Here is a 72,089-nt window from a genome sequence, read left to right as displayed (position 1 = left end):
CTCCCTGCTCGCTGCACAGTTTTTTTGGCAGTTGGATGGAGCAACTGCTGAGCAATTTACTAAGTGCTTTTAAAAAAAATGGAAATTTTGAGAACCACCCATGAGGAGATAAGCTGGTTTAAAACCTGTTGGTTCTGTTAGATTTTGACTACCTACTGTAAGTGACAGCAACATAGAAGAAAAGTAATTTATGGCTCATTTTATTCTGGGAAAAATGTATTTCTTATTTGTATATATTTGCCATAGTGCCCCTTTAATCGCTGTCTTCATAATTCTGTCTAATAAACCTCTGTACATTACTTTTCTGACAAAAAGCACAGCACTGTTGTTTTCTGAAAAAACGTTGTTACTTTGATATGTTTACTCGTAAAGAGAAACTCCGACCAAGAATTGAACTTTATCCCAATCTGTAGCTGATATCCCCTTTTACATGAGAATTATATTCCTTTTCACAAACAGACCATCAGGGGGCGCTGTATGGCTGATATTGTGAGGAAACACCTCCCACAAAGAAATTCTGAGTACTTACTCTTGGCAGTTTCCTGTCTGTGAACCTTGCTGCATTGTGGGAAATAGCTGTTTACAGCTGTTTCCAACTGCCAAAAAAACATGCAGCAGCTACATCACCTGCCAACCAGGGCTGCTCATCCGGATTACGGATATCCTGGTAACCTGGATATCTGAACTTTTTTCTGCTATCCGATTCGGATTCCGGATTTTTAAAAAAATCTGGCTAGCTATCTGCGGATATTTGGGCGCATAACGCGGATATCCGCGGATATTGCGGATATCCAATTCCAAAATACTGTAACAAAGGAGATAACATCCTGGAGCCAATCAGAGGGCTCCCAGCAGAAGCCCTAGCAACCAATCACAGAGGGGAACCCTGGCCAGCCCAACCTGACCTCATTAAGCCAATCAGAGAGCTGCCAGCTTAAACCCTGGCACCCAATCACAGAAAGGAACACTGGCCAGCCCCCCTGTATAATAAGGAGGGCTGCCAAGATGAGACATATCGTCTTAGCTTGCTCAATACTCACTGAGAGACATGCTCCAGTGCTGGTGGCCTAGCAAGGGCTGTGCACAGTTATAAACCTAAAGCTGTTTAGTGATTAACCCCTTCACTACTATCACTACACTATTGTTAAATTGTTAATGAGCTTGATTGATGTCATAGCGTGACAGTCAGAGTGTGTGCTCCAGTGATGCTGGCCTAGCAGTAATAAACCGAAAGCTGTTCGGTAATTAACCCCTTCACTATCACTACACTATTGTGAAATCATTAATTAGATTGATGTCATGTGTGTGACAGTCACAGTGTGTGCTGCAAGCAGCTGCTATGTGTCTGTGTGTGTGCTGTGCACAGACCAGGCCAGCTGCTATCTGCTGGCCAGCTATTAGCCTTAGGTATAGGTTAGGTTAGGGATTAGGGGATAGGATTACTGTGTTATTGTGTAGTTATTTCTGTAGTACTGCAGTCATTGCTAGTAGTTGTTAGAGTAGTAGTACTACTGTGTTAGCTTTCTACAGAACTGCTGTGCTGTGAGCAGTGACAGTGTGACAGTTAGTGTGCACTAGTGTCTTCTCCTTTTCTGTCTGCCAAGTGTCATGTGGCACTTGGCACGTGTCACGTGGCACTTGCCATGTGTCTCATGGCAAGTACCACGTGACACGTAGCTGAGAGACAGTTGAGACCATTGTTCGCTCCACTTACCATACCACAGCGTGAGTCACTCTGGCACCACTCTGCCCCTCGTCCCGCATAGGAACAGAACACATCACTAGTTACTTCTATTGGCCTTAGTCAATGTCGCCCGAGGGACTAGGTGCCAGTCCTTGATGGGCAACATGTAGCTAGCTAGCATGTGTACGGGCTTTCATATACATTGTAAAACCTTATCTACAACATTTGCACCATTCAGCAATGTGATTTCCCGCTCCCGTGCAACAAAATATTGTATTTTCACCTGACTCAAAATGTTTTTAAAAATAGAATGGGATTTCTGCAAGATGTACATTTTCACAAAATAAGAGCTTCCTTTAAAGAGAAACCGTAACCAAGAATTGAACTTCATCCCAATCAGTAGCTGATACCCCTTTCCCATGAGAAATCTTTTCCTTTTCACAAATGGATCATCAGGGGGATCAATATGGCCGATATTGCGGGGAAACCCCTCCCACAGTGTGATGTCAGGACCATGGTTCTGACATCACACTGTGGGAGCCTTTTTGCATTGTGGGAAACAGCAGCTGTTTACAGCTTTTTCCAACTGCCAAAAAAGCGAGCAGCATCTTCTTTCACTGATATCACCTTCCAGCAGTAAAAATGTCACCATGTGATAAATGTCAGAATGTAAATCAGGAAGAGGAAATATTTTACAATGACTAAATCATTTATACATAATTACTGTAAAAATGAAGCACTTTTTTTTATTATATTATTTTCACTGTAGTTGCTCTTTGAAATGTGTATTCTCTTGCCCATTGACTTAAATGCATTTGGAAAAATAATATGTTTTTGCATGCTTGCCCATAAACTTCCATGCGAAAATGTGTTTTCTAATGCTCATCGACCTTACAGTAATACAGGGGTGTAAAAATACAGTTGAAGTCACTGGCCAAATTATTTATTAAGTTTGAACATTTATTAACCCTCCTGGCGGTATAAAAAATTCCGCCAGGAGGCAGCGCGGCAGTTTTTTTTTTTTTTTTGTTAAATCAGCTCGCTACATGATAGCCGCTGCTCAGCGGCATCCCCCCACCCGCTTCGATCGCCTTCGGCGATCTCCGATCAGGAAGGGCTTCCCCCGTCGCCATGGCGACGGGGCGGGACGACGTCACCGACGTCAGCGGCGTCGTGACGTCATTGGGAGTCCCGATCCACCCCTCTGTGCTCAGGGTCTGGGGGGGGCGCGCGCCGCAACGGATAGCGGCGATCGGGCACGTGGCGGCGGCGATCGGTGTGCTGGCGCAGCTAGCAAAGTGCTAGCTGCGTCCAGCAAAAAAAAAAATTAAGAAGATCCGCCGAGCAGGGTCGGAGAAAACCTCCTGCGTGGCTTACCCCGAGCTACGTTCGGGGTTATCGCCAGGAAGGTTAAACTGTTTCATACCAGTGGTGTAGCTATAGCGACCATGGGAGGAAGGGAACTACAAAGAGTGGAGCACTAATAACTATAACTTACAGTTTGCAGTGTGAGTCGAAAGTCTGACAGCAGTCCGGCTACAGAGAAACCCTGATTTATAGCCCTGGATTCTTTTAAATTAAGAAAGAATAAAGCAAGAACATAGACTAGTTCTACCTCTAAGGATTGAAACTGTGCATGTTACATGTCACTTAGCTACCCTATAGGACTAGGTCAGAGGTTCCCAACCTGTGTGCCGCGACACATATATGTGTCGCGGCATCCCCGGCTATGTGTCGCCGCTCTCTCCTCCCCTGCTTGTCTCCCCGGCAGATCGCTTCCTTCCTATTCGGCAAATACTGCAGGGCTACAAGAAAATGGCCGCCGCCATCCGCATTTGCAGACATCGGCGGCCATTTTGTTGTAGTCTTACAGTACTAATAGCAGAGGGCGGAGGCAGCATCAGACGGAGCCACAGAGGGGAACATTCAGGAGGAGGAGGAAGAGGAGGATAAAGGTCGGAGAGGAGGGGAGAGGGGGCTGTACGGGGGGCGGGAGTGATAAGGAAGTTCACACATAAGGGTGTGACTTCTTCCTGTGGCCGGCATTTTGTTTGTGAATGAGACAGTGGCAGCAGCATATTTGGACCTGTGTTGCACCAGCATACTGTCCCTCGTAGCTCATTGTGCCAGCAGCAGCAGTGTACATTGTAGCAGCACCAGCACAGCATATTAGTGCAAGGCCTTCCTTCACACATTGCAACAGCATATTAGTGCTGCCCTTCACACATTGCAGCTGCAGGATTTTGTACCTCTAACACCCTCTCCCTTCATTGTGTTAGCTACAGAAGTATATCGTTTCTGAGGCTCTCCACTGTTTATTCATTGTGCGTTCAGCATTATATTGTTCCAGCAGCATAACAAGTTTGTCGCTGCAGCCGCCATTGTGCGTTCAGCATTATATTGCTTCTGAGCCCCTCTATTGTTCCAGCAGCATAAGAAGTTTGTCGCTGCAGCCGCCATTGTGCGTTCAGCATTATATTGCTTCTGAGCCCCTCTATTGTTCCAGCAGCATAAGAAGTTTGTTGCTGCAGCCGCCATTGTGCGTTCAGCATTATATTGTTCCAGCAGCATAAGAAGTTTGTCGCTGCAGCCGCCATTGTACGTTCAGCATTATATTGCTTCTGAGCCCCTCTATTGTTCCAGCAGCATACGAAGTTTGTCGCTGCAGCCGCCATTGTGCGTTCAGCATTATATTGTTTCTGAGCCCCTCTATTGTTCCAGCAGCATAAGAAGTTTGTCGCTGCAGCCGCCATTGTGCGTTCAGCATTATATTGTTTCTGAGCCCCCCCATTGTTCCAGCAGCATAAGAAGTTTGTCGCTGCAGCCGCCATTGTGCGTTCAGCATTATATTGCTTCTGAGCCCCTCTATTGTTCCAGCAGCATAAGAAGTTTGTCGCTGCAGCCGCCATTGTGCGTTCAGCATTATATTGTTTCTGAGCCCCTCTATTGTTCCAGCAGCATAAGAAGTTTGTCGCTGCAGCCGCCATTGTGCGTTCAGCATTATATTGCTTCTGAGCCCCTCTATTGTTCCAGCAGCATAAGAAGTTTGTCGCTGCAGCCGCCATTGTACGTTCAGCATTATATTGTTTCTGAGCCCCTCTATTGTTCCAGCAGCATAAGAAGTTTGTCGCTGCAGCCGCCATTGTGCGTTCAGCATTATATTGCTTCTGAGCCCCTCTATTGTTCCAGCAGCATAAGAAGTTTGTCGCTGCAGCCGCCATTGTGCGTTCAGCATTATATTGTTCCAGCAGCATAAGAAGTTTGTCGCTGCAGCCGCCATTGTACGTTCAGCATTATATTGTTTCTAAGCCCCTCTATTGTTCCAGCAGCATAAGAAGCTTGTCGCTGCAGCCGCCATTGTGCGTTCAGCATTATATTGCTTCTGAGCCCCTCTATTGTTCCAGCAGCATAACAAGTTTGTCGCTGCAGCCGCCATTGTACGTTCAGCATTATATTGTTTCTGAGCCCCTCTATTGTTCCAGCAGCATAAGAAGTTTGTCGCTGCAGCCGCCATTGTGCGTTCAGCATTATATTGCTTCTGAGCCCCTCTATTGTTCCAGCAGCATAACAAGTTTGTCGCTGCAGCCGCCATTGTACGTTCAGCATTATATTGTTTCTGAGCCCCTCTATTGTTCCAGCAGCATAAGAAGTTTGTCGCTGCAGCCGCCATTGTGCGTTCAGCATTATATTGTTTCTGAGCCCCCCCATTGTTCCAGCAGCATAAGAAGTTTGTCGCTGCAGCCGCCATTGTGTGTTCAGCATTATATTGCTTCTGAGCCCCTCTATTGTTCCAGCAGCATAAGAAGTTTGTCACTGCAGTCCTCTCTATTGTGCCAATAGCAGGCGTTTTGTTTTATTTGTTTTCACCCTTGTCGCACACACACAGGGTCTGTTCACATTTTAGGGGGGAAAAGTGGTGTTCTCTTTAATCCAGGCCCACAGCATTGTAAGATTTATCTTTTCCTGATCAGTTTGTAGTTTGGCCTGCTTGGATTGTTATACCCCTGCCTGCACGTACACAGGGTCTGTCCACAATAAAAAAAAAAAGTGTTTGTTTGAATAATTGCAGTGTTTTTACTGAATTTTAGGCCAACATCTTTGTCAGATTTTTTTTCTGCAATACTGCAATACAATACAATTTATTTTATTGCATGTCATATCACTAATTTGGGATTTATTACTGCCTGAATTGTAGCGATCCAGTTGGCTTTAGTGACTGTGTGTAGTTTGTGTTCAGAACTGTGAAGGAGCGCATACACCTCTTTTTCATATTAGATTTTTTTTTTCTGGCCAAATTTACTAACATTCTATTTCAAATGGATACATTTTTAATTCAGAAACGAAAGCGGTCTGAGGATGAGCCCAGTACAAGCTCAAATACCAGTGCTGGTGTCACCAGAAAATACAAAGACAGATTTTTAGCATTTGGATTTACTTAGACAGGAGATGAAAGTCTACAGATTCCAATCTGCCTTGTTTGTGGTGAAAAATTAAGTAACGAATCACTTGTACCAAACAAGCTAAAAAGGCACTTAAAGACAAAACATGCTTATGCATATGAAAAACCACTACAATATTTTCAGCGTCTTCTTGCACAACAAAATAAATCTGCACAGAAAATGGTGAACCAAATGACCGTATCTGACAGAGCACTGGAAGCATCATACTTAGTTGCTGAGCTTGTTGCAAAAAAAATGAAACCGCATACAATTGCTGAAGAATTAATTTTACCAGCTTGTGAAACCATTGTAGAGACCATGTTGGGCAAAGATACAGCTGCTGAAATTCGCAAGGTGCCATTATCAAACAATACTATTCAAGGCGAATTGGTGACATGTCTGGAGATATTGAAGATAATGTGAAAAATAAATTGCTGGTTGCTAAGAAATTTGCTCTTCAGATTGACGAAAGCACTGATGTGACATCCAATGCCAATTTACTTGGCTTTGGCAGATTTGTGGACGGTACAGAGATCATTGAGCAGTTCTTATTTTGTAGGAAGCTGGCTGAAAAAAACACTGGAAATGATATTTTTACATCCGTAAATTCCTTTTTAGAGGAAACCGGTCTAAAGTGGACTAACTGTTGTGCGGTCTGCACTGACGGAGCTCCGGCAATGACTGGGCGCTTTAAAGGTTTTGTGGCCCTTGTAAAGAGGGAAAACCCAAATGTTATTACTACTCATTGCTTTCTGCACCGTGAGGCTCTTGTGTCCAAAACTGTTGGCCCAGAGTTAAAAACTGTTCTTGATGAAGTCATTAAAATGGTCAACTATATTAAAGCTAACCCATTAAAAACTAGGATTTTTGAAAGGCTCTGTGAAGCAAAAGACTCTCCCCATAGGACTGTTTTATTGCACAATGATGTAAGATGGCTTTCACGTGGACGAATTTTAAATCGTTTTTTGGAACTCAAGCATGAACTGCTGGAGTTCTTTTCTACTGAGAAACCGGCCTTTCAGGAAAAGATCAATGACAAGACCTGGTGCTTGAAATTAGCATACCTGTCTGATATATTTTTAAAATTCAACAATTTAAACACTAGCATGCAAGGTCCAAAAGAAAATTTAATAACATCTGCAGATAAGATTAAAGGTTTCTCTCGGAAACTACAGTCCTGGAAACAATCAGTGGCAAAGGGGGATCTCTGCAATTTTCCTTCAGTTGTTCAAATGGCTGCAGACACTTCTGACCACTCAGTTTTGGTTGACATTATTATGAACCATTTGTCATCTTTGGAAGCAGCAGTTCAGCATTATTTTCCTTCTTTATCCACTGAAGGTATTGAGTGGGTGATTGCTCCTTTTTCCAGCAGTTCTGTTGATAATGCACAAGAACTTACTCCTCAACAAAAGGATGAGCTTCTGGACTTGTCTTCAGACACCACTCTAAAGAAAAAGATAAAAGAATGCACCCTAACTCAATTCTGGCTTACTGTTCAAGATGAGTATCCCTCAATTTCTGACAAAGCCATTGATTTATTATTGCCATTTTCCACTTCATATTTGTGTGAGCAGGCATTTTCAGCTCTGAACACCATCAAGTCCAAAACTAGATCACGGCTCATTGATGTAGAAATGGAGTTACGGGTGTGTCTGTCAAAAATTAGGCCACGGTTACAAAAATTGTGTTCTTCCCATCAGGCCCAGCTTTCCCACTGATTCTTTAATCATATTTATGAAAAGCTCTAGCCCTCATTTTAAAGTGTATTCTAAAAGATGCACTCTATTGATTTTCTGTTTATTGACCTTATTTTTCTATCAATATGTAACGTGTCACATATATCTGAATATTTGGCGTGATGTGACGTGTCACGGAAATCTGAATGTTTGCCAAGATGTGTCACGACCTGGAAAAGGTTGGGAACCACTGGACTAGGTAATCAAATCTTTGCTTAGCTTAGTGACCTTGGGGCATGTTTACTAAATAGCGGGCAGAGGCAGCACACAGCAACTTTTCCTTTACTTAAAGCTTGCTGCAACCCGCATTGCATTGGTAATTAGGGATGCTCATTAGGATTCCGTGGAAATGCAATTTCCAAAATTCCGATCGGAAATTGCATTTCCGCATCGGAATGCGGAAATCGGTAATATAGGTGCGGTAGGCAGATTTCCGCCGGAAATTGCGGAAATTTTCACCGTCTTTAACATCGATTTTCTCAAAAACTATAAGGTCTTTTTAAAAACTTTTTTTCCATCTTGTTCACAAGATTCAGTTTAATAAACCCTTAATAATGTTAAATGCAGAAAATCTGCATTATCCGATATGCAGTAATTTCAAGCCAATCAGAAGACTCAGAATGAATAAACCAATCACAAAATGGGGATTTAGGCAGAAATTTCCGCATTCTCTGATTGGCTTATTCATTCTGCGTCTTCTGATTGGCTTAAAATTACCGCATATCGGATAATGCGGATTTTCTGCATTTTACATTACAGTAATAATCCGCCGACTTTAGCGGTTAATCGCAAAGCCCCTATAAGTCCTAGAAACACCAAATTTTCAGGGTTTGTTAAACCAAAAAAAAGTTTTTAAAAAGACCTTATAGTTTTTGAGAAAATCGATGTGAAAGTCAGCAAAAATTTCCACGATTCCCAGCAGAAATCCGCATAGGAATGCAGAAATTGGTATCGGAAAGCGGAATCGGTAGCAGTAGCAGTAATTCGCAATGGCAGAATGCGGATTTTCCGCGGAATCGGAAATTGGCATTTCCGACCATTCCTATCTGTAATGCCACTTTATTACTAAAGTACTCGTGTAGGACGCATTACCTGAGCTATGCACCGAGGTAACATGGGCCCATATGCAATTAACTTATTCTCCTGAGTTTTCTCTTAGGTAAACTATGGGTCAGTATATTGAATTTGTTTGTTGCATCTATTTGCATTAAAGCTCTTGTGTGTCATCCCGGGGTCATGCAACCTGCTGGGGCTTATTATCTATAAATGTTATTTTGGCCAACCAGCATTACATATATTCACTATTTGAATCCACTCCTACACCAGGACGCATGGCCTTGGTGTGATGATACAAAGTTCAATTTATGTTCCATTATCACATTAGGAAGATTTTAAGTGAGTTGAATTTTAATAGTATTGTATTGGTTCAGATATGTATATATATGTGGATATGTAACAAATATTGTATGGAAATTGTATGGGTGTTGCAATTGAGTGTTGTCCTCTGTATTTATTAATTTGTAGGCACAGTGAATGGCCTGATGAAGTGAAACGCGTTGCCTTGTGCTCAATACATTATTTTTCTTATTGTACCGTAAGTGAATTCTTGTATGAGGTAAGCCACCTCAATTTGTTTTAAAATGTTTTAATATTTTATACTCTCGCCCCCTCTCCTCCGTGTGTTGTTCACAGCCACACCCCTCCATCAAGGGTTGTTCCCCTCAGGCCTCCAGGCTTCTGGTTCTTCTTATGCCTAGGGCGACCTGTACAGATGGCGAGCTGTACCCGTTTGGAGGCGGTTATCCTGCTCAAGCGCAGTTTGGTGGTTGCTCTTCCAGCAACCCACCCTTGTGAGTACTGACTTCACTGAATTTCAAAAATCTTGCAATTATTAGTCATACTGCACCATCCGGGCTCCTGGTGTCTCTGTGTTTTTTCTAAGGTTTTCCTTATCCATTGCAATTTTCTCCTAGGTGATATTTTCTAACTTGTCAATAAAATGCCTGTTAGACCCCCAGCAAGCAAGAAAATACTCAAACTAATTTTCATAGTACTGTTTCACTTACTTTTTGATACTTTTACAACTGCAATGTGCTTGAAAGTTATTTTAAATGGAAGATGAAAATGTTTCTCCTGGGTGATAACGGAGGAGAAAAAGTTAATTGCATATAGGCCATAGTATATTATTGAGCAATGTGCATTACATAACTATCCTAAGTAAAGGTAAAATTGCCATGCACTGCCCACGCATGACAATTTTCATGCTGCTTAGTGAAAATGCCCATTTGACTGTAAAATTACTGTTTTATACTGTCAGTGTATATGTACACGAGCTTGCCTTGTTTGCCTTACTACAGCTGGAAAGTGTAAAAGGTTTCATCCAGCTTTATGGAACATTTTCTATTTCTGTTTTACATTGTGTTCCAGAGTCACATGTCACAATAGTGCTTAATGGAATCTGACACTGTTAATAAAATTAACCGCGGTTTGTGAATCTGTTGTTCCCTATCTATGCATTCATTATCTATAACGAGTTACACAGGGTGTGATTCTTGGAACACATAATTTGCGGATTGCTTCGAGAGATTCGTAGAGAAGATTTTATTTTTTCATCCACCCATTTTAATTTGTAATTGAGTGTTGATTCGTAGTGGTTTAGTTATTGAAATAAAGATTAGGAATGCATGTATTTATTTTAAGCTTTGAAATAAGACTGCAACATATAGTATGAGTATATTTTTTATAGCTTGTTTTTATTTTTTTTTATTTTTTTAAAGCAAAGCATAAACATGGTATTTATTTCACATGGTATATATGGTACCGATAATAAGAGTTACACAAAGCATTTCTATTGATGATGGAGAGATGACATCAAGATGACATTGGTACTTTCAGGCTGCTTTCACAGTGTGATGTTACAGGCGCACGTTAGAGCAGCCTGTAACGCAGCCCAACTCACAGTAATGAAAAATCAATGGGCTGTTCACAGTGCCCACGTTGCGTTACAGTGTAACACTGCACGTTCAATGAAAGTGCAGCATGTTATGCGTTATACGTGGTTTTAGCCGCATTAGACTGTTTGCACATGCACAGTAATGTTGGAGGAGTAGGGGAGAGTCCGCTGTTGTGCCTTGCCACATGGCTAATTAATATTCACTGCACTGTGTGATGTCACGTGTTTACTTCCTGGAGCGGCCGCTTTGTGCGACGATTGGTTGGCGGGACCACGTGATGCGGAGTGATCCGATCATGTGGTCTCCACAGTCTTTTGACGAATGTGCCGTTTTCGTTCTACCAGTATCGAACGAAAACGGCACACCAAGAGACGCATAACGCGTCTCTATGTAGCGTCCAACTTTAGCACCACCATGCGTTGCGTTAGTGGCACGTTATGCGAACTTAACGTCCCCTAAACCGCAACGTCTTGGTGTGAAAGAGCCCTCAGTGCAGACCATTTAGATACACACTAATTGCATATATCCAATATAATTTAAACAAAACCTGTAGGGTAAAAAAGTGCCCAATTTGAGTATTTAACAAAAACAATAACATTTTTATAGCACTTTTTTCCCAAAGGACTCAACGCACTTAGTCTCTCTCAGATTCAGTAATTGGTAGTAGGATGAAGTAAAAAAAATTATATTTCTGCAAATGCCAAACTGAACAGGTGGGTTTTCAGTCTGGATTTAAACACATCCAGATGTACTCTTGGGAGAGGCAAGCGGGTGGATCCTCCAGAGGCTTAGCGCATCCTCCATCACCCACCACTAGGCCATTCCAGTGCTGTACCCTCCGCAAAACCTTGCAAAGGGGCTTGGTTATGGTTCATGCATGCACAGTAGCATGGACCTGCTCAACCTTCAGCAAAAAAAGCCAAGCCCAATTGGGTACATGCTACTGCACAAACACAAGCCACCTGCGCAGTAACATGGACCCAATTAACTTTTTCCACCTAAGCCCAGTTGTGACAAAGTTTATGTCACAACTGCCCTGCCCCCCTGTATAATCTCTTACAGGCTTCACACATATTTTTCTTGAACCACCAGGGGCATTGCTAGCCTCTTGAACAAGGAGATGGAAAGCTCAGGCTTTTTAGAGAAAAATGACACAGCTATGAATATGTGAGCGCCTCTTAGATGATCTAAAAGGCGCTCATGTCCGTAGTTACTACGATTAAGGCAAATTTGTATTGACCTAAGGAAGCGGGCCAGCACCTGTGACATGTATTGTCTTTTGTGCATGAATAAAATACTCAAGCTTTGTCGCTTAAGGAGGTAAGATCTCTTTTCCTTCTTATATATACACACCTGATGCTAGATATACAGGACGCCTCCACCAAGTGTTAATTTAAATGAGTCATACCCTTAGGGGTTCCCTATTGAAAACCCTAGCATTTCCAGTAAGTCAAGGAGTGGGACTGACCAGAACCTGCTGAGCAGACCTGGAAAACCGAATGGAAGTGGTTATTTTCCTGTAGGCTCTTAAGGTAGTTGCAGATCTTTAAAACCCAACTTTGTAAGTATAAAATGTATACTCACTTATGTGCTTGGCTGAGAAGCCAATGGAGCAAAGCTACCACCTGTGGAATTATGACTAAATGCCTCTAAGTCAGAATCCCCCCTAAACGGGATGATACAGTGCCGAGGAGCCAAGGTTGGCCTGGGATAGCTGGGGCCCCTTCCTGCGGGGGGGACCTGGCGCGTAGAGCTGCTTGACTCGGGACTGGAGCGGGACTGGAGCGTGAATGGAAGCAGGCCACCTCTCTCCTAGAGCGCATCACATCTAAAATATAAATATTTATCATACCAACAACACACAAACAATACTGCTCCATTGGGCTCCTGGTCTCTCTCATCTAGATAGCTGAACGCGTTTATTCGACCTCCAGGAATCACACCAGAGTTCTATGAATATTGTGTCATTTTTTTACCATGACTTGAACTTTAACACATATAGGAATATCCTGTAGCCCAGATGTTCAATCCGGTGCCATTCTCTAGGGTAGTCTGTGGGTGGATGGAGTTCTCATGCAGCTTCCTGAAGAGAGGGACCTCTTTGAAGCGTCTCACATTGGGGTGTTTATTGTTTTCCTTTCACTGGCCATTTACTCTCTGTGTGTGAGGCCTTGCTCATTCCCTATACCCAGTGTGCTTTCCAGAAAAACTATACCTAAAAAGGGTTTCCATGCTGAACTTTTGTGCATGATTCACATTTTTGGTGATCATCATGACAGTTATGGCCACAGTTGCTCTGGGCAGGAGAGTCATGGTGGCTACACATGTTATGGATGGGAGAGACATGGTGGTCATACTTATTATGAGTGGGAGAGTCATGGTGACCACAATTTTTATGAGCAAGGGATTCATGGTGGCCACAATTGTTATGCATGTTAGAGTCATGGTGGCCACAGGTGTTATGGGCAGTAGAGTCATGTTGGCTGCAATGTTGTGAATGGGGGTCATGGTGGCCATGCCATTTATATCCTCCCTAGGTTGTGCATACACACACCCCTTGTGTGTGTATGCACCTTAAAGTGAACCTCCAGACTAAAAATCGACTCGGCAGCACTGAAAAGGCCTGGGGTTTCTTTAACAGTTTCACAGCATCAGAACTTTGTTTCTCTTATTCAAGCCTCATTTTTAGCTGCATAGAAGAAAACTGCCCGGGCATTTTTCCCCTGATGCTGTGCAAAGCATGATGGGATTTCTGATGTTTTTGTTCTCGTTCTGCTGTGTTGGTGCAATTTTTTCTTTTTATATTTTGAATTTGACATTTGAAGCCTAGCGCGTGCAGCTGGGAGGGGTTATCAGGACACAGGATAATTGGAACTGTGTCTCATGCTCCCTGTCACCTCCTTTCAACCAAAAAGATGGCTGCCCCCATGACAAAGATGGCAGCCCCCATGAATCGCAAACATTTGCCTGTTCTTTTAAAACAGGGTGTGTAAAGAATTATATTACCTATCTATTCTAATTAACATAACTAATGTAACTTAATGACAGTATGTTTGTTTAGGCTGAAGTTCCCCTTTAAGGACCCTCACAAACAACTTAATAAGGTTGAATTTGTCCCCAGCGACATGCTCGAGAACCTGAACTTACATTGGTATTTGCACTCGACCACACATTTGCAAACTATTGGGCTCATTCTGCAGGCCAGTATGACCTTTAAACTAACTAAGGCCTGCTGGGGTGGAATAGCCAATAGCAATAGAGTTCAATCGGGAGAATGAGTTTGTGTCAGAATTTCGGCATTCATGAAAGTACGTAGTACCAAACATTTTCAGGTGTGTTTGCATGTTCTTATTTCCTCAGATATATTTACCTTAAAGGAATCATCAGGCAAAGAATAGGAAATCCGATAAACTTACCTGTGGCTTTCTCCAGCCCCTTGCAGCTGTCTGTCCCACGCGCTGACAGCTCCGTGCACATTTATCGGCTTGAAGACGGGCTGATGCCTGAAACAGCATTAGGCCAGTGTCTGTCGCCATGTTTTGAGACACATTTTTCATGTGAAGTTTGGATCTTGGACTCTATACCCTCATGGACTCTTTATACAAGTTGGCCAGCAGGCATTTGATTGACCATGGGTGTCTTTGGCGCCTATCTACTGCGGGTTGCTGGTCCTTGTTGAACACAAAGTATATTTATGGAAACTGAAAAGCTTGAAGTTTTGCGACACACTACTGAGTGTGCTGATCTTTCTGCCTTACAAATTGTTGATTGCCACCTGGTGCTCTGGCGGCAGGATCGCACCTTAAATACGACTAGGGGAGTGTGGCCGGATACTACTACTTTGCTGTTCCAAAAGGTATCCAACTTATGGGGCATAATTTACTAAGGTTCTTTAGGCTTGGGGACAGTGAAGAGCATAACTGTTCCAGCTTATCTTGACTGCATATTTTTTAAATTAAGAATGATGCTAACATTTGTATAGCACTTTTCTCCTGTTGGACTCAAAGCACTCAAGAGCTGCAGCCACTAAGGGCACACTCAAGGGGCCACCCTGCAGTGTTAGGAAGTCTTGCCCAAGGACTTCTTACTGAATAGATACTGACCCTAGCCAGGATTCAAACCCTGGTCTCCCATGTCAAAGGCAGAGCCCTTAACCAGTACACTATCATATTTTTTAGCTCTTGACATAAAATTTTAATCAGAATCTAATCCTGTTACTGATTCTGATTAATGCTTGGTTCACGCTAAATCAGATTCCTGCCATGTATGGTAACAGCATATCCACTGACACAGTCCATAGCACGCACCCCTTATTCAGAGTCTTTTATTGTGTCCAACTTTTGTCCAGTGTCTGGAATTATCATATACCGCATGGTATTTCACAAGTACCCCCTGCTGTGAGCAGCATTAGCTCAAATACCCCTTAATGCATATACGTTTGTTAGGGGTACTTCATAAGTGTGAATAAATGCCTTTTAAAGTTGGTTCACAGTCACACTTGCAATAAAAACATACTCGTTTGGTACGCTTTTCTGGAGTGGACAAAAATCTATTCACACATTGCAATGTTAAAAGTATTGGCCACCTTAACTTGCAATCAAAAATGGTTCCATTTGATACGGTCTTGAAAACTGATTGGGGAGTCTGAACTTGGCACTTTTTTTTGCCAGAGAGCGTATCCCCTTGGAGGCAATGACAGCCAATGTACAAACATATGCCATGCAAAACCTTGCACCCAAATTGTATGCCAAAGCATATTGTTAAAACTTCCTGCTCATCCTCTCAGTGCCATCTTTGCAGACTTCCTGTTTATCGAGCAGGGCTACAAACATGACTACCAAGCGTTTTTTCAATGTGGAGGACGTGATATGGACTGTGCAGGAGCATCCAAAGCTCTATGACAAATGACATCCTGGGTACAGTGATCAGCACCATAATCCATTAACCATACCTTATTACATAATAAGCTAATTACATTTATAATTACATAGTTCATTATCCAGGCCTTATAAGTTTAAAATATTGCTTGGTACAGCACAACCATTCACACTTCCCATTCCATTCCTATTGGACCAAACAGAGCACAATACCATAGTAAATAAACCCATTAAAAAGTACACATTTGTGCCATACATTTAAAGAGAAACTGTGACCAAGGATCGAACTTCATCCCAATCATTAGCTGATACACCCTTTCCCATGAGAAATCTATTCCTTTTCTCAAACAGATCATCAGGGGGAATTATGGCTAATCTTGTGGTGAAACCCCTCCCCAAATGATCTCAGTGCCTTACCACACTGAGGTATTGACATCACACTGTGGGAGCCTTGTTGAATTGTGGGAAATAACAGCTGTTTACAGCTGTTTCCAACTGCCCAAAAAAGTAAGCAGCATCTCCTTCCAGTAACATCACCTGCCAGCAGTAAAAATGTCCCCATATGATAAATGTCAGAATGTAAAACAGGGAGAGGAAAGATTTTACAAAAACCCTGACTAAATCATTTATACATAATTATTGTAAAAATGAAGCACATTTTTTATTACATTATTTTCACTGGAGTTCCTCTTTAAATGAACTGGAAATCGGTGCTACAAATTTTTTTTTAAATGGTTACGTTGAGATCCATTGCAAGTATGAACTGGCCCGTAGAGAGTGTTTTATGCTTGTTATTACTAAAAATACATATTCAGGTTAGTTTTATACTGTATATGAATTATAAAATGTCTAATCTCTGAGGTACGCAATTCATCTGTTGTGAACCTAGGATGTACAGGCCTGCCCTTTGTGGAACTGCTATTTAGCTATATTAGTTTTAGTCCTGCCACATTATATACAAATGCTTGCAAACTGTAAGATGAAATAATCAGAGCTGAATAATAAAGCAATGCATAGTTTAGGCATATAGCTTCTGTTTTTAGGGGCTTCAAATGGTGTAAGGGACTTGTGGGCAGATGTCCAGTTCAGAATTGTAATCTCTGGTATCAGGAGGCTTATAGTCCCCTAGACAGATGAGTTTTCAAGAATCTTTATAGCGTGACAGCTGGATAGAAGTCTGAAATATATATACCAAGTGTAAAGTGAATATGTTAATATTTATCCTAACCATAAAATATAAATAGTAAGTAACACAGAGCTATTATTAGTTACCATATAATACATTTACAAGTATTCTCTTGTTTTCCTACAGCTGTACTGCCAGTTGTCATCCACCCACCTTAATTATTCTACGAGAATTTCATCCTACTACTAATTATTCCTTACAGTGATTATTACAGCAGGAAGACTAAGATATATAAATAGATAAAAATGCAGTGACAAAGGAAACATAAACAAAATAAACTCCATAGAATTATATATAGAACTATTCTAGTGTCTCATATTCATTATTTTTATTGTAATGTGTTACATTTAGACAGTGAAATATGAAAAGCATCCATATTGATGGGACATAAAACCTAGTTGATTCAGCTTCAAACAAGAAGAAATAATCATCTTTGAAGCTTGAGAGCACTATCTTGCTATCAACATTGTTTGCACAGCCGGATAAAAGCGGTTTGTTTCTGTTTACTTTTCAGGTGATCTGGAGCTGCATTCGACTACAATTTGACTGCTTAATTTGCCTACACAAAGTATTGAGGTTTTTTTTTTTTTAACTCTTGTAATGCAGAAAAAAAGAAAATAAACCCTGGCAAGTTATAAGTAGATACATATTTTGGACCCAAAGGTCCAGAAAAAAATCATTGTGGGGTTTAAATGAGCTAAACTTGTACAATCTCCATTTTTGTAGGTTTTCACATAAACATACTGTGAGAGAAACGAAGTGTCCATAAAAGAAGCATAAATTATGAATTCATTTGTAAAATTGATGTATGGAATTGATTTTTCACAGCCTACAAGACGTTTCCTAAGAGCCCAACTTCAATTTCTTTAAAGACGTGCCATATTTGATAACGCTCGCTTGAGCAATAGGATTTTGTAACGGCCACTACCGTACAAACAACCCTGTGTGAATGAGTGACAACAATGTCAATAATTGACTCATCCACAAAATGGCCCCCTCAGGTCTATGTAGTTATCAGCTCTGCCAGGACCACCAAGTTCCAAATGAGGACCCCCCCCAAGTAACCTCAATATCACATTAGTTCTGGTTGAACTCGATGGACGTATGTCTTTTTTCAACCAAAATAACTATGTAACTATGTGACTTAAGGTCCGTACACACGCCGGACTTTAGGCAACGACGGGTCCGTCGTTGCCTCCCGCTGGGTGGGCGTGCCAGCGACAGTCCGGCGTGTGTACGCTCTGTCGTCAGACTGATACGGCTGTTTCTGAGCGATCCGCCGGGCGGATCGCTCAGAAACAGCCGTATCAGTCTGACGACAGAGCGTACACACGCCGGACTGTCGCTGGCACGCCCACCCAGCGGGAGGCAACGACGGACCCGTCGTTGCCTAAAGTCCGGCGTGTGTACGGACCTTTAAGTGGACCTGAAATAACTGTGTGCAGTCAAAAGTAGTCCCAGTCACTATAAGTGGTCAAAATCTCTGTCAGTAATCGAAAGGCAGTGCAAAATTGGGGTCATATTGCAGACACATTTATAATGCTGAAAGAACACTGTGTGAAGTGCAGAACCAGCTACTCTGTCATTGGGACTTCAGTACCTGATATTTGTCATGTATGGTACCGTAGGACTACATTTTGGCTATCCCTTCTCCCAAGCGTATCTAAAATTGCCAAGGAAGACCTTTGAGAGGGTACTTTGACTACACATCTGAGGAACACTGTAGTAGAGCATGATTAGTAGTAGTACCTGTCATCAGCTAGGGAGTTACAAGTAGCCTCAGCATTCTTCATATGCATATTCACATGCATGGTAACTACTTTTCCAAAGAAGGCTCATTCTGTAAAAGCTGGAATTTCATTGCAAATGCAGTTATTTATTAGTCCTTTACTGCCAAATAGAAGTAACCTAGTCTGCCCTCTTCTGCCCTTTTTAATAGGACACAGACTCTACAATGTTCTTTTTTGTCCTTTTAGTCATTTGTCCTTTGAAATGGAATGTATTATTAGGTACATCTAAGAAAGGATCACATTGTAAAAATATTTATGTTTTATTGCAACTAGAAAATTTGAGCAAATATTTAGGTTTTATGACAATGATAAAAACTGAGCCAACTTTACTGTACACGTGAGGGAGAGAAGCACACTGGTCTTCTACTTTCTGCATCTATGAAAATATCTCTGGTACAGCCACAGATATGGAAAGCTACCATTTCTAAAGGCAAATGGAGAGCATAGTATAAAATATTTCTTTTTTGAATGTATTGAGGCACTGTAGTGACATATAGTAGAATATAGTAAATTAGTCAGGATCCCCACTTTTCTGTTAATTATCCTGGTTTCAACATCAGAAACACTTTTTAATATCTATATGTTTCTATATATTGGTATGTAGTCCTGCCCTCCCAGTGATGTCACAGCCTAGGCTGTTTAGCTATGACTATTATAAGCACAGGACCAATAGAGAGCTAATACTGTGGTTGAGGGAGGACCCCTCGGGCCCCTCTGACCCAAGGGCCCTGATGCGGTCACAACCTCTGCACCACCTATTGCTATGCCCCTGTGTACAACAACCAGAGACATGCTACACTGAAGCATTTGATGGACATGTCCATACCTAATAAGATGTTGTTGCAGAGTTCATGGTCTTTTGCACTCCATGTCCTAAATAGACAATTTGTAAAGAGCTAGGGAATGTTCTATTACACAGCTAAACAAATGAATTAATTAAATTTGATAACAGATTAGCCTCACTACTTTTCTTAGCACCCAAAATGACTATTGCTAAAAACTGAAGAAAACCACAGGTTACCGTCATAGAGGTAGGGGTAAATGACCGTATACATGTTTTCATGATTCATGAGCAACTCCAAAGCATCCTAAAATATACTCTTAAAGAACAACTGTAATGAGAAGAATATGGAGGCTGTCATATTTATTTCCTTTTAAGCAATACCAGTTGCCTGGCTGTTCTGCTGATCCTCTGCCTCTAATACTTTTAGCTATTGACCCTGAACAAGCATGCGGCAGATCAGGTGTTTCTGACATTATTGTCAGATCTGACAAGATTTGCTGCATGCTTGTTTCTGGTGTTATTCAGATGCTAGTGCAGTCAAATAGATCAGCAGGACTGCCAGGCAACTGGTATTGTTTAAAAGGCAATACATTTGGCAACCTCCACATTCCTCTTGATACAGTTGTCCTTTTACATTTCCAGAAGATCTGGAATCTCGAGATACAACAAAAGTCTTTTACTTGTATGTGTACTTTACAACCAGGAAATTCAATAAAAACTTTGGAAAAAGTAAGAAGTGCACAGACTACAATTATTCAGTAAAATGTTTAATATACGGAATCGTGCAATTTCAGATTGCATTAATGCAGCTTTAACAATGCAAAATCAATCTAGGTTACATTAAAAAATATATAGGTAAATATGTCAGCAGACAATTGCAGTGCTGGTAACATACATTTATGCATATAATATATAGTTAAATGGAACAATAAAAAAACAAAAAACAATACAATACTGTATGCTATGCTGAAAATGGACCATAGTAATCTTCTTTTATTCCGGAGTCTTGTTCCCTAAAGGAAGTTTTCCAGTTTCTGGAAATATCCTACTTTTTTCATACAATGGTGGCATATTCAGAATTTCTTCTAACACTGTCTCCTATTGCAAACTGGTATCACAATGGTGCATATACAAAAAAAGCATGGTAAAGCTGCCATGTACAGGGTGCACACAGCAACTTTAATATTGCTTACAGTGACAAAGTATCGCTCACTACACAAGTATACAGTATAACTGGGCAGCACGGTGGCGTAGTGGTTAGCGCTCTTGCCTTGCAGCGCTGGGTCCCTGGTTCAAATCCCAGCCAGGGCACCATCTGCAAGGAGTTTGTATGTTCTCCCCGTGTCTGCGTGGGTTTCCTCCGGGTACTCCGGTTTCCTCCCACATCCCAAAAACATACAGATAAGTTAATTGGCTCACTCCTAAATTGGCCCTAGACTACAGTACTTACACTACATAATATACATCCATAGACATATGATAATAGTAGGGATTAGATTGTGAGCTCCTTTGAGGGACAGTTAGTGACAAGACAATATATATATACTGTACAGCGCTGCGTAAGATGTCGGCGCTATATAAATACTAACTAATAATAATAATAATAATAATAACTATGCAATGCTCTACCTTGTCACTGTAAGTAACAGCAACATTTCTGCGTGCTCCCTGAGCATGACAACTTTACCATACTTTTGTTAATATGCCCTAATATGACTTGTTAGGTAATAGGAAGTTCTTCTGTAGATACTGTTATATCTGAGTTAGCTGGATTTCACACAGAGAGGTACCTAAAGTGACATGTAACATGATGAGATAAACATATGCAGTCTCAATTCTACACAGAGGCGTTATATCTGTCCTGACACTCATTCAGCTGCTCCTTGATGTACTTTGCCTTAGGAAGCAGGCGGCAGACCCGCAAAACGCATTACAGATGCTATTGGAGTAAGAAATAAATGTTGAATACGTTTTGAAGATACATTATTGTTGTGTCATCTATGGAGAGGTAAGTCCACCCGTACCCCCCCCTCCCCCCCCCTTTTAAACAGTTTTTGGCACCTCTGTATACAGAAAAAAATTCTACACAGAACTTGGCTGTGTTCCTTATTTATTTCTTTTTTTTTTTAATAAAATTAATTAGAATTTTCCTCCATGACTGATAAATAAAAACATTTCCATAATGTCAATCAATTTTACTGATCTAAAAAAATCACCTTTTTGTTTTCTATAAATTAATATATTTTTTTATTTGGAAAACAAAAAAAATCTAATGTTTGGTTAAATCGTGTATGACCACCTCTTGAAATACTAGGAAATAATCATTTAAGATTTTTCTGGATGGAAACTGAAAAGCATTACAAAACTTAGGTCATTCACCTATGACAGTAACATGTTCAAATCAGTATTTTATCTTTCAGCTTCAAAATAAGACTGGAGGATTCCAAGAAAGTCATATTTAGGATCAGGACTATAAAAAAAAAATGTTTAACTCATCAGTTTATTTTCACTTCAGATTTGCTTTAAAGGATACCTGAACTGACATGTGACATGATGAGATAGATATGTGTATGTACAGTGCCTAGCACACAAATAACTATGCTGTGTTCCTTTTTTTATTTCTCTGCCTGAAAGAGTTAAATATCAGGTATGTAAGTGGTTGACTTGGTCCAGTCAGGAAGTGACTACAGTGTGACCTTCACTGATAATATTTTCCTCTTTGTATCTCTTTCCTGCTCTCAGAAGCCATTTTTTGCTAGGAAAGTGTTTTATAGTTGTAATTTCTTATCAGTGAGGGTCACACTGTAGTCACTTCCTGTCTGAGTCAGGACTGAGTCAGACACTTACATACCTGATATTTAACTCTTTCAGGCAGAGGAAGAAAAAAAGGAACACAGCATAGTTATTTGTGTGCTAGGCACTGTATATACACATGTCTATCTCATCGTGTCAAATGTCAGTTTGGGTATCCTTTAAATATCTAGTGTGAATAACGTAGGACTGGCTTATTACAGAACACACTTTCAAGATTTCTGTTTTGATTGAAAATCTTTTATAATGAATTAATAATGTGTTTTATTTTATTTTTTTTAGCTTTCATTTTATTTGTTTCTTTATTTATTTACACATTGAGCTAATACTATTTTTATGTTTTATTGTTTTCAATCCAAAAGACATTAAATATTACAATTTTTTTTCAATTTTACACTCCACATCTGGTTTGGCAAATGTTTTATCTATAAAACATTTTACTCTGACTACTGTTTAGTAAAGATAGAATATGTCCACAGTGAGTACTGGGACTTATCGTCTACCAAATAGAATGTATTTATTAGTACTACAGCTGTAGGGTGGCACATTATTCTGTTTACAGAACATGACAGACAAAACAGCAAGTGGTTGTACAAATAATAGAACATTTATCTGTAATATTTCATATGTCTTTAAAAAATTAAAAAATATAATTAGCACTACACTTTAAAAATACACATTATATTAAAAACTATGTACATTACAAAACAATTATGAAGTACTTAAATAAAATGCTCCAAACAATGTTTAGGTTTGGACTTAAAATATCTCATCACCTACTTAAATCACTTGCTTAAAGGACCCCAGAGCTGAATAAAGCTGGAAAAAGGGGGGAACAGGCATATACTCTCAACTGTCCTGATTCCCACCACCCCGTTCTCCTCTCTGCCCCCCATCCTATCTTAAAGCCCCCGGTCCCCGGGATGCTTTTCTGGGTCACCGGAGTTGGGCTTTACTGCACAGGCATTGGCTGGGCTGTGCACGTCCTACAGCAATCGCCCTTGGCCGGGAGTATACTGCGCTTACGCATGACATCCGATTATGTCATGTGTATGTGCAGTGCACTCCCAGCCAGGGACGCATTCTGTAGAATATGCGCAGCCCGGCCAGCACCTGCGCAGTAAAGCCCAACTCCGGCGATCCGGAAGAGGATGAGCTTTTAGGTAAGATGGGGGGGCAGAGAGGAGAACAGGGGGAGCAGAATCTTCAGTATATGTGACAGTATATGCCTGCTCCCCCCGTTTCTCCATCATTATTTGGCTCTGGTATCCTTCAACTGTATACTGCCCTCAGGGGTCCATTGCTAAAATTAGTTTCAAGGGGCTTTTTATTATAAATTACTGAGCCCTTTAATTAACATACCAATTATTTACTGCTACTTCACCCAGTTGTCTGAAAAATATATTCTTTCAGAAGTCAAATTCTGCACTGAATGATAAGAAATTAGAATTTTAAGGGAATCTGAATTGAGAGGAATAAGTGGGCTGCCATCATCATTCATTAGTACCAATGCCAGTTTTCTGACTGGTCCACAATGAGCAGGCAGGACAGATGCTTGGAATCTGGTCTGATTCCAGTAGCTGCATGCTTGTTGCAGGTGTTCAACTCAAAAGTCAAACACACACACCAGTCTTAAGTAAAAAGCTTGGCATGATGGACCAGAAACGGACATTGTTTATAATGGAATGAAGATGCCAACCTCTATGTTCCTCTGCCTTCAAGTTCCCTTTAAAACAAGACTTCAGGTTCTAAAGAATATCTCTCAGAAGAACCTCTTATCACCTCTGATTCTTTGTAGAGGCTTCTACATTCAACACAGATTTAGACATAGGTTACAGTATATACATCCTTTACTCAATAAACATTACTAGTTCAACATCGTTCAGCCTTTGACCACATTTTGACCATCCAGCAGATCTGATCCACCAAAGCATTTGTTTACATTTCAGAAAAACCTTGTTAATTCAGGCTATCATAGTGTTTCTGTTTTCAAGATAATAAACTTTGTCAAATGTGTCTTTCAACTGCTTTCAAAGTGACCTGGACCCATAAACTGGCACACAGACTGTTCATTTCCCAGTCCAGAGCAAGGCTGGCATTTGTGAACTTTTTCACATTGAATCTTACAAATGCCAAAATCACTTTGGAAGAAAAAAGATGAATATTTTTGAAAATAGTTTAGCAAATTAAAAATTCTTAGCTTTCAATTCCTCAAGGCAGTGATTGTATGTATGCTGCTTTTTTAAATTTTAGAAATTTTGATTTTGGTTTTTTAATGTTAATTTTGCATCTTCAGTGGAATGTGAATAAATGACTGAAACTTTCAAAAAGACGGGCTATATAAAAACAAGGTGATTTTATAATGCAAATTGTAAGAGTTTTACTCTGGTGTTTTGGGTTCTTTTGTGGTTCTACTACATATTTTTTTGAGTACAAACCTCACAACCAATTAGTCCTACTAGTGTGTTTCAACCCTGTCAACCACCATTTGACCATTGAAACTTTGGGACTTAGATTAATCAAGATGTTGCTTGATTAATTGCATTTGACGTGCATCATATTTAAATCAACTGGCTAAGAATATATATTTTAAGAGACCTTGTAGTGAGAGGAATATGAAACCTGCCATATTTATTCCCCCCAAAATGTTCCAGTTGCTTGGCTGATCTTTTTGGCTTCAGTAGTGTCTTAATTACACAAGGAACCCACGCAGTATGGCCAGTGTAATCAGTGTTCTATCAGAGCACCTGATCTGAATACTTGAGTCAATGGCTTTAAATATTGAGTCAATGGCTTTGAATATTCAGAGGCACAGAATTGGCTGCAGTCAGATAATTGTCATTGTTTAAAGGTAAGTAAATACAGCAGCTTCCCTATCCCTCTGACTTCCTGGCCTCTTTAACATCCTAATGCTGGCTATGCAATCGATAAGTTAAGCTTTCACTCTAAGCAAACTCACTATCTAAACAATGTCTTCTGTGTATCATTATAACATAACAGCACAGAATCTAAGGTAGGTCCATGGCAAAATATCAGGTGCAGTTCAACTGTTGCACTGTTCCCAGGCATGGTACATAAAGTAATTGTTCATAATCTATTCTACCGACTTAGAAACCTTGTTACATAGAGAATGGTTTATTTACACGGTCAGAGCAATCCAGTGAGTGTCTCTTGCGCTGCTCAAGCTGCTCACTCCAATCTTCTTCAGTAGGGTTAGATTTACCCAAAAGTATAGTCAGTCTCTCAGAGGGGGACCTCATGTATGGACTCAGCACATAGTTGTACATGACGGCGGCTATGACACCTCCCACTAGTGGCCCAACCCAGAAAACCTGTGCAGAAAAACAAGACATTTTCATTATAAAGCAATATCTTAAATATAATTACCCATTAACTTGAACATTCAACAAGTATGTATCTGCAATGACTGCATGTGTGAGCATGAGGTGCACCATGCTACTAGAGCATACATGTCAAGCTCCGGCCCGTGGGCTAAATCTGGCCCTCTGAGCCATTTAATTTGGCACCTACGTGGTGTCACCAATTTATATTATGTTTGGCCCACTCTAGACCACCAGGGAATGCTATATTGGAGGTGAAACCCTCAATGGAAGCCAAGAAAGAGAGAGTATAGGCGGTTGGCACCAGACAGTAGCTGACAGCTGACACAATGTGGTTGCTCCCTTCGCTGGCCGTGCTCACAGTCCAGAGGTATAGTCCACAAGATAGCAGAAAGAACAAAGATGGAGCACCGGTTCTTGCTATTCGGGTATTTATTGCAAACACATAGGCATTACAGGTTACCAGAAAAGTGGGGGTGAAGTACCGGCCTGACAGCCGTTTCGCGGCGTCTGCCGCTTTTTCAAAGGCACAAAAGGCTCAATGGAAGCCATATGGGGAAAGCACTAAACACCAGTGAACTGTATAGGGGAGGGAGAAAAACTAGACACCAGGAAACTGCATAGGGGAGGGAGGGGGGCTCTAGACACCAGGGAACTGTATAGGGGAGGGAGGACAACTAGACACCAGGATCCTCTTTAAGGGAGGGAGGGGGAGGCACTAGACACCAGGGAACTGTTTAGGGGTTGGAGGGGAGCCAGAGAACTTTATAAGGAAGGAAGAGTACCAGTAGATATTGAGGTTGGCCCGCAACTAGGTCCCAGGCAGTGTTCAATTTTGGCCCACTTTGTATTTGCGTTTGACAACCCTGTACTAGAGGTACATGGCAATAGTGTTATAACTCCATTACAGTAATTACATTGTCTACTGGTGCAGTCAAGGGAATGTGATATCAGGTCTTGTTATTGTACACATACTAGATTGTTCTCAGCAGAGGCAGACGTTTAGTTCCACCTCTGCTGAGAGTCCAGCGTGTGTATAGCAAATTTACTGCTGTATAAGTTTTAAAAATTGGAGGCTGAACTAGGATTTTAACAAGAAGTTCATCTCTTCCACTGTCAAGTGTTTAGGGCTGAGAATCTCAACTTTGTGCACCCCTCTACTTAAAACAGGCTTGTGGCCAGGAGCACAGAAAAGCAGAGCTAATCCTTAGAAACATCTCCTCTGCAGGTAAGCTTATTGCTAAATAGAAATATTATAACCCTTATGAAACGGAGACAACAGATTATGCATCTCTGGCCAGAGAGATTACTGTACACTATAAAACAGTGTTATCTTGGGTATGTTCAATATGGCAGAGATGGGATCAAGCAAAGGAATGTTTAAGTCAGATTTGCTGTAAGCTGGTCTGCACCTGCCAGGCTGCCGCATAAGCCTTGTTAAAAAAAAGTCTTGTAGAAAGTGATCAGCAGAGCAAAAACATTAATAGTGCTGAAGGTTTCAGATCAAAGCTGGAGGAAATGGACAACTGAGTGTACAATTTTGTTTTTTATATTCATGTGCATTCAGTTTTGCAAGCACATAACATTTTATTCTAAAGTCTAGCTGTGTATGGAATCAGTGTAAGCTTATCCCTGCACCAGTCCATGTTGCTTCTATTCTCTCCCCAAGGGATGTGTACATACAACTTCACATGTAGCAGGTTTTTCGTTAGTTAGGGCCTGAGCACACTAATGCGCTTGTGTCCGCTTCTGTTCACTTTTCAGTATCTGTAACATTGATGTGTTGCTAAAAAAATGGACAGAGGCACGCTAGTGTGCACAGGCCCTGACAGCATGTTTATGGCATCTATGGCCTCAATTCACGGAGCTTTATCAAACACTTTATCAAACGTTTGATAATTTACCTCATGGGTAAAAGCTAATTTTGAATTCACCAAGGTGTTATAGATTTATCGAATGTTTTATCGATGAAATGATCAATAAATCTATAACACCTTAGTGAATTCAAAATTAGATTTTACCCATGAGAAAAATTATCAAACGTTTGATAAAGTGTTTGATAAAACTCTGTGAATTGAGGCCTATATCATTTTGTTTCTGATGGTGACATGTACTGTAGAAGGTTTACCTGAAGTTCCGTAGTATGATGAAATAAAACATGTGCATGGAAAGTACCAATCCTTCTAAAGGTGGCCACACCATAAAATTTTTTAATATCTTTTCAATTGAAGACTTGCAAGCACTGATTGTAACATTTCAATGATCTGACCAATGTACCACACACAGACGCTCAATTTTTCCCCAATGATGAAAAAAAAAGATTGAAAACTCAGAAAAAAATTATTGGGTCTGTATAGCAAGTAATTGAAAATCTACCAGTGTGGCACTGGACATCATACAATTTTGATAAAAATTGATCAGAAAAATACAACACTACTGATCCTTTTTTATCGAATAAAAATGGGAAATGATCAAATAAATGTAAATTTTGATCTGCTAATTGTATGGTATGTGGCCACCTTAAAAACCTTTCCTAACTTTTGCTGATTTTGGACGTTAGCGTCAATAACCCAGCACATCTGATTTAGAATTAGTTGTATACATACAGTTGTTCATCAAATGTGACTATTTTTACTTCAATTTTACTTATATATAAATACAATCATAGCAAAGAAAAGGTAATGCACCAAATTTTGCTTTGTAGTAAAAGGAAAGAGAAATGAAACAAGCCCGGCACAACAGATCTTACCGCTGGGAACACACACAGCAGCTGAAAAGGAACCCTGTAATTTTCTTACCCATTGATTGCGAAAATTTTTCACTATGACGGCTGGAGCGAAAGATCGAGCAGGATTCATTGAGCAACCAGTGAAGTATATCTAGAATGTTTAAACATCATTATTAGATGACATTAATGCATAACACATACTCAGCATTTAGAGATGTAAAACTATGAATGTTAGCCTTTACTTAAAGAGGAACTTTAGAGAAAAGGGGAAGAAAATAAATCAGTGCATTGTGAAGTGAGAAATAAAAAAATAGAAGAGAGATCAAGAAATGATTACAGTAATATTCCACATGTAATTTGCTCATATAGTTTGATCCACAATCAGTCTGCATATTTACTACTGGCAGACATAAAAAAAGCAAACAACACCAAGTGCCATAATCTATAACCACACCCCCTAACAATGCCAAAGGCTAAAAGGTTGGTATATGTATATATATATATATATATATATATATATATATATATATGTATGTATGTATGTACATATCTCTCTCTCTCTCTCTCTCAGATCTATTTTTAAAGTGTACCAGAGCTTAATTATATTAAAAGTTTTATACAAACCTGGGGCTTCCTCCAGCCCCATCTGCTCGGATCGCTCCCACGCCACCGTCCTCAGTCTTCTCCCTCTTCAGTACCGGGTCCCGTAACATTGACCAGTTGAAGCCAGTCTGAGCAAGCGCAGTGAACTCTTCTATCTCTCTCCAGCGGAGAATAGTACAGCACAGGCGCAGTACCATTCTTCGCCTGAGAGAGCGCACTGTGCTTGAGCAGACTGTTTGAAGTTACGGACCCGACACAGAAGACAGAGAAGACTGAGAACAGCAGCGTGGGAGCAATATATATATGTATATCTTTTAATTAAGCTCTGGTTTCCTTTAAAGGCATCACACCAGACAACTTTAAAGACAAACAGTAGCAATGTATCGTAGAATGCAGCACATTACTCAGGAGACCCACTTTTAAGTTAATTATCCTTTCCCTCAGTGATGTTTAAACTAGGCTATAATGTCACACAGCCTACTGTCCCAGAGCACTCTGGGAGACCAGTTTCTGCTCACTTCACAACAAACAATTGATTGGCTATTTTATGATCTGCCAACTTTCCTCGAATGTTTGACCTCGGTCACCAAGTGACCAACCGTGCCAAGTTTGGGGACTCTGGCTTTATTACAGTGAGAATGGAAGCATTTTACATTTTTTCCATTGACGTGAATGGTTGAAATCTGATTGGCTGCTTGTAGCTCTGCCTAGTTGAGTATGGCGGGCCTGAGACCCCCAGAACAAATCATCCCAGATAGTAAGGGATCTGTATATTAAGTTTTGTTGAAATCTGTCAAGGTGTTTTCAAGTGGCGGCACATACACACACACACACACACACATCTGATTTGATAAATATAGATACATAAGATAAAGTACTTACTCCAATAAGGTGTCCCAGAGTGACAGAAAGGCCAATGGATATAGCAGGAGATCCTGTATTGTCAGTGCGACGACTGTCAGTGGATGCAAAGATGCACAGAACCAGCTGGAAGGTTAGGATTATCTCTACAACAAGAGCCAGTCCTGGAGATATGTTGTTGCTTACCTATAATGATAAACATGCAATTTTGTGTAAATAACAGTCAAATATAGTAAGAAGTTTTATAATCAATCCATTTAAACTAAAAACTAGCTTTATGTAAAAACAGGTAACCTGGTGGATTATTATTTGATTACAGTGCTATTGATTCTTCTTTTTCTAACATTAGATTAAAGGAAAATTTGATGAGGTGTCATATGAGGTGTCATTGGAGTTGAAATTAAATAGGAATAACACTTGTAATTTATACCTCTAATGTTTCCTGTCATTCAAAAGATTGCAAAACATCGAGATATTGTTCACTGCCTTTATTCAGCATTCGATTTAATGCCTGTGAATTAGTCTGACATCATAATAGAGTCAAATATGAAAATTTCACCTGACAGATTCAATAGTCACTTTGAGAAACAGTAGCCTCCTTTCTAAGAGATCTTTCTTATCTTGATTATCTTTTTAGCACAGCACGAGGCCATGTAAAGGGTACCTGTAGTAACATGTGGAATGCTGGCATTAATATATATTTGTACAGTCCCAATATTTCATTTGATCTTTTTTGTCACTGCAAGACCCCAAGTCCAATACATCAGCTTTTGCCTGTTTATTGCGCCTGCAAATTTGTATTAAAAGGTATGAAAGTATAAGGGACAGTTTCCGTTCTATGCACGTTTCCCATGCATAAAAAACACAGTATGCAGAAATTTTCTGGATGTATTTGTATTTAGTGTATTTCAGTGGAAAATGCATGTGTAGTCTATGCGTTTTTTTCCATGCATTTTTGAAAAAATCCCCAGAGATGGATCTTCCCCTATGTAGAATAGCTTAGTAGGAAATAAACGCAACACATGCAAAAACACACAAAAAATTCATTGCAATGCATGGAAAAAACCCTGGACAGATAACAAGTTCTGTATGAGGACCAAATAACATTAAACAAAATATACCTTTGACAGTAAAAAGTTTAGTTTAAGAAGGAAAGTCCTATTCAGGTAAGAATATAGATACAAGTAATCTAAAACAGATGGACAGAGCGCTCCATAGTGTAAAACCATATAACACGTTTAATATGCGCAAGTGCAAATGTACTTACAAGATAAAATGTAAAAGATCGCATGTAAAGACAGCAAGTGGGCATGTCCTCCCTTTGGTGGTGTGGACACCGCTAAGACTGTGGCCAGCAGCAGAGCGTCCGTTCTCTGGGAAGGGTCCTCTCACTGATGGGGGGCGTGTCTCCTGTCGTATCGTGCCTCTAGCGTGATAGGCAGGGATGCCGAAACGCGCCATCACGCTAGAGGCACGATACGACAGGAGACACGCCCCCATCAGTGAGAGGACCCTTCCCAGAGAACGGAAGCTCTGCTGCTGGCCACAGTCTTAGCGGTGTCCACACCACCAAAGGGAGGACGTGCCCACTTGCTGTCTTTACATGCGATCTTTTACATTTTATCTTGTAAGTACATTTGCACTTGCGCATAATAAACGTGTTATATGGTTTTACACTATGGAGCGCTCTATCCATCTGTTTTAGATTACTTGTTTGCTACACCCCACTGAGAGAGCGACGCCTAGGAATCAGACACTTTAAAACAAAGCGGAGAGTTCTGTCTTTAGAAGCGCTAGACATTAAGCACTTTTTGTGAGCACAACTTCATTCTAAGATTATAGATACAATTGTTTACCTCATTAGTTTATTTTCATTCCAGGTTTGCATTAAATTGAGGACAAGACACACACTAACTAATTTTTCGTGGCTAAAAGAAACATATTTAGTGATTTTTCAAAGAAATTGTGTAAAAAAAAAAAGAAAAATCCTAAAAATGAATTGTAATGTTAGACATAACTTGGGGATACACTTATTTAATGTTTTGTGGCTTTATTCTTGAATCCCTCATTTAGAGAAGGGAATTCTCCCTTATGTCATGTACCTTGCTAATATAGATGGTATCAGGGCCGGATTTACCATAACGCACTGTAGGCACGTGCCTACAGGCGCCTGATGATGGAGAGGAGGCTTACACCCCTCCCTGAGTGCCTCCCTCTCTCTTTCCCTAAGTCCCGAGTGGAGGGTAAATGAGAGGTTACTCACCTGGCTCTCGGCATTTCACTGCATTTTTAACTTCAGTCAGGGGCACCTTTAGCTACCTAATACTTGGGGGCACCTCTAGCTACTTAATACTGAGGATGCCTCTGGCTACCTAATGCCAATGGCCACCTGTAGCTACCTATGATGGGCAGGGGAAGTAAGAGAGAAGTGATAGCTGGGACAGCCAGCACACTTACGGGTCAGTTCGATGGGTGTTTGCAGGTTCACGGAGGGCCAGGACATCTGTGCCTATAGGCTCCTGTGATGTAAATGAACCTCCCTTGAACCTCGTTTGCTCTATAATGTGCAATGTACATAGTCAAGACAATCTTATCTGTGGCTATCAGAGGACAACGCATACCAATGTTCAGACTGATGCAATTATCAGATTATAAACTGTATTGTTAGATTCATCACACCCCATTAAATCAGAATGTAATACCAGGTCACATATTTCCATCATAAACTTAAATTGCAGTTTACATGTTTATGGGCTCATGATCGTGATAGCTGGTAACCAATTTAACTGCAAATTTAATTAAAATTGTAGCTGTTGGCTTGTAAGCTCACACCCATTGTGTTTTTACATAAGTGCTTTGTTATGCAATTGCAATCCCCAGTATTTGTACATGTCTTTTTTATGTACTTGCATTAGTCATCTTTACTTGTAGTAGAATGTTGCTAAACATATCAGCAATACAATTATAATATACATTGGGCCTGATCCAATTCATGTACATGTTTCCTTCTACGTTTTCTCCTATTAGATCATTTTTCATCTTCTGCTTTAAATAACTATTGAGCATCCTGCAATTGAAGAAATGCCAAAAATAGATGAAAAAGTACTGTACAAATTATTCTTAGTATTTTCTTGCATGCTGTCAGTGGCTTTAAAGGTATTTTATTTCTAAAGTGTGAATATCCCCTAGAAAACTTAGGAGAAAAAAGTGAATTGAATCAGGCCCATTTTGTATTGTTGCATTTCTGTGAAATGCAGTTAAAGAGAGATTGTAAGCCACAAAATCAAATTCCATTTACCCACTGCACTGTGTTCATTAGGCAGCCTGAAACCTCACCCTGCATTGCAAGCACTTGTTATCACCCCTCCTGCATTCCTGCTCCTCACTGATTGGCTGAGGGCAGTTCAGTGCTGCTGAAATACGAAGTATGCCTGTGTTCTCAAGTGTATAAAAAGCAAGCTAACTATGACTGTGCAGATTCTAGGAGAAAAAATATAATAGGAGAAAATTATATCAGAATTGGCTTCAGTCAGAGGGAATCAACATAGCAAATGTCAGGAACAGAATTAGTTATAGTTTAGTTACTATGTATAGTTCACTGCAATCAAAGTGTGGACAGTACAATACAGCTGTTATGTAAGTAGAACAAGTAGTTATCTACTTATATATGTGTTTTTTTTCCTGGCATAGTATCGGTGACACTGCTGATTTAAGAGATCTGACGGTTAACTAGGGATTTAAAAATCTCTTATCTGGAAATTTACGGACTTACTTGGAACCATGAAAGACAGACGAAAACTTTCATTTTTCCATACTCTGGTCAGTCAATGTCTTTGTTTATATCGTGGTTGGCTAGTAAGGTTTATTTACCTCTGAAGAGAAGGCTCCAAATTACAAATAAGATCTAATTAGCCATTCATTAGTGCGTCAAAAGATGGCCAGGAAGTAGGGCTAGCCATTACTCACTGTGGCAAAAAAATGGATTACTCTCAGATTATAATCTGTTCACAGAGGGATTTATCTAATCAAATCCTTCCACAGTCACACTGCATATAGATTTGTGATCTTTCAGCATGAAATCTATATAAAATCTATCGGACTTCACTGTTTTAATTTAGTTCAACCCTATGGGCCGTCGATCTGCTGCCACCCATGACCCGCTGCCGATCGATAACTCCTGTCCGGTATGGTTAACCAATTGATCAATTTCAACTGAAAATCAATCTAATGATCAAGATCAATCAGGCTAGCAGGTGGGGGAATAAATTTCTAGCAGATTAATCAATCAAATGATTTAGCTGTAAATAAATAAAAAGTGTATGGCCACCTTATGGCCTGCTGACTAAGCTGTTTGTGATCTTGCAACCTATGCATATGCATCAGAAAAGGGGGGATTATAGCCCAATTACTCATGTATACCTTAGAAACTAAAAAGCTTAAAAAAGAAAATGCATTTTGCCAAAATTCAAATCACTTTTTTTCAGTACAAGTATTGTAATGTGTTCAGGTCAATTTGTGAGACTATTCAGTAGGAAGTAGTTTTGGTATGTATGGCTATATTTGCTTATAAATAAATAAGTGCTACTTCTGCCTACTACCACTACTACAGTAACAATAATAATAATAATAATAATAATAATAATAATAATAATAATTAGTTACTTAAAACAATCCCTACAGAAAATTAAAGGAGCTGCAGTTTTAAATTTCAGTTGTATTATCACAAAAAATATGGTATTTTTTTAATTGTTAAAGTGGATCTAAACTCAGAGCTTTCTCTCTGCTCTAAAACATAAGGCACAGCACAATAACCTTTAGGAAAAAAAAATATTCATTACAATTTATGAAAATCCTAAAAAAAAAATCAAAAATCCAAACCTGCCTCTGTCTTTTACTGTACCAGCTGAGCCACGACTTTGCTGGGAGTCACAGCTACTGATAAGGCCAATTACACACTAAACAAACACACAGCTCAGTGCATTGGATTTCTAAAGCATTTATATGTATTATGAAAACTGTTTTTTGTATTCTGTGTAAGAGTTCAGGTCTGCTTTAAGAATGTAGTTATATTGTATAGGACCTACACTGTGTATAGCAACCAATGAGACAAAACCCTGTCATACAATGCACATTGACAGGCATTACCTGGTGTCAATGAGCTGTTTACAAAAGCATCAGATGGTTCCCAATTAAGATTGACTGTATGGTGATATTTTAAGAAAAGGATTAACTAAAATATATGTTTTTATCTCAGCAATTTTTGGGGCAAAATTGGAATATTTCATCTTAAATATATTTTTTGCAAACTATTGAATTCACGTTGAATGAGAAAATTGTATTTTTGGGTAGGACCACACTAGGCAGAATCGAATATGCATTTTGTTCATAGCATATAGTGGAGAATGCATATGCGATTCTGCCTAGTGTGTTCCTACCCTTTTAGTAGATTGGGGGGGGGGGGGGGTTGGGGGAAGGCTTCTGGACCTAAGGTGGATCTTTCCTCCTGCTAACAAATGCTCCAGAGGAAACCTTGACTTTTTTTTACTTTCTCTCTTGGGAAGTCACATAGGTTGTGGCTTTGGTGACTACTGTGCATGGGAGGCCCTGTACATACAAGAAGGGGCTGCAAACTGTATTGAAGGTAAGCCTTTAATTGGCAAATGTCTGTATGAAAGGATAGCTACTAACCTTAGGGGAAACTACTACTTCCCCCATTTGTGTGTGTGGAGGTGGTGGTTGGATGTTACTATTGATCCTATACAGCTACATGTCATAGATGATATCTCCTGAAGTATGAAGTCATAAAATTGAGTTAAATCTAAATGCAAATCTAAAAGGTATTTATTTTAGATTTAATTTAGAGCTTTTCTTGCCTTCAAAATCACGCCTACATTTTTTTTTAATATTATTTAGTTCATGAATAAAAATGCTGTCTATGGTAACCCCTTATTGTTTTTTCATTGGGAAATACAGGGGTTGGACAAAATAATGGAAACACCTAACATTTTAGCATCATAATCTTTGAACATGTTTTAAGCAATCAAAACTTCACATTGTAACGATTGTGGAATCGTCTCCGTGGTCAGCGCACCAGACGTGCGCTGACGCGGCGGATTTCCTCCACAAGCGTATTATTGCGGACACCCAGGCTAGGTGCTATGCACCCGCAGAGGGCAATTCCCACCGGCAGATGGCGCTGTGGAGTGCAGGCGAACACAGCCGCTGCACAGCCACAGATGCAAAATGGGAATTGTACAGATCCGGGACAAGGTACAATCAGGCAGGGCTGGATAGCCCACAGGGAACAGAGCAAAAGGACAGAACCAATGTGTGCCCACCAAATTAGTCGCCACCCAGCGACGGCGAACACACAACGGCGGAAACGAAGTAAGAAACGCAATCGCAAGAATGGCGATTGCCAATAGCGACACAAGACTGAGCAGGACAGAGCACAAGGGTAGCAAAGGCACAGCAAATCATACAAAGAGAAAGATAAAGAAAATAACAAATGCTAGCTGAACGCGAACACCGCACTCATTCGCAACAGTGCACGCGTTCGTGCGCGGTCTCCGCGTGTTACGCACAACAGAGACAAGCACGCCTAACTAACCAAAGACAGACAAACACGAAACAGAGAACGCGAGCGCTTGCTTAACGGTTACCTCACCGAGCCTACAGCAAGCGTTTCGAATCAGACAAGACAGACACACGAAAACAGGGACAAGCGACAGAAGGATTCCCAGCGCTAGCGAAAAGTGGCTAGCGCGATCCCAGAAGACAGAACAGAAGGATCCCCAGCGCTAGCGAAAAGTAGCTAGCGCGATCCCAGGAGACAGAGTAGCAGAACAGAAGGATCCCCAGCGCTAGCGAAAAGTGGCTAGCGCGATCCCAGAAGACAGAACAGAAGGATCCCCAGCGCTAGCGAAAAGTGGCTAGCGCGATCCCAGGAGACAGAACAGAAGGATCCCCAGCGCTAGCGAAAAGTAGCTAGCGCGATCCCAGGAGACAGAACAGAAGGATCCACAGCACTAGCGCAGGGCGAGTGCGATCCAAACACACGGCAGACAGAACAGATGAGGTAGGCAGAAACAACCGCTGTTCCAACCTACACTCCAGACTCAATCAGAAGGATCCACAGCCGCTAACGCTAGGGCTTGTACGATCCAAACACAAGACAAGACAGAACAGGCAAAACAGATAATACAACCTTACTGGGCTAGAAGGGGAGCCTAAAGCAACCCCCAGGAATTAACTATACTAGATAGCAATGGCTGACACTCCAGCAGTGTCCATCAGGAACAGACCATGGAAGGGAAATGTCCAGCAAAGCATTCTGGGAGCAGAATGCTTTTATAGTGCCAGTCATCAAAAGAAGGCAGGTAACGGATTTGCATGACTAATGTATGCAAATCCCTCAGCAACACAAGCTGCACAACTGACAGAAGGTCTCCTTTCCAGAGTCCTGCAGCAAGCAAACCTAAAGAATGGTCAAAAGGCTGCCTGCCTGCGCAGGCAGCTGAGCGGATTCTCACAGTACCCCCCCTCCTAGGGTCGAATTCCAGACGACCCTCAAAACTGATATCTCCAAACCACTCTAACAGAAGACTCATGAAGGTCGGGGCAGCCCGACAAGGTCCAATTCCAGAGTCAGTCCACCCGAAACCGACCTCATCGGAAACAGAAGCCACCGAAACATGCCCATCAGTACTACCAGTCTCAGTATAACACCCATCAGGACTGTGAACGCCAGAGAAGAAGCCATCAACACCCTCCAGACAATACCCACCACCTTCCAAGGAGCGTCCGAAAATACCAAACCTGCCACAATACCTGTTCGAAGTGTCCCTTACAACACAAAAGCCACCGTTGATCTTATCCAGGGTACCAAGCAAAATCTCTCCCGGAATCTCCCAGAACCTTTTGAAGCTCCACAGAGATCCCAAGAGGGTAGAACAATCACCAGGCTCACATGGAGAATTACCAAGAACCCCCATGGAACCAATGACAATTCCGGATTCAAAATTACGAGGACACCCATCAAGATCAAGACTTTCAGGGACCACTTCTGGGCATGCAAGCAGGCAGGCCATATCAGAGCATGTCTCCACCGAGAAGGCATCTGAGTACGCTGGTAACCGAGGCACACTTGGGCTTTCTGGGTCACAGAGCACACTGGGGTACACCAGCACAGGAGAAACCTCAGGACATGTCGGGGAACTGCCAACCTCAGAGTCCGGCACGTCAAGACCAAAACCAGTACCGGGCAGAGAAACATCATGAGTGGAGGTCACAGGCACTGGACTTTCAAAAGAAGACTCGGATACAAATTCAGAAATTTCTGTGACAATAATATCATCATTGACTACACAGGCGTGAAGCTCCATCAGAGCTGAAAAGGTAGCCAGCAAGGCAGCAATGCCTACTGAAGTGGGCAACACCTCAGAAGGACTTGGGGGGCAGGAGACGTCTCCTACAAGTTCTGCACCCTTTGGGAGGAGCTCGGAGATCTCCAGGAGGTCAGACAGGACCTCAGGAACATCCTTTTTCAAGTTTCCTAAGAAGGATTCTGAACTATCCATGTTACAGGGCAAGGCTTGAACTTTATTTTGTGAACCGGGCAGATGTCCCAGGGAAGGTTCCACCATAAACTGAGACTGAATTTCATCATCAGGACAGGGATACACAGAAATATCTAGTGAAACTAACTCTGGCTTTCTGAGTTTCGTTTCACTGCAGGGAAATTCCTCCATAGCAGTCAAACCAGACTGCAATTCCAAAATAGCAGAGAAACAGGTAACAATGGTTGCAATGCCTAGACGAGCCTCTAGGGACACTGCAGGAGATTTTAAACAAGGTAATATTGACTCATCCAGATTACTGGGTGGAGAGTCAGTACTTACTTCAGAATCAGACTCGCAAATGTCAATGCGAGTGGACATAATGTCTTTATTCATGATACAGGGCAGGCTCAGAGACATCTTCTCTGGACAGAGCAAAGGGGCTTCAGTATCAGGTTCACAAAACCAAAGTGCTGTCTCATTCTTAGACTCGGCTAACGATGTCGAATCCGAGGAGACAGAACGCAAAATTTGCGAATCCACAATCGCTTTAGGTTGCGAAACCGAACACTCCAAAGACAGGGATTCTGAGGTCTCCAGGCTGGATTGCTGAATCTCAGAAACGCCAGCTGACAATGTACCTTTACAAACGTCACCTGAATGACGTACACGTAATTCATTCAGAATCATTTTCCACATACAAATCAGCGGACTCACAAAGTCAAATTCACACCCCTTTTTTTCTCTTAAGGCGGAAGCATAACTTATACATGCTCTCAAGACAGATTCACTTCTGGCAATGTAGTACTCACAAAACGACTCTGAATCGTTCTCCAATTCATACGCCAACGCTTCGAGCTGTTTTTTCTGGAACGGGGGCTCCCATTCACACCTGACTAGGTCTGAGCATTCATACTGAACCATGTTAGGGGAAGTTGTGACAACAACATGAGGAATCATATTAATTTTACTCTTGAAACTGCATAGTTTGGGAATTTTCCCCATAGCAAGATCATAGATGGAGGATCTTAAAGTAGTACTGAGAGAAGAAGATCTGTTTTTACATGACAAGGGATCACACAAATCATTGACAAACCTGACACACTCACGCTGATCACAATCGACAGGAACATCTGAGAAACCGGCATCAGATCGCACAGATTTAACCTCTAAACAAACGGGAGAAACTCCATCAGAATTCACGCAGGTGTCCACAGTCGAGGCACACCCATTCATTTCAGGTCGCACAGTGTCCAAACTCACTTGCTTTACCCCAGAAAGACAGGAATAATCATGTGACAATGGTGTCTCTTTATTGGAAATAATTGGTTGGTGTGTGTGCAATTCGTCCAAAATAGTCTGCCACACATAAATCACCAGATCCACATCACACTCATCACATTCATCAGAATCGATCAAAAGGTACATGGAGTCGAGACAATCATTCAGGTCATCCGCGCTCTTTGCGATATAAAAATCGCAAAAGGCTTTCCAATCGAAATCAAATTCTTCCAACAAGGCCCCAATCTCCCATGAGGCAAATGGCGGTTCAAACAACCCAGTATCTAGGTAATCTCCATATGGGTTGGGGTCAGGAACGAGGACAGACTTTTTAACTGCTTTAATGTAGTGTGCGATCCTACCTATAATAGGATCCACATATGCCTTTGCCTCAGGCAATGACATCTGAAACAAATCGAAGGTTCCCTCTGCCCTGGGAATTTTGGTTTGGCTGGGCATTCTGTAACGATTGTGGAATCGTCTCCGTGGTCAGCGCACCAGACGTGCGCTGACGCGGCGGATTTCCTCCACTAACGTATTATTGCGGACACCCAGGCTAGGTGCTATGCACCCGCAGAGGGCAATTCCCACCGGCAGATGGCGCTGTGGAGTGCAGGCGAACACAGCCGCTGCACAGCCACAGATGCCAAATGGGAATTGTACAGATCCGGGACAAGGTACAATCAGGCAGGGCTGGATAGCCCACAGGGAACAGAGCAAAAGGACAGAACCAATGTGTGCCCACCAAATTAGTCGCCACCCAGCGACGGCGAACACACAACGGCGGAAACTAAGTAAGAAACGCAATCGCAAGAATGGCGATTGCCAATAGCGACACAAGACTGAGCAGGACAGAGCACAAGGGTAGCAAAGGCACAGCAAATCATACAAAGAGAAAGATAAAGAAAATAACAAATGCTAGCTGAACGCGAACACCGCACTCATTCGCAACAGTGCACGCGTTCGTGCGCGGTCTCCGCGTGTTACGCACAACAGAGACAAGCACGCCTAACTAACCAAAGACAGACAAACACGAAACAGAGAACGCGAGCGCTTGCTTAACGGTTACCTCACCGAGCCTACAGCAAGCGTTTCGAATCAGACAAGACAGACACACGAAAACAGGGACAAGCGACAGAAGGATTCCCAGCGCTAGCGAAAAGTGGCTAGCGCGATCCCAGAAGACAGAACAGAAGGATCCCCAGCGCTAGCGAAAAGTAGCTAGCGCGATCCCAGGAGACAGAGTAGCAGAACAGAAGGATCCCCAGCGCTAGCGAAAAGTGGCTAGCGCGATCCCAGAAGACAGAACAGAAGGATCCCCAGCGCTAGCGAAAAGTGGCTAGCGCGATCCCAGGAGACAGAACAGAAGGATCCCCAGCGCTAGCGAAAAGTAGCTAGCGCGATCCCAGGAGACAGAACAGAAGGATCCACAGCACTAGCGCAGGGCGAGTGCGATCCAAACACACGGCAGACAGAACAGATGAGGTAGGCAGAAACAACCGCTGTTCCAACCTACACTCCAGACTCAATCAGAAGGATCCACAGCCGCTAACGCTAGGGCTTGTACGATCCAAACACAAGACAAGACGGAACAGGCAAAACAGATAATACAACCTTACTGGGCTAGAAGGGGAGCCTAAAGCAACCCCCAGGAATTAACTATACTAGATAGCAATGGCTGACACTCCAGCAGTGTCCATCAGGAACAGACCATGGAAGGGAAATGTCCAGCAAAGCATTCTGGGAGCAGAATGCTTTTATAGTGCCAGTCATCAAAAGAAGGCAGGTAACGGATTTGCATGACTAATGTATGCAAATCCCTCAGCAACACAAGCTGCACAACTGACAGAAGGTCTCCTTTCCAGAGTCCTGCAGCAAGCAAACCTAAAGAATGGTCAAAAGGCTGCCTGCCTGCGCAGGCAGCTGAGCGGATTCTCACACACATATGTTAATTTTTTTTGCTTATTATTTTTGTTATTTGATATGTTTAATTAAAATAATTGTTTTTTTACAGATATTTAAACCAAAGTTGGTTATAATTTATAAAAATTGCAGATCTCTTAGACTTTCAAAGAGGCCAAATTGTTGGTGCTCGTATGGGAGGTTCTACTGTAACAGAAACTGCCCGAATGCTTGGCAGTTACTGTTAGAGGTAGAGGTACTGTCTCAAAATTAATGGCTGCCTTTGAAAAAGAAAGAAAAACATTCTCAGCAAAGCACAGTTGTGGCCGAAAGTCGAAGTTGTCTGAGAGAGACCGTTGGACTCTAAATCGAAATGTTAGAAAAGCTTGCAAGACCACGGCTCCTAAAATCACTGCAGAGCTAAATGACCACCTACAAAACCCAGTTTCCACAAAAACTGTTCGTCGGGAGCTGCACAAATCTGGATTCCACTGGAAGAATTGCAATTAGAAAACCTCTGCTCTCAAAGACAAATGTTTCAAAGTGTTTAGAGTGGTGTAGAAACCACCAGAATTGGTCCCTCGAGCAGTGGAAAAATGTGATTTTCTCTGACGAATCATCGTTTACCTTATTTCCGACCTCCAGCTGAGTGTACGTTTGGAGACAGCCGAAAGAAGCATTTCATCCAGACTGCCTTCTCCTAACCGTAAAACATGGCGGGGGTTCTGTGATGATCTGGGGTGCTATTTCTTTGAAATCCGCCGGGCCAAAGATTTTCCTTCATGGAAGAATTAACAGCCGAGACTATTTAGGAATTTTGGGCGACCAAGTTCATCCTATGGTTCAAGAACTGTTTCCGGAGGGTAATGCCATCTTTAAAGATGATAATGCCCCAATCCATACAGCTAGAATTGTTAAAGAATGGCATGAGGAACATTCTAATGAAGTTGAGCATCTCATCCGGCCACCACAATCCGCAGACCTCAACATTATTGAGCATTTATGGTCGTTTTTAGAGATTCAAGTAAGAAGTCGATTTCCGCCGCCATTGTCTCTAAAAGAACTGGAGGGTGTTTTAACTGAAGAATGGGCTAAAATTCCTTTGTAAACAATTCACAATTTGTATGAATCAATACCTCAGAGAATTGAGGCTGTAATTGCCACAAAAGGTGGACCTACACCATATTAAAATATATTTTGTTGATTTTCAAGGTGTTTCCATTATTTTGTCCGACCCCTGTAGAAATTGAGTTGTTCAGATTTGTAAATGTTTTGGTGTTGTATTTATAAGATTATGGATTTGGTTAAGCTCTGGTTTTTATGGATACTGAAAATACTAAAGGATGATGACCCTGAAAATCTCAGTCTCAGGCAATGTCAAAGGTTTAAATCAACCTGTTAGCGGATATATATATATATATATATATATATATATATATATATATATATATATATGGACTTTTGAGCTTGTTGCAAAATGGTGGCTAGATGTTATGTTGAAGAAGACCTTAAATATTCTGCAAGTACAAAACATTACAGATCCAAACAGCCAGTATCTGGAAACACTCCTAACAGGCCTTGTTTTTTTCAGCTCTATATGGGCCATATTTATCAAATTCCAAAAATACTGTGGTGCAAACATAGCGCATGGAAGTATTACTGTCACTTCCGCATGCAGCACCACAAGTAATGTCAGTGATGCAACTTGTGGTACTAGAGTAGAGGCAGAGCGACCATTGCTATGGTGACGCCCGTACAACTATGGTTATTGTTAGTAAAAGGTGTTACTGTAGCAATGGTCGCCCTGTTCTAGTACTGCGAGGTGCACTGCTGGTGTAATTCACAGGTTTTACTGGCTTTTGATGAATCTGGCCCATGACCCTAGCTCCAGCCAATCCACCTTTTATGTGAGCTTCCTACCTCACATGGAGCAATTCCAATATTCTTTTCAGTACAATTTTGAATCTTGAGTGAGATCAAATGTAATCAAGCCACTTATAAAAGCATTCCTATCGATAACAGTTAAACCATTTCAAAAGCTCTCTTTAACTTATGCCTGGTGTCAACTTAACTCATGAGAAAGGGATTACTCATACAATTCTGCTCTGCATTACAGTCACATAAGAATTGATTTATTTCTTATATCCTCATAATTATTATAAGCTGTCATGTTCTACAATTATACCCTGGATAACTCCATAGTCCAGCTATTCTACGGTTACTGTGGAACTTCTGAACACAATGACCCCTTTATCTCTTTTTACTTGGAAATTGATTTCTTAAGAACATATTAAGGTAATAACAAAAACTAAAATGCATGCAACCTGTAATTGGACCAATAATACGCTGATGAATTCAATGATCAATTAATTTAAGTTGGTACAACATAGGCATCATGTCAGAAAAATTAGCATCTTATTGATTATCTATTATTATACTAATCCTATCAGAGACACTGAAGCAAAAAAAAATTTAGGATATAATGAATTGGTTGTGTACTACGGATAATTACAAGCATTTTAGTAGCAAAGAAAATATTCTAATATTTTTATTTTCAGTTATATAGTGTTTTTTATAACATTGCATCATTCTCTAATATTTGCAGTTTAGACACTACTCAGCATTCTAAATGGGTTCAAAAGTTCACTAGCCTGCTCTGTAAAATCTTCCCTGCCGGGGAAAAAAGAGATACATTGTTTTTTAAAGCTTATTATCTCAAGTGTCTGTCAGAGTTCTCTGGGACTTTAAAAGTCATGGAGTTCAATGGCTAATTTGCATAGATAACAACTGGAGTTTCTTAACTCTTCCTTTACTGGAAACAATATTACACTTGTGTCTCTGCTGCTAATGTTTTTTTTTTTCTTAGCACTACACAACTACACATACAAATCATTATATCATAATTTTTTTTTCGCTTCAGTGTCTCTTTAATTCAACGTATATAAAATAACCGGATGTCTTCTAGTCAATGTCCCCAGCCTTACTTAGAACATGTGTAAACTAATGGAAAACCCATAATATCACTAATCATGAGTTTAAGCCAAAAACAAGGATACATGAACTATCAACTATCCAAATATGCTAAGCTAATGTGTACAGTTACTTGTTTATCAGACTGAAAAAAGTTTACTTTTCTGACAGTAGAATCTGATTGCAGTCAAGATTAACTTGCTTCCACAAATATACAGTATTTATTGCATCCACGTGTCCGATTCATGACGGCAAACTGCCTAACTCCCCAACTTAGCTTGCACTTTATTCCTAGTTTCTGAATGTCCAAAGTCTAGCAACTGACTGTCAAGCAGGACTAAAGATATACATTATGGAAGAGTTCTGCAGACTGTAGTGTTGAATCAACAAAAAGAGATTTAAAAACTGCAAGTATACAATGGAAACTATGAAAGCACCCTATACTTCTAGTTATCAGTTAGGGTCAGCTTTAGGATCCACTGTGTGGGGTGAATTGGCGACGGGAACATGGACACATTAATGCAGTGGTGCAGCGGTTTGAATAGGCTGTGCTGGTGAACGATTATGCACAGTAACTGCCGTTTGTCCTTATTTTAGTAAAGTGAGCGCTCACAATGAGGTTTCAACTTGATTTTATTACTATGTATGTGTGAAGGTTTTTAAACAACTAATATTAGAACAAGCTGATTATGCCAAGGCTACAATAAACTATTTTTGTACACACTTGAGAATCTCCACATAATAGTTTTTGATATCATTGTACACACGCCGGATTAACGCCAGAGGCTGATGTTATCAGCTGTCTCTGGCAATTTTAATCTAGCATGTGCTGGCCTTAAAGTGGAATATAACCCTGCATTTCAACTTTGCTCTAAAACATTATTTACAGCATATTACATGCAACCAGCATTTTTTTTTTACTAGACCAGCATTGGAAGGGTTACACACAGCTTTAAAGTTCCGGGGAGAGAAATGCAGACGCATCCGAAGTTTAGATAGATACATTTAAGTAAACACAATGTAACAAGTGAGGTATGTGACTCACTCTCTCTCTGTGTCCGGGAGCTCCTGCACAGTCAGAGTGTGTGTCACATTCCACACTTGTTACATTGTGTTTACTTAAATGTATCTATCTAAACTTCGGATGCGTCTGCATTTCTCTCCACGGAACTTTAAAGCTCTGTGTGTAACCCTTCCAATGCTGGTCTAGTAAAAAAAATGCTGGTTGCATATAATATGCTGTAAATAATGTTTTAGAGCAAAGTTGAAATGCAGGGTTATATTCCGCTTTAAGGGCCCATGTGTGTGCTTGTTCTGAACACTTTGTTCCAGTGAAAAGTGTAGTTAAAGTAACAACTTGGGCAGCATGGTGGCATAGTGGTTAGCCTGCTTGCCTTGCAGCGCTGGATCCCTGGTACGAGTCCCAGCCAGGACACTATCAGCACTAAGTTTTTATGTTCTCCCAGTGTTGACGTGGGTTTCCTCCAGGCACTCTGGAGCCCTCCCGCATCCTAGATTACGATATATACATAAACATATGACTATGGTGGGGATTAGATTGTGAGCCCCTCTGGGGGACAGTTAAAGAGGAATTCTAGTGAAAATAATGTAATAAACAAAAGTGCTTAATTTTTACAATAATTATGTATAAATGATTTAGTCAGTGTTTGCCCATTGTAACATTTTTCCTTTCCCTGATTTACATTCTGACATTTATCATATGGTGACATTTTTACTGCTGGCAGGTGATCTCAGTGGAAGTAGCTGCTGCTTGCTTTTTTGGCAGTTGGAAACAGCTGTTATTTCCCACAATGCAATATGGCTCCCATAGTGTGAAGTCAGCACCATGGTCCTGACAGTACACTGTTGGGTCTGGTGCACACCAAAAACCGCTAGCAGATCCCCAAAATGCTAGCAGATTTTGAAACGCTTTTTCTTATTTTTCTGTAGCATTTCAGCTAGCATTTTGCGGTTTTGTGAAGCATTTTTGGTGTAGTAGATTTCATGTATTGTTACAGTAAAGCTGTTACTGAACAGCTACTGTAACAAAAACGCCTGCAAAAGTGCTCTGAAGTGCTGTTTTTCCTATACTTAACATTGGAGGCAGAAACGCCTCCGCAATCCAAAATCTGCAGCAGCCCGGGAGTATGCGTTTCTGCAAAACGCCTCCCGCTCTGGTGTGCACCAGCCCATTGAAATACATTACCCAAGCGTTTCCACATCCGCAAACGGATCGAAAAACGCTGCCAAACCGCTCTGGTGTGCACTAGGCCTTGGAGAGGTTTCAACACAATCCATTTGCGAAAAGGAAAAGATTTCTCATGGGAAACGGGTTATCCTTGGTCATGGTTTCTCTTTAAGTGAAAAGACAATATATACTCTGCACAGTGCTGCGGAAGATGTCGGCACTACATAAATACTAATCAATAATAACTTATAAGAAATGGCTACAGTTAATTCGAAATAACTCACAGATCAGAGGTGTAAAAGAAAAAGAATGGAAGAAAAATTATACTATTACAAATTCTGTATTGCAGTGGAGGGCAGTTTAAGTTGTTTATCGGCTATAGTTCTGTGTCTAATGTAGTCAATTGAAATGATGGTCTAATTTATGTTCAATTAAGCTAACGTAAAACCGTGACCGTGGGAATTGGAATATTATTCAACAAGAAAGACCGCCAAAACCGGTGGAGATATATGAACTTGAAAGCATAGTGTTGCGAGTTGCGGCTAGGAACAGCAGCATTACATGTGTCACCAGGCATGATCGTAATTGCAGATTCAGCTGGATGAGTCACTCAGAAATTAACTTGATAATCATTATCTATACAATCCAAAAAGCAAGTTACTTTCTACACTGGAATGGAGTGCCCTTGAAGTCCATTTCGAGGAAATAATTTATATCAGATTTTAAATAATGTGGATAGGGCTTGAAACGTTTGAAGTGTTTTATTGCTGTCTGTGTCCTCATTTCCTGATTCTGAGACTTCCATTTAGCTCTGTGACTTTAATGGACAACTGCCCTGAGAGGGATAGGGAGGATGCCATATTTGTTTCCTTTTAAATAATACCAGTTACCTGGCATCCTGCTGATCTTTCATGTATTAGTAGTGTTTGAATCACACCACTGAAACAAGCATGCAGTAAATGCAGTAAAACTGAAAGAGGAACTGTAACCAAGGATTGAACTTCATCCCAATCAGTAGCTGATACCCCTTTTGCCATGAGAAATCTTTACCTTTTTTCAAACGGTTAATCAGGGGGCTCTGTTTGGCTGATATTGTGGTGAATCCCCTCCCACAGTGTGATGAAATCATCTAGGCATTGACATCACACCAAGGGAGCCTTGTTGCATTGTGGGAAAGAACAGCTGTTTCCAAATGCCAAAATTGCAGCATCTCCTTCCACAGACATCACCTGCCAGCAGTAAAGATGTCACCATGTGATAAATTTCACAATGTAAATCGGGGATAGGAAAAAATTACAATAGGCAAACACTGACTAAATCATTTATAAATAATTATTGTCAAAATTCAGCACTTTTCTTCATTACATTATTTTCACTGCAATTTCTCTTTAAGTCTAGCATTTGGTCGGCATGCTTGTGTAGGGTCTATAGCTAAAAGTAGGCATAGGCTCAGCAGGACAACTAGGCACTCTGCATTGGTTAAAAGGAAATAAATATGGCAGCCTCCAAATCCCTCTTGGGTCAGTTATCCTTTAAGATTAAAGCTGTTCATTCTTGTGACAGGGAATCAAATCCACTCCATTGGATGTTTCCAGCCACTTCAGAGGTTTCCTGATCTTGCAAAACCCAGAAGATGTTTAGATATAGAACAGGTATTTGTGGGCATCTAACAATTGTGCACAAACATGATAAACGTCAAGCAGAGAAAAAAAAAATCTCATTTACAAGCCAAAATTGGCGTACTGGTAATTATACTCAATATATATTTTAATTGCCAGTCTGTTTTTAGATACATTATTAAAATAAGTCACACCTATTCATAAAAGTACAACTTTTTTTTGCCTCACCAAACTATATAGCTATAATTATTTGATAATTATATCTACAAATGATATCTATATCCTGTAATGATAGGGGTTCTTTGCTGTCTCCTGTTCTATCACTTATATATGCGTTTTTTTCTAATTCAGAAATTCAACTATTCATCTTACACCTTTGTCCATATGCAACATGTACAGTACGCTGACTGTAATAATTACACGTTCATATTAGAACAATTTTATTGCACAGATGTTTTTCATTTCCAGGTGTAAGTTACCTTCACTTATTTGTATACATATATACAGTATATAATTATTTAGCATTTACATCGTTCTGACATCTTCCGCAGCGCATTACAGAGTATATGGTCTTGTCACTAACTGTCCCTCAGGGCCTTTTTCCACTACCCTGCGATTTGCGATTTGATTCTTAACGGATCGCAAGGTACATTAAACTAATGGAAATGGCAGCAGCTATTTTAGTGTGATCCGATTGCGTTGCCCTTTTGGTCCAAGCGCAATCATCGTCCTGCCGCATTTTGGATGCAATTGAGCACTACTATACTGAGTAGCTCAATCGCAATCACATAGTGGAAATTGAAACGTAATTGTGATCGTGATTCATAGTGCAAAAGAGCCCTCTGAGGGGCTCACAATCTAATTCCTACCATGGTAATTTTTCCATAGTCTAGAGATAATTTAGATGGAAGCTAATTAACCACTTCCCGACCGCCTAACGCACAGGGGCGGCCGGGAAGTGGAGCCCTGAAGGACCGGCTCACCCACAGAGGCGGCGGTCCTTCTAAGGGCATGGGCGGAGCGATCGCGTCATCCGTGACGCGATCCTCGGCTGGCGCCTGTCACCGCTCGCCCGCCGCAACATCCCGCCGGCTATACGGAAGCGCCGGCGGGATGTTAACCCCGCGATCGCCGCATACAAAGTGTATAATACACTTTGTAATGTTTACAAAGTGTATTATACAGGCTGCCTCCTGCCCTGGTGGTCCCAGTGTCCGAGGGACCACCAGGGCAGGCTGCAGCCACCCTAGTCTGCACCCAAGCACACTGATTTCTCCCCCCCCTGCCCCAGATCGCCCACAGCACCCATCAGACCCCCCACTGCCCACCCCCCAGACCCCTGTTTGCACCCAATCACCCCCCCTAATCACCCATCAATCACTCCCTGTCACTATCTGTCAACGCAATTTTTTTTTATCCCCCCCCCCTGCCCCCACCTGATCACCCCCCACCCCTCAGATTCTCCCCAGACCCCCCCCAGACCACCCCCCCTGTTTACTGTATGCATCTATCCCCCTGATCACCTGTCAATCACCTGTCAATCACCCGTCAATCACCCCCTGTCACTGCCACCCATCAATCAGCCCCTAACCTGCCCCTTTCGGGCAATCTGATCACCCCCCCACACCAATAGATCGCCCGCAGATCCGACATCAGATCACCTCCCAAATCCATTGTTTACATCTATTCTCTCCTCTAAACACCCACTAATTACCCATCAATCACCCATCAATCACCCCCTATCACCACCTGTCACTTTTACCTATCAGATCAGACCCTAATCTGCCCCTTGCGGGCACCCAATCACCCGCCCACACGCTCAGATTGCCCTCTGACCCCCCCCCTTATCAATTCACCAGTGCATTAATTACATCTGTTCTTCCCTGTAATAACCCACTGATCACCTGTCAATTACCTGCCAATCACCTATCACCCATCAATCCCCCCCTGTCACCCCCTGTCACTGCCACCCATCAATCAGCCCCTAACCTGCCCCTTGCGGGCAATCTGATCACCCACCCACACCATTAGATCGCCCGCAAACCCGCCGTCAGATTACCTCCCAAATGTATCGTTTACATCTGTTATCTTCTCTAAACACCCACTAATTACCCATCAATCACCCCCTATCACCACCTGTCACTGTTACCTATCAGATCAGACCCTAATCTGCCCCTTGCGGTCACCCAATTACCCGCCTACACGCTCAGATTGCCCTCAGACCCCCCCTTATCAATTCGCCAGTGCAATATTTACATCTGTCCTTCCCTGTAATAACCCACTGATCACCTGTCAATCACCTGCCAATCACCTATCACCCATCAATCACCCCCTGTCACTGCCACCCAACAATCAGCCCCTAACCTGCCCCTTGCGGGCAAACTGATCACCCACCCACACCAATAGATCGCCCGCAGATCCGACATCAGATCACCACCCAAGCGCAGTGTTTCCATCTATTCTCTCCTCTAAACACCCACTAATTACCCATCAATCACCCATCAATCACCCCCTATCACCACCTGTCACTGTTACCCATCAGATCAGACCCTAATCTGCCCCTTGCGGGCACCCAATCGCCCGCCTATACGCTCAGATTGCCCTCAGACCCCCCCTTATCAATTCGCCAGTGCAATATTTACATCTGTTCTCCCCTGTAATAACCCACTGATTACCTGTCAATCACCTATCAATCACCCATCAATCACCCGCTGTCACTGCCACCCATCAATCACCCCCTGTCACTGCCACCCATCAATCACCCACTGTCACTGCCACCCATCAATCAGCCCCTAACCTGCCCCTTGCGGGCAAACTGATCACCCACCCACACCAATAGATCGCCCGCAGATCCGACATCAGATCACCACCCAAGCGCAGTGTTTCCATCTATTCTCTACCCTAAACACCCACTAATTACCCATCAATCACCCCCTGTCACTGCTACCTATCAGATTAGACCCCTATCTGCCCCTAGGGCACTCAATCACCCGCCCACACCCTCAGAATGCCCTCAGACCCCAGCCCTGATCACCTCGCCAGTGCATTGCTTGCATCTATTCCCCCCTCCAATCACACCTTGAGACACCCATCAATCACCTCCTGTCACCACCTAGCACACCTACCCATCAGATCAGGCCCAATACAACCTGTCATCTAAAAGGCCACCCTGCTTATGACCGGTTCCACAAAATTCGCCCCCTCATAGACCACCTGTCATCAAAATTTGCAGATGCTTATACCCCTGAACAGTCATTTTGAGACATTTGGTTTCCAGACTACTCACGGTTTTGGGCCTGTAAAATGCCAGGGCGGTATAGGAACCCCACAAGTGACCCCATTTTAGAAAAAAATACACCCCAAGGTATTCTTTTAGGTGTATGACGAGTTCATAGAAGATTTTATTTTTTGTCAAAAGTTAGCGGAAATTAATTTTTATTGTTTTTTTTTCACAAAGTGTCATTTTTCACTAACTTGTGACAAAAAATAAAATCTTCTATGAACTCGCCATACACCTAACGGAATACCTTGGGGTGTCTTTTTTCTAAAATGGGGTCACTTGTGGGGTTCCTATACTGCCCTGGCATTTTAGGGGCCCTAAACCGCGAGGAGTAGTCTAGAAAACAAATGCTTCAAAATGACCTGTGAATAGGACGTTGGGCCCCTTAGCGCACCTAGGCTGCAAAAAAGTGTCACACATGTGGTACCGCCGTACTCAGGAAAAATAGTATAATGTGTTTTGGGGTGTATTTTTACACATACCCATGCTGGGTGGGAGAAATTTCTATGTAAATGGACAATTGTGTGTAAAAAAATCAAACAATTTTCATTTACAGAGATATTTCTCCCACTTAGCATGGGTATGTGTAAAAATACACCCCAAAACGCATTATACTACTTCTCCTGAGTACGGCGGTACCACATGTGTGGCACTTTTTTACACCCTAAGTACGCTAAGGGGCCCAAAGTCCAATGAGTACCTTTAGGATTTCACAGGTCATTTTGCGACATTTGGTTTCAAGACTACTCCTCACGGTTTAGGGCCCCTAAAATGCCAGGGCAGTATAGGAACCCCACAAATGACCCCATTCTAGAAAGAAGACACCCAAAGGTATTCCGTACGGAGTATGGTGAGTTCATAGAAGATTTTATTTTTTGTCACAAGTTAGCGGAAAATGACACTTTGTGAAAAAAAACTATTAAAATCAATTTCCGCTAACTTGTGACAAAAAAATAAAAACTTCTATGAACTCACCATACTCCTAACGGAATACCTTGGGGTGTCTTCTTTCTATAATGGGATCATTAGTGGGGTTCCTATACTGCCCTGGCATTTTAGGGGCCCTAAACCGTGAGGAGTAGTCTTGAAACAAAAATGACCTGTGAAATCCTAAAGGTACTCATTGGACTTTGGGCCCCTTAGTGCAGTTAGGGTGCAAAAAAGTGCCACACATGTGGTATCGCCGTACTCGGGAGAAGTAGTATAATGTGTTTTGGGGTGTATTTTTACACATACCCATGCTGGGTGGGAGAAATACCTCTGTAAAGGGACAATCTTTTGATTTTTTTACACACAATTGTCCCTTTACAGAGGTATTTCTCCCACCCAGCATGGGTATGTGTAAAAATACACCCCAAAACACATTGTACTACTTCTCCCGAGTATGGCGATACCACATGTGTGGCACTTTTTTGCACCCTAACTGCGCTAAAGGGCCCAAAGTCCAATGAGTACCTTTAGGATTTCACAGGTCATTTTGAGAAATTTCGTTTCAAGACTACTCCTCACGGTTTAGGGCCCCTAAAATGCCAGGGCAGTATAGGAACCCCACAAATGACCCCATTTTAGAAAGAAGACACCCCAAGGTATTACGTTAGTAGTATGGCGAGTTCATAGAAGATTTTATTTTTTGTCAAAAGTTAGCGGAAATTGATTTTAATTGTGTTTTTTCACAAAGTGTCATTTTCCGCTAACTTTTGACAAAAAATAAAATCTTTTATGAACTCACCATACTCCTAACGGAATACCTTGGGGTGTCTTCTTTCTAAAATGGGGTCATTTGTGGGGTTCCTATACTGCCCTGGCATTTTAGGGGCCCTAAACCGTGAGGAGTAGTCTTGAAACGAAATTTCTCAAAATGACCTGTGAAATCCTAAAGGTACTCATTGGACTTTGGACCCTTTAGCGCAGTTACGGTGCAAAAAAGTGCCACACATGTGGTATCGCCGTACTCAGGAGAAGTAGTATAATGTGTTTTGTGGTGTATTTTTACACATACCCATGCTGAGTGGGAGAAAGATCTCTGTAAATGGACAATTGTGTGTAAAACAAATTAACAAATTGTCATTTACAGAGATATTTCTCCCACCCAGCATGGGTATGTGTAAAAATACACCCCAAAACACATTATACTACTTCTCCTGAGTACGGCAATACCACATGTGTGGCACTTTTTTGCAGCCGAACTGCGCTAAGGGGTCCAAAGTCCAATGAGCACCTTTAGGCTTTACAGGGGTGCTTACAATTTAGCACCCCCCAAAATGTCAGGACAGTAAACACACCCCACAAATGACTCCATTTTGGAAAGTAGACCCTTCAAGGTATTCAGAGAGGGGCATGGTGAGTCCGTGGCAGATTTCATTTTTTTTTGTCGCAAGTTAGAAGAAATGGAAACTTTTTTTTTTTTCTCACAAAGTGTCATTTTCCGCTTACTTGTGACAAAAAATAATATCTTCTATGAACTCACTGTGCCTCTCAGTGAATACTTTGGGATGTCTTCTTTCCAAAATGGGGTCATTTGGGGGGTATTTATACTATCCTGGAATTCTAGCCCCTCATGAAACATGACAGGGGGTCAGAAAAGTCAGAGATGCTTGAAAATGGGAAAATTCACTTTTTGCACCATAGTTTGTAAACGCTATAACTTTTACCCAAACCAATAAATATACACTGAATGGTTTTTTTTTAATCAAAAACATGTTTGTCCACATTTTTCGCGCTGCATGTATACAGAAATTTTACTTTATTTGAAAAATGTCAGCACAGAAAGTTAAAAAAATCATTTTTTTGCCAAAATTCATGTCTTTTTTGATGAATATAATAAAAAGTAAAAATTGCAGGAGCAATCAAATAGCACCAAAAGAAAGCTTTATTAGTGACAAGAAAAGGAGCCAAAATTCATTTAGGTGGTAGGTTGTATGAGCGAGCAATAAACCGTGAAAGCTGCAGTGGTCTGAATGGAAAAATAGTGGCCGGTCCTTAAGGGGTAGAAAGCCCTAGGTCCTCAAGTGGTTAACTTACTGTATGTAACTCTGTATGTTTTTGGAATGTGAAAGGATACTTAAGTGCCTGGAGAAAAAATACAAACATCTTGCATATAGTGCCCTGGCTGGGATTTGAACCAGGGACCCAGCATTGCAAGGCGAGAGTGGCATCCACTAAGTGTATCAATGGTTAAGGTTAGGCATGGAGAGATGGTTAGGGGGTTAAGCATCAGAGGGGTATGTGTTTAGGGTTAAGCATTGGCAGGGGGAGGGTCTTGTGTGAGAATAGGGTTACGTTTAGCTGTGGTGAAATATATTATTATTATTTATTATTATTTATTGTATTTATAAAGCGCCAACATATTACGCATATTACCAATATTTTACTAGTACTGGAATGTGCACTTCATAATAGTAGAATATCTGTAAATGTACAGATCTACTACTCCTGACTATTTTGGGTGCCTACATTTACGGGCGTCCTTTTTGCATAAACGCAGGCTTTTACCTGGGGAAGCTGCTCTGTGCATTGTTTGCTATCGTGTGTTCACATATCATCGTTTTGAAATAAGGCTTCTGTAAAGTGGACTGGAACTCTTGCACAGGACAGAAGGAAAACAGAGAGAAATGCACCCCGTATGTATAAAGAGAGTTTAGCCTATTTAATTCCCCCTCATTTGTGCCTAATCACAAGTTGATTGTGATTGTAAACTGACCTCTCCCCTGTGTCACATATATTACTGCCCCGGCAGATAAGGCAGATAAGCTCATTTGAAAGCACAGGATGTTAACAATATATCTGCTTCCATGAATTAGGAAGTAGAAACCCTGCAGATTTATTGCAGGATTTGTTTCAGCTGTAACAAAGAAATGTTTTTGTTTCACGGTTATTATGCTGTTGTGTATCTTTTAGAGCAGAGAGGACACTCTAAGTTCAGGTCCACTTGAATTATTTCACCTTTTTTTCTTTTCCTGAGCCAATCTTGCTGTACTGTCTTTAACTGGACATACACTATTAGATTAGGTAAACAATCTTCGTAGTGCCCGATGCAGTACTAAACAAATGTGCTGTTGCTTGTGTACCACTCCCCCCCCCCCCTTTTCACTTTCCCCTCCCTGCTTCCATCCACCTCATTAATGTTCAATCAATAAAATGATAAAAAATAAATTACCTTCGTTTTAATAGTTTCTCATTGTATTCTGTGCTCGTATTATATCTAATCAGCTAAACTATCAATGATGCCTAGCTTTACCCATTGGTCTCACACCCATTTGAGAGAGGGGATATGAAGCAGATAACAACTCAAGGTGGTAAATTCACTAAACTGCTGGAAGAAAAATAATGTGCATCAAATCTTACCGTAAGTTGAATAGAGTGTAATGCATTGTATGTAATGTATTGCATTCTGCTCCATTCATCATTATAATTATTTAATATTTGTATAGTGCCGACATCTTAAGCAGCGCTGTACAGAGTATATATTGGCCTCAATTCACTAAGCTTATCTCCTGTCTTTAATAACGTTTCTAGAGTGGTCACTATGGTGATGAGGCATGTCCTATTCAGGAAACATTTTACCTCTGGAAAACCTAAAGTTAACTCTTCTGTCTTTAAGTTAACTCTTCAATCCTTAAAATAACTCCACAGTTAAAGACAGGCAGTTTATTAACTGTGTGTGAAAATAACTACACAGGAGGTAAATTAACTACAGAGGAGGTAACTTAAGAAATGAAGAGATAAGATAACTCTCTTACTGTGTGGAGGTAAGTTTTCTCTTGCCTTATTATCTCCAGCATGATCTTAGTGAATTGAGGCCATTGTCTTGTCACGTAACTGTCCCTCAGAGGTGCTCAAAATCGAATCCCTACCATAGCCATATATCTATATCATGTAGTGTATGTATCGTAGTCTAGGGCCAATTTAGGGGGAGTCAATTCATTTATCTGTATTTTTTTGGGATGTGGGAGGAAACTCAAGTGCCCAGAGGAAACCCACATAGACACGTGCAGAACATACAAACTCCTTGCAGATGTTGACCTGGCTAGGATTTGGTGCAAGGCGAGAGCGCTAACCACTACACCACTGTGCTGCCTTGTCATGCGGTAAGACTTTACACATGTTATTCTGCTTACTGAATACACCAAAAGTACTGAAGCCCAATATTCTACAAAGCCCTCATAACGATTTCCTATACTCCTCAAATGCCTGAAATATATGCGTTGGCTAGGAATCCCCACTAGTGATGATTGTAATCTGCTACTTACAATTACGCAAAATTTTACATAATTTTTTGCAATTACATCCCTACGTAGTTACGATTTGGACATTCAACTGATTTCGTATAGTCCATTCGTAACTTTGTGCAATTTTCACGTAATTTCGTGCCGACTAGAGGTTAATAGCAAAGCCCCATTCATTCTATCATCACTAAAATGTCTACATATGTTAAGAAGGGTGAGAACAAGGCAAGAAAATAATTTTTCAAAAAGACCTTGTAGTTTTTGAGAAAATCAATTTAAAATATGCAAAAGGAAAAAAGATTTTTAAACTCAGAAAAAAGATAGTTTAAAAACCATTTTTCCCTACAAAAATAACTACAAGGTCATTTGGAATTATTCTTTTTTTCCATTGTTCTCACCCTTCTCCTAACATACTGAGCAATGTTGGTGATGATAGCATGTATGAGGGCTTTGCTATTAGCCGCTTAAGTTGTCACAAAATTATGCAAAAAATAAGCAAAATTGCCAAATTACGATTCCTGATTACCTTTTACAAGTAAAGTGAATTACGATTTTACTCAAAATTTTGCATTACGATTTTGCATCGTAATTGCGATTTACAATGCAAAATCAGGACTATGTAAAATGTATGCTCATCACTAATCCCCACATTGGTTTTTATTGTATCTCCTAACCCAAGGAATTAAAAAGGCATATTTTTGTTCAGTATGTACTCATAGAGCTGAGTGGTGTCTCCTTTTGACACAGGAGCATATGGAAAAGGATGTACTAACAAATAAAGATGAAACTCTTAATGACATTATGTCAGTATGTCAGTATGCACAACTGTGTTTTGTTTTCTTTTAAAAAATAAAGTTCAAAACACATTAGCTTAAAGACTTGATCAACCTCTTGTTATATAGTACATGTATAGAACCTCCAAAATGAACAAAAAGGTATGCATACACTGCACAATTTTTTTTAATAAACCGATATTAGATTTAATATAAAGATCACATCTAATGCAAAATTACTTCATTTACAATACTGAAATATTAATTTGGGGACTTCTGGGACATTAATGTGATTATGGCCGATATGGACGTTTGAGAGGGGACCCTCCGTTTTTTGGGTACTCTTGAGCTAATTGATATCTACTGGATGGGGGGCAGTCTTGTCTTGTTCTAGGTGTCCTGCAATGTGAATCCTACCATGGGTGGGCCTTTGGGAGATGGAAATTTGATGTGTCTATGGGGTTTTGTTTTTTCCTTTTTCTTGTTTTTATTTGTTTGTTTATGTGTTAAAGATTTGTTGATATTTTCAATAAATGTGAGCTGAATATGGCTTCTCTACCGCATTCCATCTCCTATACAATAAGGAAAGCATTTTGGGGACGTATTGATCATCTAGGCTTACACTGGTGCCATCAGTATGGTGCCATATGGTATTTCTTGAGATGCAATCTGATTGTACTGTGTCTACATTTATGTCCTCAATGAAAATAGTACAAAAAATGTTGTACTAATTGTTCTGTATTAATTGAGTATTGATCTGAATATTCTATGAAAGTGACTTTTGCTTTATTTTGGTTTTGTACTACATCAGGCAGTACAAATCTTGAAGCTGCAGCAGTGTGATTGATATAAGATAAGATTTCTGCTGAATGCCTATGTCATATGCCTATACTCGGGTCATTAACAGCCTGAAATGGCATGCAATCAAAAGCACAATGATCAAAACTTGACGATGGAATAAAAAATTGAACAAATAGCTTGTTCCACTTGTTAGAGTACTTAAGGCCTGATTCAATTCACTTTTTCTCCTTGGTTTCCTTCTAGGAGATAATACTCATTTTCTGTTTAAAATAACTTTTCAGCACTCTACAAACCAATTTTGTACCAAAAAGTAGGTGAGAAAGTATTGTCAAAATTAATTTTCTTGCTTTCTGGTGGCCGGAAAATGCATTTTATTGATAAGGTGAAAATGCCACCTAGGAGAAAACCTAGGAGAAAAAGTGATTTGGATCAGACCCTTGGCGCCATTTGCAATGCACTTTTTCTCCAGAGTTTTCTTGAAAGAGATAATTTTTCATCTTCGGTTTAAAATAACTTTTTAGCACTTTGCAATGGAAAAAGTACCAAAAAGTAGGTGAAAAAGTACTGTCAAAATTATTTTTAGTATTTGTTTGCTTGCTGGTGGTTTAAAGGGCATTTTATTTACACGTTGTAAATTGCATATGGGCCCTGGGCCCTTATCCAATTCACTTTAAGGCCCATATGCAATTAACTTTTTCTCTTAAGTTTTCTCCTAGGAGGTATGTTCACATTGTGTCAGTAAAATGCCTTTTAAGCCACCAGCAATTAAGCAAGTACTCAAAATAATTTTGATAGTACTTTTCACCTATCCTTTGGTACTTTGTCAATTGCAAAGTGCTGAAAAGTTATTTTAAAGAGAAGATGATAAATCATCTCCTAGAAGAAAACTCAGGAGATAAAGTAAATTGCATAGATATGGGCCCTTTTTATCCGATCTAAAAATAAATAATTTTTCATAACCTGAAAATTGAAAAAGTACTAAAAATTAGGTAAAAGAGTAATGTGAAACTTATTTACGGTAGATTAGTTTCTTGCCAGGTGGGAGCTTGAAAGGTATTTTATGGGTAAGGTTGGAAAATATTTCCTTCGAGAAAAATCTGATTAACGTTTATAGGATATGGATCATTGTGTCCATCAATTCCCCCCTGCTCCTTCCTGTCCAATATGCCTAATCACCAATTTTAATGATAGAAGGCCCCAAAAGTTAATTGGTTGGACAGGATGGAGTCAGTATTGGCAAACAATATATGTATGACAACCCTAATTCATCCAATCAGCCCCTTAAGCCACACATTAGAAGACAGGTTTACGATGTTCCTATTTATATTACTGGCATACTTACAGCATTGATGGCAAGGTTTCCTCGGACAGATGGTGGAGTAACGCCATACAATATACCAGCTCCAGCCAATCCTCCCAAAAGTTGTGCAATTATATAAAAAGCAGCTCTCCATATTGATATGTAAGATCCAACAAAGAAGGCAAATGTAACAGCTGGGTTAATATGCGCTCCACTGATAGGCCCCACCGTCTGGACCACAGTTCCTATAGCCAAACCAAAGGCCAGAGCTATCTGCAACACTGTTGGGAGGGCAGCTGGCCATCTAAGAGCAGATCCCAGTCCACAGAACACGAAGATCAGCGTACCCAGAAACTCAGCAAATACAGCCCTGTACAAGGCCCAAGAACAGAGTTCTCGCATCATTATGCTGGTCAGAATCAAGCACAGCTGTGATGATTATATCTTGTGTCAAGATGATTGTGCTGCACATAAATTTGGAAGCCTATATATCTGTAAGGTGTTGAGTTGACAACTTGAAAAAGGAGGTGGAGGAGAACACTGGTCCCACCCCTCTAGTGCTACAGGCTACAAAGCAGTTCAGCCAAACAGAATGTAAAACCTCCGTCTGTGTCACCCGAAAAGGACTCCAAATTTTTTTCCAAGCATGACGCATAATTAAATAGATTTGTATAACATCTTAGATTGAAATGACACTCTTATCTGTTTCATAAGCTCCTTTTGTCTGTCTTGTATTCTGTCAGCCTTCCACTGAAGGATTTCTCAATCATCATGTTTTTTTTCTTGGCATCCTTTCTGCCTGTTCTCTTGCACTGAATGTAAGAGCTGTAAACCAACTTAATCTTGCCAAGTGGCAGCTGCGCAAGAACCTGTGTGAGCACTGTACTAAATTAATACGTTTCCAGTCTTGTACCTTATTTAATTATATGGCTTGAGACAATATATATTTCCCTTTAGACTAAAAGAGCATGCAGTCAATATGTAGAAAGTTTAATAGGTGCCTGACTTGTTTGCAATAATTGGTTGGAAAATATCTTAATTATTACATTAACACACATTAAATCAAACTGAAGCAAAAAATAAAATGATGATATAAAGAATGGTATGTGTAATACAGATAATAAATAGAACATTAGTAGCAAAGAAAAGAGTCTTATACTTTTATTTTCGGTTATATAGCTTTTTTTTTAATAACATTGCATCATACTGTCATAGTTGCAGACAATTTTAAGACCATACTCTGTCTTTTAAGCTATAAAACAAAGCAGAAATGATGACCCTTTGATCTTTCCTGCCGTAAAATCTCATCTCAAGCTGTCGCTCGCTGTTTCTTGGCTGTTGAAGTGCTTCAGAAAACAGGACTGTATTGGACCCAGTGGGGTTGAACAGCTCAGAGAAGCTCTTTTGCATTGATAACAAGTTCTTTTTGACTGTTCCTGTACTGGAAAACAATATGAGATCCTTTTTGGCACTAACTTTCTATTTCTTAGCTATACTACATTTACAATTCATTATTCTTAATTTTATTTTTGCTCCAGGTTTGCTTTAAAAGCTGTTATTTGGAGTCTTGGAGATCATGCATGTGCAGTCTGCTTTCAGAAAGGTTAATGATAGTTGAATTTATAAAGAGGAACGGTAGTTAAAATAACATATTGAATGAAAATGCTTGGTTTTTTTTTACAATAGTCATTTATACATTACTTAGCCAATGTTTGCCCATGGTAAAATCTTTCCTCTCCCTTACTTTTTAATATGTATCACAGGTGGCAACATCTCCACCCTTCGCCAAAAACGTTATCACTATTTATCACAGCAAAATAAACTATATCTTGTTTTTTGCCATAAATTAGGCTTTTGTTGGGTGGTATGTTTTGCTAAGAATTATTTTATGCTAAGTGTATGGCCCTGCCTAACATTATGAGATAGCGAGGAGACGTTGAAAGCATTATGGTCCAGAGAGTAAAAGAGAGGCATATTTTCAGGTTCTTATGGTACTCAGACTCCTAATGTAATATCAGACGATGGAACTGGTGCCACAGGTGTTATCAAGAATCATTATTGTAATTAAAGTAATTGCAAGAGAGTTGCTGGAGTGGCACACCTTACCCATAAGGCGGGTGCATAACATGGGGTACTAAGCCAAGTCACCCAGTATTCAATCAACCACATATAGATCCAGGTTAGTACACCAGCTTGTAAATGCAGTATTCTGTTTTATTGCATTATCAGCACACGCTTGGCAACTGTTTCGGGGCCACGGAGGGTCCCCTTCTTCAGAAAATGCACTTTCTGAAGAAGAGGACCCTCCATGACCCTGAAACAGTTGCCAAGCGTGTGCTGATGATGTAATAAAACATAATACTGCATTTACAAGCTGATGTGCTAACCTGGATCTATGTGTGGCTAATTAAACTGTTAACTAAAGTAATTTGTGAAAAGAGATGGCTTGAACCTCCGATTTTCGGTTCCCGAACCTCCGCAAAAAGTTCCGTTCGCGCAAACTTTCGCGAACCGCAGTAGACTTCAATGGGGATGCAAACTTTGAAAACTAGAAACATTTATGCTGGCTACAAAAGTGATGAAAAAGATGTTTCAAGGGGTCTAACATCTGAGTTTTTGCATGGATGAGTGGGATAGACGCCAAACGTCCCAGGGAAAAATCTGGATTTGACGCAACGCAGCATTTTAAGGGCAGAAATCACATTGTATGCTAAATTGGAGGCCTAAAGTGCTTTAAACCATCTTGCATGTGTATACATCAATCAGGGAGTGTAATTAGAGTACTGCTTCACACTGACAGACAAAACTCACTGTGAAACGCACCGCACACAGCTGTTTGTGTTGTGTAGTGATGGCCGTGCTGGACTGGTGCGCACCATGGCGAGAGTGCAGGCCATGACGGTTTTCCACAACAATTAGAATCGGGTGGCCCACCATTAATTTTGTAGCACCACTCAGACTTCTGAGGAGAGATTCTGGTAATACAGCTTCCAGTAACCACAACAAAAAATTAACCTTCCTCTCTTCACGTGCTACAACAAACTTTATTTATTGATGACATGCAAAAAATTCCCAGCAACTGTCAAAATTGCCAGAATTGTAGGGGACAGACCTTATATGACGGCCAAAAAGGCACAGGATCTAAAAAACATGTTAGTGAGATCAGAGTTCAATAGTACTTCGAAAGAAACATGGTTGGGACAGTTTCCCCAAAAATTAGGAATGTTTAGTTGTGGGAATTGCTGTGTTTGCAATTTAGTTTAAAGAACAAAAACCTTTATGAATGCAAAGGGTACCAGAACTTATGAAATTAGAGATAACATCAATTGTAATTCTGAGAGAGTTGTGTACTGCATTACCTGTCCCTGCAACCTATTTTATATTGGAAAAACGAAAAGACGATTGGGAGCAAGGATTGGTGAGCATGTGAAAAACATTGAAAAAGCAGAAAAAGATAGTCCCTTGGGTGCACATTTTGAGGAGTACCATAACAAGGACCCCTCAGGGCTGCGTTTTAAGGGGATTGTAAAACAAAAAGTCCCAAGGAGAGGGGGAGACATTGAGAAGGAACTGTATAAAATTGAAACTAGGTGGATATACCGTTTGGGTACAAAAATCCCCCAAGGATTAAACTCTGATATTAATATGGTGTATTTCCTTGATTAGATATTTGTGATAATACTCATATTCTGTATACCTCAAAAGTTGATTATAGGCTGTGTGTATTTTGAGTGCGCAAAACAATTATTAAAAAATCATATCAAGTATGCGCTGCAACGAACCATGGGTCTTGGTAGCATAATATGAGAGTAAAGTATTGGTTATATCCCTGAATGAAGCATGCAGGCTCCAGGAGTGAATATGTTCTTTGAATGCTGAGGGTTAACTACAGCCATAAGCCTGGAATACTGCTTGTTAGCCCATGGAGGGTTAAATGAAAGGAGGAGACTGTGACCAAATATAAGGGAAGTGTGTGTCAGATAGCCCTAACCCATTACGCTTTGAAAAAGCCCCGTGGGCGGGGTGAAACGCGTCAGCGGGAGGGCCCTGGTAAAGTCATGTGAGCGCTCACGAAGTGGAACCTACAGCGTACATCCGCGGACCTCCGGGGAAAGAGTTGTGAGACACACCGGCTTCAAGCAGCGGGGTGACGAGTAGGTCGGGCGAGCCTCTGGAGATGCGCCCTGAGCGGAGCTCCCCCATGAAGATTAGCGGTGAATGCCGGTAGCGTAAGTGCCAACTGATGCTTCCCACAAAAACATGCTAAAGGCTACTTGTCTGCCAGAGTTGTTACGCTGCTTGTAGAGGACTTTGCTCCATCAGAGGGGCACATTGATGTTCATGGAGGAGATGTGTAGTATGCAGAGGGTTGCCTTGTAGTGGACTGGGGATAGGAACAACAGGAACTCTCCACAAGCATACATAACAGCAACATACTACTGCGTAGCAGAGACACCAGCTTGGACATCAAGGAAAAGCTATAGGAATTCGTGGAGAGGAGGCCTCTTGGGGAACAGCCTAGAATCTACAACCTTGTATATAGTATAGATGGCCATCTAGCAGTGTGTGAGTGGAGGCCTTGTGGTGTGCGCTGGTGGTGGGCCCACATATGTCAGATAGTGATTGGTGGACCAATGTGATCTGCATAGGCTGCGGCTGGGCGATCATTATTGGGGAGTAACCATCACTAGGACAGTGGGGAGAAGTAAGAAGAGATGTTCAGAACGGCTCCATGTACATACCAGTGTTGGTTTTAATGGTTTTTAGGGTATTGGTTTTAATGTTTTTTTGCATGTCATCAATAAATAAAGTTTGTTATAGCACGTGGAGAGAGGAAGGTTAATTTTTTGTTGTGGTTACTGGAAGCTGTATTACCAGAATCTCTCCTCAGAAGTCTGAGTGGTGCTACAAAATTAATGGTGGGCCACCCGATTCTAATTGTTGTGTATAAACACATATTCAGCAGCTCAGCAGAGCTCAGCAGTTAGGGTTATAATGGCAATTCCTGCTAGAAGTGGGTTATACCACTGAAAACTATGTAGGCAGCAGTTATGGTTGTAAAAGAAAGTAAAAAAAAAAAGCCCCTAACAAATGGATTAGCCTCCCAGTCCTTCATACGTCACTATTTACAATACATGTTATATTGATGATACCACTCATTTTTAAAAAAAACTTTTTACACTATTTTAGAAGGATGTTTAATAGTTTATGCATAAACCACTTTTTATTTTTTTCCTCATTCGCGGAAGAACCCCTTTAACCAATTCCCAACAGAATAACGCAGGATTGCGGCAGGACAGCGGCTCTCTCACTTCTCCGTGATGCATATGTGCGTCATCTCACAAGGACCGAGATTTGACGGGAGCTCTCACTCACATGAGCGCGCTCTCCCATCACTGTGCGCAGGGGACCTCAACGATCAGCCTGCCAGCTGCTGATCAGCGCTGGCAGGCTGTTTTTTTCGAACAATAAAATAAGTAAGTATATATATATAGAGATAGCCCGAACCTCCGATTTTTGGTTCGCAAACTGTGTTCGCGAACTTCCACAAAAGTTCAATTCGCACGAACTTTCGCGAACCGCAATAGATTTCAATGGGGAGGTGAACTTTGAAAATTAGAAACATTTATGCTGGCTACAAAAGTGATGGAAAAGATGTTTCAAGGGGTCTAACATCTGAGTTTTTACATGTATACACGCCAAAAGTCCCGGGGAAAACTCTGGATTTGACGCAAAGCAGCGTTTTAAGGGCAGAAATCACATTGCATGCTAAATTGGAGGCATATACTGTAGTGCTTTAAAACATCTTGCATGTGCATACATCAATCAGGGAGTGTAATTAGAGTACTGCTTCACACTGACAGACCAAACTCACTGTGTAACACACCGCAAACAGAAGTTTGTGTCGTGATGGCAATGCTGGACTGGTGCGTACCATGGCGAGAGTGCAGGCGATAGTGGTTTTCAAGCCCATATGGTTGCCAGGCTGAGGTTGCTCAATGACAGAACAACAGTGACTGTCCAGCTGATCGAATCTGGTCTGTCCACAGTGAAGCAACAACCTTATTATCTTTGGTGTGCCACCCCCCCCCCCCCCCGAGACACTCATATAGCCGTCAGTCTTTGCTTCATTGTGATACGCAAGCCCCTTCACAGCGGCAAGGGAACGATCATGAAGGGGAATTAGCACATGTACATGCCTTTTGTTTTGTTGTTGCAGCTGCCGTGCAGCCATAAAAATTAGGCATGCATTAGTGATGCTCAAATACCCCTTTTTAAAATTCGAGTTTGGTCGAATTCGAATAGTAAATTATTCGAGGTCAGTCGAATATTCGAGTCGAATAATTTTTACTATTCGATTCGACCTCGGACTTCGAGCTCACTATTTGAGTCGGTATTCGAGCTAACTATTCGAGCTGACTATTCGAATTGGCCTTAAATAGCTTCCCAACACTTGTTTTGAGGGTTAATGATGCAAGAAACATATTTTTTTCCAAGTGACAACAGCAAGTGATTATGTGGGGATGTTCCTTTAAAAAAAAAAAAAGGTGAAAAGAGAAGTTGTGTCCAGAATTTTGTTCAGTACTGTATATACTTCTTCTTCTTCTTCTTCTTTATCTTCTATATCTTCTTCTTCTTCTTCTATATCTTCTTCTTCTTCTTCATCTTCTTCTTCTTCTTCTTCATCTTCTTCATCTTCATCTTCTTCATCTTCATCTTCTTCATCTTCTTCATCTTCATCTTCTTCATCTTCTTCTTCATCTTCTTCATCTTCTTCATCTTCATCTTCTTCATCTTCTTCTTCATCTTCTTCATCTTCATCTTCTTCATCTTCTTCTTCTTCTTCTTCTTCATCTTCTTCTTCATCTTCTTCATCTTCTTCTTCATCTTCTTCATCTTCATCTTCTTCATCTTCTTCTTCATCTTCTTCATCTTCTTCATCTTCATCTTCTTCATCTTCTTCTTCATCTTCTTCATCTTCATCTTCTTCATCTTCTTCTTCTTCTTCTTCTTCTTCTTCTTCATCTTCTTCTTCATCTTCTTCATCTTCTTCTTCATCTTCTTCATCTTCATCTTCTTCATCTTCTTCTTCATCTTCTTCATCTTCTTCATCTTCATCTTCTTCATCTTCTTCTTCATCTTCTTCATCTTCATCTTCTTCATCTTCATCTTCTTCATCTTCTTCTTCTTCTTCTTCTTCTTCTTCATCTTCTTCTTCATCTTCTTCATCTTCTTCTTCATCTTCTTCATCTTCATCTTCTTCATCTTCATCTTCATCTTCATCTTCTTCATCTTCTTCTTCATCTTCTTCTTCTTCTTCTTCTTCTTCTTCTTCTTCATCTTCTTCTTCATCTTCTTCATCTTCTTCTTCATCTTCTTCATCTTCATCTTCATCTTCATCTTCTTCATCTTCTTCTTCATCTTCTTCATCTTCTTCATCTTCATCTTCTTCATCTTCTTCTTCATCTTCTTCATCTTCATCTTCTTCATCTTCTTCTTCTTCTTCTTCTTCTTCTTCTTCTTCTTCATCTTCTTCTTCATCTTCTTCATCTTCTTCTTCATCTTCTTCTTCATCTTCTTCATCTTCTTCTTCATCTTCTTCATCTTCTTCTTCATCTTCTTCATCTTCTTCTTCTTCTTCATCTTCTTCTATATCGTCTTCTTCGTCACTTATTTCTCTTTTCATTTTTTTTTTTTTAAAGAAATGCAGCTATTTTTGAGCGTAACAACAAATAGCTGGTGGCGCACGCATGTTGGAAGCGCCATTTTCTGTGCTCCCTGGCAGTGGAAACACACAGACAGCAGGAGGTAAATTTAGCAGCAGGAGGAGGAGGATGAGTGTGTGGCAGCATGCAGTCAATGAGGCAGGCAGCGTGACATAATAGCCCTGGTACCTAGCGGTGATACCATGGCTGTAAATAAACACAACAGGAGGTCCCAGACAGCGGTCGTGCAGCCCACATTGTGTCCAATACACAACTGGGACAACACAGTTTTCAACCCGGGCACCTCAGAAAAATTAAACCTTTTTTTGTAATGGTTTTGTAGTTTTGGTTTTACAACCAATTACACAGATATATAGCTATTTTTTGACGTAATAGCTGGTGGCAGAGTGGCAGCAGAAGGTAAATCTGTGTACCCTGGCGGTGGGAAACACAGACAGACAGCAGCAGCAGCAGGAGGAGGAATGGAGGAGAGTAATTATGTGAGCAGCTATTGTTTGACGTAATAGCTGGTGGCAGTGTGGCAGCAGAAGGTAATTCTGTGTACCCTGGCAGTGGGAAACACAGACAGACAGCAGCAGCAGGAGGAATGGAGGAGTAGTGTGAGTGTGGCAGCAGGTAGGCAGCGTGACATAATAGCCCTGGTACCTAGCGGTGATACCAGGGCCGTAAATAAACACAACAGGAGGTCCCAGACAGCGGTCGTGCAGCCCACATTGTGTCCAATACACAACTGGGACAACACAGTTTTCAACCCGGGCACCTCAGAAAAATTAAACCTTTTTTTTTTTTTAATGGTTTTTTGGTTTTTGGTTTTACAACCAATTTAGCTATTTTTGGACGTAATAGCTGGTGGCAGAGTGGCAGCAGAAGAAGGTAATTTTGTGTACCCTGGCAGTGGGAAACACAGACAGACAGCAGCAGCAGGAGGAGGAATGGAGGAGTAGGCGAGCAGCTATTGTTTGACGTAATAGCTGGTGGCAGAGTGGCAGCAGAAGGTAAATCATCTGTGTACCCTGGCAGGGGGAAACACAGACAGACAGCAGCAGCAGCAGCAGGAGGAGGTATGGAGGAGCAGTGTGAGTGTGGCAGCAGGTAGGCAGCGTGACATAATAGCCCTGGTACCTAGCGGTGATACCAGGGCCGTAAATAAACACAACAGGAGGTCCCAGACAGCGGTCGTGCAGCCCACATTGTGTCCAATACACAACTGGGACAACACAGTTTTCAACCCGGGCACCTCAGAAAAATTAAACCTTTTTTTTTTTTTAATGGTTTTTTGGTTTTTGGTTTTACAACCAATTTAGCTATTTTTGGACGTAATAGCTGGTGGCAGAGTGGCAGCAGAAGAAGGTAATTTTGTGTACCCTGGCAGTGGGAAACACAGACAGACAGCAGCAGCAGGAGGAGGAATGGAGGAGTAGGCGAGCAGCTATTGTTTGACGTAATAGCTGGTGGCAGAGTGGCAGCAGAAGGTAAATCATCTGTGTACCCTGGCAGTGGGAAACACAGACAGACAGCAGCAGCAGGAGGAGGTATGGAGGAGCAGTGTGAGTGTGGCAGCAGGTAGGCAGCGTGACATAATAGCCCTGGTACCTAGCGGTGATACCAGGGCCGTAAATAAACACAACAGGAGGTCCCAGACAGCGGTCGTGCAGCCCACATTGTGTCCAATACACAACTGGGACAACACAGTTTTCAACCCGGGCACCTCAGAAAAATTAAACCTTTTTTTTTTTTAATGGTTTGTTTGGTTTCGGTTTTGCAACCAATATAGCTATTGTTTGACGTAATAGCTGGTGGCAGAGTGGCAGCAGAAGAAGGTCATTCTGTGTACCCTGGCAGTGGGAAACACAGACAGACAGCAGAAGGGCAGTACACAGCAGCCCACTGTAGGTGTAAAATGTGTGGCTGCAGGCGACGTAATAGTCAAAGTGAACCAGGCTGGCTTAGTGAGCAGGAGCCAGGAGGTGGTAAAGGGTGGTAAGGCACATTAACGATGGTTCCGGCAGCCAGTTCATGTCCCCCTCTCGCCGACAACAGGGGCCAGGAACTCGCCTTCCACCCACGCCTGGTTCATCTTGAGAAACGTCAGTCTGTCCACAGACTTGTGAGACAGACGTGAGCGTTTCTCGGTGACCACGCCACCAGCTGCACTGAAGCAGCGCTCGGACAGCACGCTGGAAGGGGGGCAGGACAGCACTTCCAGGGCGTACTGCGCTAGCTCGCTCCAGATCTCCATGCGCTTGACCCAATACTCCATGGGATCAACAGGGGCATCGCTGTCAAGCCCGCTGTACGACCCCATGTAGTCAGCCACCATGCGGGTCAGGCGCTGGCTGTGACCGGAGGAGGATGCTGCTGCATGCATCTCCTCTCTAGTCACTGCTGCCGGAGCCTCTACAGTCCTGTAGAGCTCGTGGCTGAGAGACAGCAGGTCTGTGGGGCGCTTGCTGCTGCTGGATGCAGGCACCTGCTGCTGCCTCTGTGCTGGCTGCTGGACAGTGGGGGTGGAAGGCTGGGGGAAGGCTTCCTCCAAGCGCTCAACAAGGGCCTGCTGCAAGCTCCTTATTTGTTGCGCTGGGTCTCCTCCTGCAGGCGGCAGGAACTGGCTCAACTTCCCCTTGAGGCGTGGGTCCAACATCATGCTGATCCAGATGTCCTCCCTCTGCTTCATCTGGATCACCCTGGGGTCCCTGCGCAGGCACGCCAGCATGTGCGCTGCCATTGGGAAGAGGCGGGCCACGTCTGCTGGCACATCGACGTCAGTGCTGTCCTCATCCTCCTCCTCTGCCGCCTCATCCTCTCTCCACCCCCGCACCAACTCAGCTGCGCTGTGCTGATCCCCCTCATCAGCAGCCAGGTCAGGGACCTCCACCAAGTCCTCCTCCTCCTCCCCCTCAGAGGTGGACTGCGCAGCTGGTTGCCGCTCCTGCTGGTCCAAGGCTGCCGCTCCCTGTTCCAGCAAACCATCGAGGGCCCTGTTCAGCAGAGAAACCAGGGGCACCCACTCGCAGACCATAGCATGGTCCCTGCTCACCATGTTTGTGGCCTGCAGGAAGGGAGCCAGCACAAAGCACACCTGCTGCATGTGCCTCCAGTCATCATCGGGGACGATGGACGGGATGTTGCTGGTCTTGTCCCTTCTCCGAGCTGCGGAAACAGTGGCCAGGGCAAGGTACTGGTTGACAGCGTGCCTCTGTTCAACCATACGCTCCAACATCGCCAGGGTGGAGTTCCAGCGAGTCGGAACGTCAATGATCAGCCGATGGCGTGGCAGATCCAGCTCCTTTTGCACGTCTTCCAGGCTCGCACAGGCTGCAGCCGAGCGCCGGAAGTGACGCACAACATTCCTTGCCGTTTCCAGCAGTTCGCCCATCCCCTGGTAGGTGCGCAGGAACTTCTGCACCACCAGGTTCAGCACGTGGGCAAGACAGGGGATGTGGGTCAGGTTTCCCCTGTCTATGGCAGCAACCAGATTGGCCCCATTGTCGGACACCACCTCTCCGACTCTGAGGCCTCTGGGGGTCAGCCAAATCCTCTCCTGCTCCTGGAGTTTGGCCAACACGTGGGCTGCCGTCAGCTTGGTCTTGCCAAGGCTGACCAAGTGCAGCAGCGCTTGGCAGTGGCGGGCCTTCACGCTGCTGCTGAGGCGGGGGGTTTGGCCAGGTGTGGCGGAGGATGGCAGAGGATCGGAGGAACCCGCTGCAGTTCCCCTGACCCTGCGGGGTGGCACCACCCACTGTGTTGCTGCTGCTGCTGCTGCTGTGCCCGCTGCTGCTCTCCCATCCTCACCCCCTTCCACCAAGCTGACCCAGTGGACAGTGAAGGACAGGTAGCGGCCTGTCCCGAAGCGGCTGCTCCAGGAGTCCATGGTGACGTGGACCCTTTCACCAACCGCGTGCTCCAGCCCTCGCTCCACATTGGCCATCACAAAGCGGTGCAGTGCTGGAATGGCCTTGCGGGAGAAAAAGTGTCTGCTGGGGAGCTGCCAGTCTGGGGCTGCACAAGCAAGCAGCGCCCGCATGTCGCTCCCCTCCTGCACGAGCGTGTACGGCAGGAGTTGGGAGCACATGGCCCGTGCCAGCAAGCCGTTCAGCTGCCGCACGCGACGGCTGCTGGGAGGCAGAGCCCTAACCACCCCCTGGAAGGACTCGCTCAAAAGGCTCTGGCGTGGCCTTTTGCTGACACGGGAATCACCAGACACAGCGGAGGAGGCCACTGAGGACTGGCTGCCAGAACAGGCCTCAGTGTCGGCGGCAGGAGTTGCAGAGGGGGGAGGAGCAGTGCGTTTCCGCACTCCTGCTGGTGCTGCTGGAGGAGCAGGAGGGCGGGTGGCTGCTGTTGCTGCTGCTGAAGGCTGTGCAGTGATGGGTGTGGTGCCACTGCCAGCACCAGATGCCTTCAGCCTCTGGAACTCCTCATGCTGGTGGAAATGTTTAGCCGCAAGGTGGTTGATCAGCGAGCTGGTGCTGAACTTTAAGGGGTCTGCACCTCTGCTCAACTTCCGCTGACAGTGGTTGCAAGTGGCGTACTTGCTGTACACAGTGGGCATGGTGAAAAAGCGCCAGATTGGTGACAGAAACATCCCCCTACGGCATGGAAGCGCTGCTGCCTGTCTCCCTGTGGTGGTTGGGGGGGGGGGCTTGGGTGCGGCTGGTGGTGGTACTG

The 72,089-nt window shown here is 41.8% G+C and overlaps 2 protein-coding genes across 2 annotated transcripts; one reads left to right on the top strand and one right to left on the bottom strand.

Annotated features, from left to right (window-relative positions):
- The first annotated feature begins 6,518 nt into the window (after positions 1 to 6,518).
- Positions 6,519 to 7,844, top strand: LOC137544846 (SCAN domain-containing protein 3-like). The gene has a single exon (XM_068265938.1). The coding sequence runs from the start codon at positions 6,519 to 6,521 to the stop codon at positions 7,842 to 7,844; it is 1,326 nt and encodes a 441-aa protein (XP_068122039.1).
- A 15,413-nt stretch (positions 7,845 to 23,257) lies between these two features.
- On the bottom strand, positions 23,258 to 60,176 carry LOC137545717 (aquaporin-5-like). Its single transcript, XM_068267251.1, has 4 exons — positions 59,737 to 60,176; positions 29,819 to 29,983; positions 28,404 to 28,484; positions 23,258 to 25,596 (listed from the first exon to the last, which is right to left on the bottom strand). Exons 1-4 carry the CDS (start codon positions 60,097 to 60,099, stop codon positions 25,384 to 25,386), a joined length of 822 nt encoding a protein of 273 aa, XP_068123352.1. The 5' UTR covers positions 60,100 to 60,176; the 3' UTR covers positions 23,258 to 25,383.
- Between the last annotated feature and the right edge of the window lie 11,913 nt (positions 60,177 to 72,089).

This window comes from Hyperolius riggenbachi, chromosome 2 (genome assembly GCF_040937935.1).
Source record: "Hyperolius riggenbachi isolate aHypRig1 chromosome 2, aHypRig1.pri, whole genome shotgun sequence".
In the NCBI taxonomy this organism is placed as follows: domain Eukaryota; kingdom Metazoa; phylum Chordata; class Amphibia; order Anura; family Hyperoliidae; genus Hyperolius; species Hyperolius riggenbachi.
Note: the sequence above shows the minus strand (reverse complement) of the source record. Positions and strands in the feature narration are given on the sequence as shown.

Bases quoted from the DNA above. Each gene is read 5' to 3' on its own strand.
- LOC137544846 (XM_068265938.1), top strand. From the start codon at position 6,519: ATGTCTGGAGATATTGAAGATAATGTGAAAAATAAATTGCTGGTTGCT.
- LOC137545717 (XM_068267251.1), bottom strand. From the start codon at position 60,099: ATGATGCGAGAACTCTGTTCTTGGGCCTTGTACAGGGCTGTATTTGCT. The intron at 29,984-59,736 runs GTAAGTATGCCA...TTATCATTATAG, and splicing joins GAAACCTTGCCATCAATGCT to GTAAGCAACAACATATCTCC. The intron at 28,485-29,818 runs GTAAGTACTTTA...TAAACATTCTAG, and splicing joins CTCTGGGACACCTTATTGGA to ATATACTTCACTGGTTGCTC.